This window comes from Crocuta crocuta, unplaced genomic scaffold (assembly GCF_008692635.1).
Source record: "Crocuta crocuta isolate KB4526 unplaced genomic scaffold, BGI_CrCroc_1.0 scaffold191, whole genome shotgun sequence".
In the NCBI taxonomy this organism is placed as follows: Eukaryota; Metazoa; Chordata; class Mammalia; order Carnivora; family Hyaenidae; genus Crocuta; species Crocuta crocuta.
The window spans coordinates 770,107-842,195 of record NW_027527878.1 but is presented as its reverse complement, the minus strand read 5'-3'; the positions used below and the strand labels follow the sequence as shown (position 1 = coordinate 842,195).

The 72,089-nt window shown below is 34.2% G+C and overlaps 1 long non-coding RNA gene across 3 annotated transcripts; it reads right to left on the bottom strand.

Moving 5' to 3' along the window:
- Positions 1-14,819: 14,819 nt before the first annotated feature.
- Positions 14,820-51,817, bottom strand: LOC144245670 (uncharacterized). Of its 3 annotated transcripts, none has more exons than XR_013339384.1 (5): positions 51,736-51,817; positions 27,900-28,036; positions 21,268-21,461; positions 17,876-17,979; positions 14,820-14,900 (listed from the first exon to the last, which is right to left on the bottom strand). It is a non-coding gene; the product is annotated as an uncharacterized LOC144245670 (long non-coding RNA). The 3 variants fall into 3 exon arrangements; XR_013339385.1 differs by lacking the exon at positions 14,820-14,900 and adding an exon at positions 16,307-16,407; XR_013339389.1 differs by lacking the exon at positions 27,900-28,036.
- Between the last annotated feature and the right edge of the window lie 20,272 nt (positions 51,818-72,089).

Genomic DNA, 72,089 nt, shown 5'->3' with positions numbered 1-72,089 from the left:
TTTTATGCTTTCAATGCTTTTTCACTAATATTTGTAAAAAGATTTATCTAATGATACCAATACAAAATTACAAAATAAAATTTTCCACTATGATTAGTACAAAATAAATATTTAGACTTTGCTTTCCACACTTTTCTGTCTCCCTTATGATTTTTGTTTCTTTAAGCTATTAAACATCTTTGTTTTTAATTTGTTTACGTTTTGTATTATTTTATTTTCATTCATTGATAACCATCCTCTTTCCTACTAGAAGATAATATTTTTTTATTAACCAGTGATGGCAAACTTTTTTCTAATATAACTTGTTACTTTTTACTTTAATTCTTGTTTGGAATATTATTCTTTTTTTTCTTAAAGCAATGACTCCAGAAGTATTACCTCAACAGTGCATTTTCTTAAATGTTATAGATCTAAAAAAATTTTTTTAATATTTTTCATATGTATGTATCTTAATGGAATGGCATATAATGAGTTTCTTTTTCTATTTTAAATAATTATGTTGACAGATATTGCTCCACTGTCTTTAGTGATTTATTATTAAGGATATTATTTATTATAAATAATATGGATAATAAGGATAAACTATTATAAATAATATGCTTTCTCACCTTGAATTCTTGTATAAGTAATTTCTTGTAGTAAAAGTTATTTTCTAGGACCTCTGTTAACATCATCCTCATTCACCCTATTTGCTTGTAAATATTGACTCCTCTAAATCTTCCATCTCATGTTTTATTTTTCAGGTTCGGTAAGTGTCTTTCGAGTACACTGTAATATTTTTTAAAAATTTTTATCCATTTGAACTGTATTTTGGGAAAGTTATTACTATTTGCAGGCTGGAAACCTGTGGCTTTCCTTCAGTGCTTGCTTTCTCTTTGTTTCCTTGATTTATAGAAATTGAATTCTTGGAGCACTTCTCCATATCTATTCTACACAACTGATTCAGGTTTCTGTAGTGTCACATCTGCTTTTGACCACTCTAGTAAAGCTTTAATTCTGTGCCTTCATTTCTCAAATGACTGTTTTCCTTGGTTAGCCATTTATGTTTTCATGTCAACTCAGACCATTCTTATTGTTGTACAGAATGTCTTTCTATGGAGAAACAAACTTCCTCTAAAAACTTCTTGGTTCATAAAGTAATAAACTAATCTAAGTTTTCCCTCGTTGCTCATATACTATATTTTCATAGACCCAATTATACTGTGTTTCTGTGTGCTAATTTTTCACAATGATTTAACCTTCTTTGCTGTCACTTTGATGTTTTGAGCTTCGCCCAAATTTTCCATATTCATTGTGAGGATGAAGACAAGAAAAGTGAAGATAATATTTCACTCTTAATTTTCCACTATCTGCTAAGTATGGTCAAAGAGCCTCTCCCCAGACCTGAAGCAAAGTGTTACATTGTATCAAGTACCCCAGGCTTCAATTCATAGCTGGTATGCAACAAATGTCAAACCTACTTGTACTTCCAGTTCTCATTCAAAAGCCCAGGACATTTGATAAGAGACCCAAAATATGACAAGATCAAAGTTAAAAAAAAAGAAAGAAAAAGAAAAGTAGTTAAAGGAAATGTACATGATTGAAAGTTGACTAGAATACAGCATCATTAAGCTAAATAGTCCAACAAGAAAAGTCAGTGTGACACTGACCCAGAAAGTATTACAAAACCTTATCAATTGCCAAAAAAAAAAAAAAAAGTTACATGGTTGGTTAATTATGGTATCTGAAATAGCAAAATAATAAGGTGCTTAGCTTCTAAGATAAGTGGATAAGAAGGCCATATATATTTCTTTCAGAGTCTGAACTATGTATGCCCTCTTTTCCTTTTCTGTTCAAGTTACACATTCTTTTCCTACAGACTTTTCCCCCCTCTTTTCCGTGGTTTAACAAAGATGATGTCATATATATATATAACCATATAAATTATGGTAGATAAATGAGAAAGTGGAATTCAGTTATCTATTTCTCAGAAATGAGGTTTTTAAAAATATGACATCCAAGGTGAGAAAAGAGAGAATTTAAAAAGAAAACAAAAGATCCAGACCTCGTGCTTTAATTTCAGTCTGAAAAAAGGGATATCGCATGCTACATTTGGGGCTGATAAGCAAAGCCTTTGAAAGGGAAAAGAAGTCTATATTTTTCATGTGTTCTTTGCTCAATTATTTTTGGAAATTCATGTTGATGTGTTATCTTTATCTTTAGGTTGGCCTAATCTTAAAACACTCAGTTCTCTGTTTAATATTTCCTATTCATGGTTCACATGAAAAGCACTCATGTGGAAAAAGACATGTTTTCCATCATCTCGCTGTTGTCTGTGTTGATGTATAAAAACTGAAAACTCCTTGAATTTCATAAGCTAAGATAATCAGGTAGGGATGATAATAAAGTATTGTTTTGACTGCTAATGATAAGTTACAAAATTAATAAATGATTATTAATCAATATCAAAAATAATTTTACTCCAAACATATACATTTTAACTGTACAATAAACAGATCTTAGACTACCTTATCTATCTTAAAGTAAAATGTTTGTAGATGGTAAAGATTCACCTTGAAAGTATTTTAAGTATAGATGACTAAAGACGTAAAGATTAGAGGATGGTCAGCTAATAGTATGCTATAATTGAGTTTCTATTGGCTATACATAGAGCAGTTAATTTACTCCAGGCTAAGTAGTACTTAGATAAAATGAAAGCAGCTTTCATTTCAATGTGGGCAACATAAATTCTTTTTGCCTTTTTTTCCTCTAACTGATGCTATTTTGGATTGCCTGCCACTTTAGAAATACTACTTTTACTCTATCACACAAAACTATCAAATGCAATACCTTAGATGTGTAATTTCTACATAGATAACTTTTTTTTAAATTTCAGCTTGCCAGCCCAAGGTAAGAATAAGTGTTAGAAAGTTCTCTATAATATCACATCATTTGTCTACTAATAATATACAATTTTCTTCCATTCCACCAGTATTCCCTGATGCACCATTGAGACCCCAGGTAAATCATTGTTGGAATAATGAGATATCTGGTTAACCCGACATGCATATGGGTTCAAAATTGCAACCATAAATATAATAAAACTCTACCTCTTTAACATACCTCTTAGGTTAAAAATGTAAAATAATACAGAGATGTTTTTAAATACAGAAAAGAAAAATTTCCCTATTCACTTACCTAAAAATAAAATTCATTGCCAGTGAATTTCTGAAACTAATATAGTTTATGGGATGTTGATGAATTAGTATTTTAGAGATAGGAGGGTGGTGGGAACTCAAATTTAAGATATCAGCTGTCTGACTCACAACACAGCTCCAGAATGTATGCTCCCAGTATACAAATCTATATTAACCTAATTTCCTTGGTGGACTGTCTCAAGTCTGTAATCTATTATGATAATTCATATAGACATCATAACACTCTATTGTCATCTGACATCATCCCCTGTGTGGCTAAAGGACACAAATAAACCCTAGTTCAAAACATAAGTAAAGGATAGAGAGAGAGAAAAAAAATTATAGTTTTTAATCGGTTTAAAAAATGCTTTGGTGTAAATTAATTTTAAAAATCTTCTTAAACAGTATGCACCTCTAGATCTATAAAGATGCCTTTAATTTGGCTTTCCTACCACACATTCCACATTTAGAGTAAACAATTACTAATAAATATGATGAAAGTTCAGATTAAAAATCCACAAACAGCAGCAACATTAACTTTTTAAATGAAATTTGGAAATAAGTACCAGCCCAGATGCCAAGGATTATAAGGTAAATCTAATGAAGACCTGAGGAAAATCAGAGAGCAGCTCATGGGAAATGCAAAACTACCCTGCTTCTCTTCTATTATTCTTGTTTAATCTTCCTCAGAATTAGTTCCCTAGGGTAATTCCAAGTATGTATTCTAAATTTAATTGCTCTTTATTCTTTTAGACTTTGTGATTGGAGAGTAGTAAGAAAAATAGAAATTACAATGTGTGGAAAGTATTCAAATTATTCACATTTAAAGGTTGTTTTCATGCACACTTAATGATTTTAGTAAAAGCACATTTGAATGACTAAGGTAATCTATTGAATTCAATTTTACTTCCAGAGACCCATTATCCACTACCGAGATAACATCAAAGTTATAGTGTATGCTTCATTTTATGGAATGTTCTAAATTAATGCTTAATTTTATCCATGTTAATAATGCAAAACTAGAGAAAGTCTTGGAGAATATAATGTACACTGTAAAGACTAAAATTTCAATACAATGAATAAATAATTTAATTGCACATACAATAATGTTATAGAGCAAGTTTAGTAGCTTGAAAAAATTTGCTGACATAAATTCATGAGGACCTACTTCTGTGTTTCTGAATAACCCCCCTCCCAAACACAAAATAATTCAAATTAGAATTATCACTAAATTATTTGAAAAATGTTTAATTTAGAAACTGTGCATGAAGCAATTTAGGTCGATAAGGCCACTTATTGTAGTGTATTAGTAGAATGCAAACAAGTCTTGATCAGATTCAAGTACTGGGTTCTAATGCTTTGGGTAAATTTTGTAAGTACCCTGAGACTCATCTTCCTCTTGAAAATCAAGACTTGAAATAGATGAGTTTTAAGGTCCTTTTTAGCATTAAAAATGTTTAGATATTAAAGGAAAATTCCCATACCCCACCTATCAGATTGAGGATAACAAAATTCTTACCAAGTGTTTGGAGAAAATTTCAGGAAATAGCTCTCACACACTGTTTATAAAAATGTAAATTTGTAAGACCATGTTGGAGAGGAATTTCTTAATATCTACTATACAAGTATTATATGTATATTATATATATTAAATTTATAAAGCTTACGTGTACATTAGTATATATGCATAATTTTATAATTTAGATTGTTAGACTAAATATATGAATTTATTTATTAAAACCAATTCCTCTGGAAAAGCAGAAATTACTGTATTAACAATTAGAAAAATCTCATAACTTAAAAGCATTTTCATAATTATCTACCATTCAGTGACTCAGCTTCCTCATCTGTAAAACATATATCTTTATGCCTGATATCAAAGGTAGAACAACCAAAGTGTCTAGCAAACTCGGCTCTCCATAACAAGAGACAGCAACTTGGGGGTGAGGGGTATAGACCTTCAAACGATGATGATAGTTAAGCATCATCCTTTCTTTTATTCTTACCTCTTGTCTTTATCTTTAATGATAGGTGTTTCTCATTCTTTTCTTCAAAGTATGAGTATCTTAGCTAATTTTCCACCAGCACACACCCACTCAATTCAACCTGCCATTGAACACCTGGCTATTGATCTCACAGATCAACCCACAGGTAGTAAGTATCTGTTTTGATTGGCCAGTGCCTGAACCTGTTAAGTATTTAGATATTCTGAATATCATCCATTCTTAATCAATATTGGCATAATTAACTTTTTATCATCTTGGGGTGGAAAATTAGTTTATGGATAAGTAAGTTTAAAAATAAAAAATAATAAACCATACCAGTAAATAAAAATTTCTATACATCTGTGGAAACATTCACACATTTAAAGGAATTCACCTGGGGTGCTGTCACATATGGGAATGACTCTACCTTTGCCAAAGACCAGTAGAGTGAAGGGACATCCTCCCCCCTCTCTCTCTACAAACCGCAAAACATTCCGCCCCCTTCTTAGAAAAAGAGAGGAAGAGCTCATGAGACATGAGCGCATTAAAGGACAAGAAGGGAGAAGTCAGTTGCAGATGAAGTCAGTGTAGCTTGGAACAAATAGCTATTTGTTGTTGTTGTTATTAAGTATTTTCCTCAGAAACATAAACTTTTTACTCAAATTCAAATTTATATATAAGCTGCAATAAATTGTTTAAAATGACAAAATAAATAGTTATAAAACCTTTACCTTTATTCACCTATGATTAATAGTTTCCCCCATTCACTTTTTCATTCTCTAGCTATCTATACATGCCTATATTGTGCTCTGTGTTTGTGTGCATCTGTACATACATACACAATTTCTTTCTGAATCACTTAAGAGTGACTTCCATATATCATTGTCTTTTACTTCTATGTACTTCAATGTGTATTTCCTAAAATAAGGATATTCTATTTTATAGCCACAGTGCCAAACTATATTTATTTACTCAATTTAAATTTTATCTGACACCCACATAATACTTGGTTCCACTGATGATTCACTATATAATCTTGTGCATATGACAATTCTCTGTGCCTCAGTTTGCTCATATGTAAAATCAGGATAATTATAGAACCTACGTTGAGTGGTGCCTAAAGTATAGTATTATATAAATGTTGCTAAATACAATTTAAACTTAAAAATTTTTTTATGTTTATTCCTTTTTGAGAGACAGAGACAGAACACAAGTGGGAGAGGGGCAGAGAAAGAGAGAAACAGAACCCAAAGCAGGCTCCAGGCTCTGTGCTCTCAGAACAAAGGCTTACCCCATGAACTGTGAGATCATGACCTGAGCCAAAGTCAACCCTTAACTGACTGAGCCACTCAGGCACCCTGATACAATTTAAATTTTAAGAATAAATACAGGTGGTTTTTTGTTTTTTGTTTGTTTTTTTTTAAATTTCTAGGAGCGAGAGAGAAAGACAGCATGAGCAGGGGAGGGTCAGAGAGAGAGGGAGATACAGACTCTGAAATAAGCTCCAGGCTCTGAGCTGGCAGTCAGCACAGAGCCCGACGCTGGGCTCGAAACCACGAACCATGAGATCATGACCTAAGCGAAAGTCGGACGCTTAACCGACTAAGCCACCCAGGCGCCCCAAGAATAAATACAGTTTTTATGTGCTTGCAATTAATAGTTATTTGGAGTTGTCCATGATCTCCTTCACCTGATTATCGAATTCCAAAGTTACTCTTACTCTCAAACCCCATGTCAGAAAGCATTACTGGAGAGGGGCGCCTGGGTGGCTCAGCTGGTTAGGCATCTGGCTCTTGATTTCAGCTCAGGTCATGATCTTAAGGTTTGTGAGTTTGAGCCCCATGTCGAGCCCCATGTCGGGCTCCATGCTGACAGTATGGAACCTGCTTGGGAATCTCTCTCTTTCTCTCTCTCCTTCCCTCTCTCCCTGCCCTTCCCCTGTCTTTGCTCTCTCTAGCTCTCTCAAAATAAATAAATAAAACTTAAAAAAAAAAAAAAGAAAAGGAAAAAGAAAGCATCACTGGAGAAAATATCCAAAATCCAGTGTTTCAGGGCTCTTCTCACTCACTATGCTCTTGCCTGTAAATTGTGGGTTTATTTATACTCTCTTCTGGCATTCATCTCCATGTTTTTATAATGGCATGCAATGAATCACATGTCCCTTTTTAAGCAACTTTGGCACAAAACTTTGTTAAATATGTATGTAATTATAGAGATTGAAATAGTAAAGTCAGCAAGATATAAGGATTGAAGAAGTCATGTTGCAACTTTGTTTTTGATCTTTAAAAACTTCTATCAAGGGGCACCTGGGTGGCTTAGTCAGTTAAGTGCCTGACTTTGGCTCAGGTCATGATCTCACAGTTCATGAGTTCATGCCCCATGTCAGGCTCTGTGCTGACAGCTTAGAGCCTGGAGCCTGCTTCAGATACTATGTCTCCCTCTTTCTCTGCCCCTTCCTTGCTCGTGCTCTCTCTTCAAAAATACAAAAACATTAAAAAATATTTAAAAACTTCTATCAAAACATCATTTATCTCATTCAATAGTTTAATCATTATTTCTGTTATCATTATTAATTTACATAATCAATAGACCCTTAATTAGCAAGTGTTCTGAAGAAAAGGAGGATGCCTTTTGAACAACATCTTGTCATACAAAGATAAGAATAAACCCGGGCTAGATGTCACTTCAAATAAAGGGACAGGCTTGGATTTGTGTAGAATTTGGTAAATCATGGGATAAGCTGGGAAGTAAGATATGGAATGAAAACTTCTCATGTTATCTGGCAAAGGTTACTGATGATGCCATTAAGATCAGGAATACAAGTCAGATATGACATGTTTGAATAGCTGGTGGCCCTTCCAAATGGTCAAGTCCAAGAAAGAGTTATACATATGTACATGAAGATGCCAAGGATAGGTATACAAGTTTAGGGGTCCTCAGCATGGAAGAATAATACAAGCCCAGGAAAAACAGAAATATATCAAACAAGTCTAAAAGAAAATGACTGATATATATGAACATATGCTAACAGGGAAGAGAAATAGTTAGAGAAACAAGAAATAAAGGCAGATAGAAAAGGACAGCAAGTGCGAATGTAAGTGCAAAGACAATTTAGGGGAAAAAAATGAGCCAGAGAGACAAGTTAGAGAGCTGCTAAGTCACGGGCCACAGTGTCAGGGCCATGGAGGAACAGGCCTTCCCAGAGACTAACACTCCATTGAAAAAGAAATGCCACACACGAAATGTGTTTGTGTTTTTACAGTTTAGAATGTCTGTAAAACATTTCTCATTACATTAATTTCCAGTGGAAAAAGTAATATACCTTTCAAAACACTAGATTTGTAAGTGCTCAGGAAAGTCTAATTTTTGCCATCCTCATAATGTCCTGTAATAAAAGATGAAAAAGAGGCCTTTATAAGATGTTTAGAAATAGAATAAGCAGCGAGGAGAAAATTTCCTTTTCCTTTTAAACAAATTTGAAAGTGGGCATGCTTCCAACTAATAAAAGAATGTTTACTTCCAGCAAGCCTATGGAGAAGACGGTGGTTGCTGTTCTTGGCAAGCTTGGCAAGCGATCCCTTGTCTCAAGAGCACTTTGTGTCAATCCATGCCACCAGGAAGATACAGGAAAACGTGCATGCAGATAAGTACACAACATTTAAAAGTATGACCAGGTATGGACGTGTGCTCCTTATTCATTATTATCCCAAGAAGAGCCACTTCTACTTACGAGGAGTGAATTTATCAAAAGTAGCCTCATTTGTATCAGTGATTCATCCACAAATAAGAATTGAGGACATGGAAAAAAAAAAAAAGGACAGGGCTTACTTTTAATTCACACTAATACATCCACTGTATCAGATAGTATTAGCCATGAGTTTCAGAAATTAAAAGAGATGACTGAGTAAGCAAAAATGATTGAGAAAGCATGCTCTCTGTATTGCAGGCTAACACATTTTGTTAATTTAAAAAGCTGATACCCGCATGCATTGACCTTATTATAGTAGTGCATGGTGGAGTGCGAAGGATATGGGATTAGAAAATGAGCCATCCAGGATCACAGCCTGGTTTTACTCTAATGTGTGTGTAACCCTGAGCTAAGCCTTCGGTGTACACGGTGTTTTTAATGGTAAGTTGAGAAAAATTGACTCATTCATTTTTCTTCTCTTTTAAAAAAATAGAATTATTTCAAGGAAGTCTTACATGGAGCCCTAATTACTAAAACAGAGACTCTGTCCTCTTCAGGTGGAGATGAGGAGCCCCAACTACCAGACCTCCGCACCCCTGCCTCCTCTACCCTGCACACCATGCTGACCCCAAAAGCTCCTCCACAAAATGCAAGCATTCCTCAAAAAGCAATTTTTTCATTTGCTCACTTATTCATGAAATCCTTATGAGCAAATAATTTATTAATCACAGGGAACAAATGTCAATGAGAACACACACCTTGACCTTAGAAATCACTGGGTTAAACGATTTCTGAGTTCTAATTGGCTGTTGACCTTTCTTTTTTTTCATGTTTATTTATTTATTTTTGAGAGAGAGCACAAACAGGGAAGGGGCAAAGAGAGAAAAACGGAAACACAGCATCTGAAACAGGCTCTAGGCTCTGAGCTGTCAGCACAGAGCACGAAGCAGGGCTTGAACTTATGAACAGTGATATCATGATGTGGGCTGAAGTCAGATGCTTAGCTGATGAGCCATCCAGGCACCCTGGCTATTGACTTCTTCATGTTACTCAGGCAGCAAAGCAGACAGAAGCTGGTATAAGTGTGTGATAGGCCCAGAGCTTTGTGTGCTTTCTTCTTCAAGGGGGCAAAATTGCTCTGTAGTCAGGTAATCAATGCTTCTATAGACTTTTAATTACAAAGCTCATCTCATTACAGCTAATTCTAAGGGACTGTCCAGATAGCTGTAATTGTGTTAACATTTTGTTGATTAAATTTGGACTTAGACCCAGTTTGCAATTAGCTGTTTCCAGATCAAAGTTTTTCCTTAATTGCTCTTGAATACATTTCTATTTTTAAAATGCTTTTATTTATTTTTGAGAGATAGAGAGAGGAATAGGGGAGAGACAGAGAGAGGGAAACAGAGGATCTGAAGCAGGCTCTGTGCTGAGAGCAGAGAGCCTCATGTGAGGCTCAAACTTACAAACTATGAGATTATGACTTGAGCCAAAGTCATATGCTTAACTGACTGAGCCACCTAAGTGCCCCAATACACTTCTAAGTTTTAAAAACCTGGTTCCCTCTTCTCATCCCCTGGTAGTGAGACTGCTGTTATTGTTCTCTTTTTGAACCTGCCTGTTGAAATCTCCAAGTTTCCTACATCTGCTTTTATCATATAGAATATGTCTGATTCTTATTTCCTCTCAACCCTGCTATCTCTTGGAAAACAGTCAAGTAGGCTGACAAACTAATTCAGGCTAATGAATTCATAAGTTCATATATAATGCTTTCAGGGAGATATGAGAGCATTGTAAAATGAGCTTCAAGAGTCAGATATAACTCAAAGAAGTGACTAAAAAGTGAATCCAGTTGCAGGTACTCTGACCCATCAACTTTGGAAACTTCCCTCAAATGTTATCACATGTGTAATCCTGGTTTCTCCTCAATTCCCCTCACCCCTTACCCTGGGGCTTGATGATGTTTATAATATGAAAATCTTTTTTCCTTGGTATTTTTTTGTAAAGGGATTCAAAAAGTCCCACAGTAAGCTTTCTTGTTTTATTGATACCCAAAATACACAGGACTTGAATTTTTATCTTTAAATGGACTTTGGTATGTCTACATTTTCTGTTATCTTCTTTATGACAACTTACTATTAAGTAGTTTGCCTAACTGCTATTCATATTAAACTGAGAGAAGAATCAATTAAAGAGAGAACTACATATTGTTACTGTCTATAACAGTAACAAATCATCTACAGTGAAATCAACCAAGAATTTAAAGTGATCTTCACTATGACATATCACATAGATTTACAGGATAAAACAAGATCAGCCATATATATATCTAAATATTACAAATCTGGAGACTTGACAAAAAAGTTTCAGAACTATTAGATATAATCACATGATTTTAAATTTCTTGATGGCTATTTTATACTAGGATTTCCATTCTCATCATTGTGTATCTCTTTGCCATATGCTCAAAAGTGACCATCTCCTTCTCCTACTTAAAACTCATTAACACAGTTATGAGAGCCTTCATAATGTACATCTTGCCTTTGTCTCCAGCTGTACCACTTTCTACACCCTCCTTCTGCTTCTTCTGGCTATTCGTTCTCTTCTATCTTGGCCCTCAGATAGACTTTCCCTTCTGCTCTGCTTTGCTTCCTCACCTTCGCCTCATCCCTCACTTCCTTTGTCTAGCTAAGGACAATTCAATTTTGCAGGTAGCAGCAGATACTGCTTCCTCAAGGAAGTCTTTGGTGCCTTCTCAAGTGATTTAGATTCCTCTTCTAATACTTTTTACTTGCTCTATCAGTATTTTTCACGGGCTATTGAAATGGCCTATTTATTTGTCTTTAACTCCCCTATAGTGTAAATAACCTGAAAGGAAGATCATATTTTAATAGGCCATTTTGTATTGCATAAGTGAATGAATGAGATGAATTGCATTCTACTTAGTTTTTCCTGAATTTTAGCCATTTCATGTATTTATGTGTCTATATAAATGTATATATTCACACATACACATGAACATATATATACATAATGATATACAATATATATTCATATATGTATGTATATATACATATTCATATATGCATATGCAATCAGTAAATGCATATAAATACTGATGAGTAATATGTATACTATATATGTGTGGATATATATATATATATATGCACACACACACGTAAAAAAATGTCACCTTCTCACCCTAGGTTTTACAAAAGTTTCCATTTATTTTGCATATAGCTTCAGCCTTTATGTTTTATAGCTTATATTATAACCAAAGCAAAATGAAACTATAAAACAGGCTTGGTTATAATTTTATAAGGGAAAAGTTTTAATTAAAAAGCACAACTGGCCCCTCAAAGAATGGAAATACAATTCTGTTAAAGTTTGTCTCCTGTGATGTATTTTAAATTAAAATTCATTTGTATATATTCATTTAAAAATGCTTAGATCATCCCAAGCTAGAAAAGAGATGGCACAGAAACATCTAATGGCAGAGAAAAAAATGAACCATGGCCTGCCCAGAGTGCCTTAGTTTGGAGCTCTTCATGAAGAAATTGAAGAAAAAGGCACTGCCCGTAAAGCAGGCAGAATGAAGTTTTCCACCGTGTTACGTTGTTTCTGTGTGTAGGTCACTAGATCACAAGAAAGCCAGCTTCGGAAATTACTCATCATTGCCAAAAGTACACTGTTCCAAAATTAATAATAAATTGCTTTAATATTTCTCCTTTGTATAAATTTACATTCATGCTGTAGATTTGGACCTATCTTTGAAATACTCCTGCAAAGGAACATTACCAACCCCACAAACTGTTTGTGAGAGTATTAGAAGTGCCAATTGAAACAGGAATGCAATAACTTTGTGAAATTGCATTATCTGTCAAGTTCTGAAGCTTATTCAGGTGCTTATTTAAACCCTTGGAACCCAAAGGGAAATGAACATGGGATGACTTTTCATTCAGTTTGCCACAACATTTCAGTACTGAAACTCCATAGTGGTCTACCAGACACCAAAACTAAAGTTTCAGCAGTAAAACAAGTGTCAACAAACCCTATGCTTCTGTGCAGAAATAGCAGGTACTAATAAGGTAACATCAGTACATTATAAATAATCCCTGGGACAGTCTCAAAAGGGGTCTACAGTATCAAATGCGTGCAGCAGAAATAGAGTAAAGGCACCTTCGAGGCCATCGAAAAATAGCAAAACAGAGTAGTTTATAGCACAGGTTTTCTGAAATATGCCCTTCAGCTCCAGGTGCCAACATCCACACTTTGGAGGAAATCACCAAGACCTTTCATTATTTGATGGAACAAGCAGACAACAGGAATGTCTCAGTGTCAGAGCTTTTAGTGAAAGAAATTAATATTCATCAACACATCTTAACTCAGTCGACAGTTTAAAAGTTGGAATGAAGCATGTCATTCAGGCTAGGAGGTCCCTGGTCCAAGTTAAACAAACTGAAGGAGAATGTCTGGTTTTAAGAATGCTTGTTCTATACCCTAATAGAACTATGCTTTCAACATTAGAAATACCCAGGTGCTAAATTAATCTTGTTATTTTATTTGAATGACATAGTCAATGGGTAAATTTATTCAGATTAGAAAAATATAATAACAGTATTTAGTGGCAAAAAATGCATAAATGATCATGCTATTTAGATACTTGCTTATCCCATTAGACTTCAGGTTACTTAACTGTATACCCTGTCTCTGGTAAGACATGTGCCTCACAGATAACATGCATTCAATTAATGTTTGGTGAATAAATAGAGATTGGACAAACACATTTATAAATCTTATCAGAATAGCTAAGTATACATGAGACTGTCAAAAAGAAAGTTTTCATCAATTAACAAAAATAATAATATTATCACTTGTTAATTAAATACCTTTATCAAAGGATACAGGCTCTTTTTAATAAAAATTAGTATATAGAGATGTCAGCACGTCAACAGAAATGACAGAATAAGGAATTGAAAATTCTGCCCTTCCTAAAGGGCAATTTTTAAAAATGAGCAGAAGTTGTCAGAATCAACTTTTGACACCTTTAAATTAACCAAAGTCTTGAGGTTCTTAGTGCCAGAAAGAGCAGAATGGACCTCATTCACAAAGAATTATCATTATCTGTTCCAACCTGATAACTCCCTAGGAGGTCAGCACAAATGTTTGTCTTTATTTCACTTACTGGAACTGACTGGCTTATTTCTAAAGCCTATTGGTATGTCTAAGGGAATTTATCAAAAATATTTACGGCTGAATGGGGCGCCTGCGTGGCTCAGTGGGTTAAGCGTCCGACTTCGGCTCAGGTCATGATCTCACGGTCCGTGGGCTCGACCCCCGCATCAGGCTGTGTGCTGACAACTCAGAGCCTGGACCGTGCTTCAGATTCTGTGTCTCCCTCTCTCTCTCCGACCCTCCCCTGCTCACACTGTCCCTCTATCTCACTCAGAAATAAATAAAACATTAAAAAAATTTTTAAAAAATATTTACAGCTGAAGAGATAAATAAGAGTTGAGGCAAACCATAGCTTAAACATAAAGCTTGGAGGAAAGGCTGGGGAATGAGATGGCTGTAAGGGCTTTGAAAAGCTTGAACATTTTCTTATAAATCTAGAAGTTAATACATGTGCTCAGGAAAGACCTGAGAAGGACCTACGTTCTCACATCCTAATAACCTTAACTCTTAAAAAAAAATAAATAAATAAAAGAGGATGTGCAGGCTAAGGAACAATTTTAAACTACCCACATAAGCACTGATAGCGTGCTCAACATACATACACAGAGCCTCTGGTGAACTAATGGAAGATTTTTTTGGTTCTAGATGTTTAAAGAAATCTCAAAAATAAAATTAACCTAAGAAGAGCAAGACTTGTACACAAAACGTTGAAAGAAATTAAAAGTAATCAAGATAAGTGGAAAGAGCTTCCATGGTTATGAATTGGTAGAGTTTAATCTTGTTAAGATGGCAAGGCTCCCCAAATAGCTGGCTTTGCAGATCTACGGTAATCCACATCAAAATTCCAACTGCTTTTTTTCATAAGTGGATGAGCTGATCCTAAATGCATATGAAAAAGGATGCAATGTAGCCAAAACAATCTTTAAAAATAAAGCATTGTGAACAATGGTTAACCCTCACACTGATTGCTTTTTTATTTTTATTTTTTTAAATGTTCAAGTTCTTTCAATTTGTGGAAACAGGTGATTCTTTTGCTATTGATTTAATTTCATATTCATACGTTGTATTTAGGTAATTTTTGCATAACAATATTTCAATAAACGTTTTACCACAAAATATTCTTTGAATACACTTAAAATTGGAAATGTCTCATACAAACACTGTAATGTCTGCCCTGTTTCATTTTCATTTGATTGCATTAGAAATCAAAATCTCTTTTTTTCCTTTGTTCTTTTGGTAAAATATGTGATTTAAAAACTTTTCTGTCCAAAGACTCTGGTCATTTTTTGTAAACTAATTGAATGTTTTTATTGATTATCTGAGTTTTTATTCTTACATTCATTTCTTATTTGCATAGAGAACAAACTAATGGTTGCTGGAGGGGAGGTGGGTGGTGGATGAGTTAAACAGGTGATGGGCATTAGGGAGGGGACTTTTTTGGATGAGCACTGGTTATCATATATAAGAGATGAATCACTGGGTTCTACTCTTGAAGCCAAGACTTAAGTAAAAGAAAGAGAGGAGGGGGGAAGGAAGGAAGGAAGGAAGGAAGGAAGGAAGGAAGGAAGGAAGGAAGGGAGGGAGGAAGAGAGAGAGAGAGAGAGAGAAAGAAAGAAAGAAAGAAAGAAAGAAAGAAAGAAAGAAAGAAGAAAGAAAGAAAGAAAGAAAGAAAGAAAAAGAAAGAAAGAAAGAAAGAAGGAAGGAAGGAAGGAAGGAAGGAAGAAGGAAAGAAAGAAAGAAAGAAAGAAAGAAAGAAAGAAAGAAAGAAAGAAAGAAAGAAAGAAAGAAGAGAAGGGAGGGAGGGAGAGAGAGAAAGAAAGAGGCAAAGGTTAAAGACAGGAGGAGAGATTTACTTTTTATTTAATTTATTTCTGTGCTATTTAAATCGACAAAGGGCACTTGTTACTGAATAATGAAAAATATCAGCTATGCAAATAAGAAATGAACGTAAGCCTTCCACTGAATGTTTAAAATATCTTACATAATTCAACAGGGAATAATAATAAGGTGCAATGGCTAAAACAATTACAGTATTGTCTTCTATATATAGACTTTGCTTTCCCTTTTAAATGAACAAGTACTATGAAATTATAAACCAGTTATATTATAGATGTAAAATTAATCTGTTCAAAAATCTCATTTATCCCCATTCTTCCTTCTGAAAATAGTACAGATGTTATTGCATATGGTACATATTCCTGATCTGCATTTTGCTGATTGGTGCTGATGTTTTCTTAATATTTTTTCATAAAAATACAAATAATCATAGATTCTCAAAATGAAAGTAGAGAGAACAGATAATTCCATTCAGTAGAATAGCTAAAATTAAGAGTGAGAACTTCATACATCTCTGTTTTCGAAATATGATTGGATAATTTTTTTCGTCCTGTGGGAACAAAGCAAAATGAAAATATTGTATGGATGTTTACTATGGTGGTAGGAAAGGCAGCTATGCCTGTAAAATAACTTAATGTTTAAATATCAGTGTTCACAACCAAGTTAAAATAAAATTAGAGTTATTATGAACTTAATGTCTACTTATTATAATATTTAAGTCATATGAGCAATAAATTCTTATACTACAGTGCTGATGTCATAACATGTTTAAAGTGAAAGAAACATAAAATTAAGTGCTTAAAAGTTAGGACCATCAATTATGAATTCAATGTACCTGTATATATTTATTTTTCCCTTGATCAGGGGCTTAAATCTCAGCTGCAAATGAATTTCAGTTTTCCATATCCTCACTTACCCAGGCTGATTTTTTATAAAACTGGGTTTGCACCTGTCTTGGAACCACCCTGTTCCCTCTCACTTTTAAAGGGTACATTTTGGCAAAATCTTTTGTCCATTACATTCGTCTAAAGTAGCACACACTCTGTGAGCTGGTAACATTTCACTGGGCAGAGATGGTATTTTTATGCCTACCAAGCTAAATATAACAAGAAATCATGAACTCAGGCATAGGTGTGAGGTTGACAGAGATTTCCATTTTTAGTCACATCATCTAAAGGCTTTTAAAATTACCGACTTATATACCTCTATCTGGGTTCTAGTAGACGTCATCAGCTGACATCCTGGCAGGTAAGATGAAACACAAGTATGGAAAATTAGACAATGAGAGTTGGAAAAGTCTTATGAGAAATAAATCATGTTATTCACAACTGTATTTTTCTGCTCTCCTTACAACCTCCCTGCATCTACCGTCCAGGCCCACTAGACTTTAATTTTATACCAACAGAAGCTTCTTCTGGAAGACAAGTCTGGTTTTTGTTTGGTTTGGTTTGGTTTTGTGATAATATGAAGATTTGTTGAAACCATGGAAAATAAGTAAAGGATAAATATTGTAATAAAATACCCAGAATGACTTTCAATAGTAGATTAAGAGAACAGAGGAAGTAAAGCTGTGTCATAACCTAAGGAAAAGCAAAATTAAGAACATATTATATTTGCAATATTAAGAAGTTATTCTGACTTCTAGTAAACAAACAACTAGTTAAAAGGAAAAATATTTTCTAACAAATTCTTAGTGCTTGGATAAAAATTCTGAAAAAGAACAAAGAGTTAAAAATAACAATTATTAGCTACAATAATTGAGAAAAATTCAAATACATACTTTGTTGAGTTTTGAAATAAATATTTCAGTCATTATTGAATCCTTTTAAATCATCTTTTGTTTTAAAACTTCTGGCAAATACAGGCAAGTGTCCTGTAGATTTCTAACGAAATACCCGTAGCAGATACATTTAAATGGGAAACTCAGGAAAGTCAATGTTCAATGTGCTGTTTTTCCTCCTAAAATGTGACTGTAAGTTATGATCATAGTGTAATGATTTAATTATTAGTTGACATACCAAAGCTTGCCAGCTTGTCTGTTCTAAATTATTCATTGCCTGACTTGCTTTCCCCTGAGTCACAGGTCTGGACACCTTAGATACACATTTTCTAGGCAGACTTCCTGGAAGAGAAATCAGATTTAGATTCAGTCAGTGAGAAGAATGAAAGCTACTTCCTCACTTTCTGCCTGCAGTCCTTGCATTCTTACGGTATTCAGCACACCTGGGCTATGTAGTAGCCTCTGTTCTCCTAGAAATCATCTACCCACTGACTTGCTTCAGACAGGTATGGGGAACAGGAGCTGTTACTTCTAGAGACAGACTAGGACAGCAACATCACCTTCCTGTTTACCTGAAGCTGAGCAAACCTGAGAGCTGCTTGTTGTGTTCATATACATTTGATTCTCTAGCCCTTCCATCAACTTTAGTAGTACCTAACTCTCTGTATTAATTAATTACCTGTATTAAACGTCTTCCTTCTTGAAAGTGTTTTCTGCTAATCTAACCAAGCTTTGAGTAATAATAGTTACATGCAAATGCACACTCATCTTGAGAGATTTCTGCCCTTATTCTAATAAGGTGGCATTGCTCAAAATAATTTTTAGAATGACAATCTAAATAAGTACCTCAATCTTTGAGTAACCTTGATTGAAGTGTCAAAATTCCATCATTTGAGGATGGATTTGATGTTTGGAAACAGCTAGAAGCTGCCTGAATTTAAGTATTAAGTAAGGTAAGTCATTTTTATAGACTGAATTATGCCCCCCCTCCCCAAATTCATATGTTAAAGTCCTAGCTCCTGGTATCTTGAAATATAATTGGATTTAGAGATAAGGTCTTTAAAGAGGTAATTAAAAATGAGATTGTTTGGGTGGATCCAATCCAATATGACTGGTGTCCTTATATGAAGAGATTTGGACTCACACATACAGACAGAAGACCACTTTAAGGGAGGAGACTGCCATCTATAACTCAAAAGAGAGAGACCTCAGAACATCACCCTGATCTCAGGGTTGTAGCCTCCAGAGCTGTGAGAAAATGAATTTCTGTTGTTAGATTCCCCAATGTGTGGTAGTTTGTTATGGAAGCTCTAGCAAACTAATCCAGTCTTATACTATTTTGGATGTGAAATATATGTGACTATAAGATGTTAAATCCATACTTAAAATGTACTCATAAGATGTCTCTAAGGATAATTCCAAGAGAAGACTATAGGTATGTATTCAGGAAAGACCATAATATATATGTAAATGTCACAAGGTGGATTCTTTTGGCAGGAATAACATTCATTTATATTCCATCACACAAAATTTATTTTTAAAGCCTTATTTATAACACTATAGGTTTAAGTGAAAAACTATGTATGTAACTAAGATTTATATACACATCTAAGATAGATAGATAGATAGATAGATAGATAGATAGATAGATAGATAGATAGATAGATAGAATATAAATTATCATATCACCATTCATGGAATACAGGGATAAGGATTAAACAAGATGTTTAAATTATCTAATCACGTTAGGGAACTGGGGAAAAGATAAAAGAATCTTGAGAGCTACTCTTTTTTTTTTTAAATGTTTTATTTCTGAGAGAGAAACAGCATGAGCAAGGGAGGGTCAGAAGGAGAGGGAGACACAGAATCTGAAGCAGGCTCCAGGCTCTGAGCTGTCAGCACAGAGCCTGATGGGGGGTTTAAACCCAGGAACTGTGAGATCGAAACCTGAGCTGGATACTCAACCAACTGAGCCACCAGGCTCCCCTCCTGAGAGCTACTCTGTGATGGAAAAACTTAATTTGAAGAGTCAGAGCTATCTTTGTTTTTCAACTGATGATGCAAAAAATGTGGCTCCAGTACATCATTTTATACTACATTAAAGACAGACTATTGAAAACTACAGTGCTCTGATCATGTATGTTCTTATAAAGAAAAACCAGAGAACTTGATCTTTGTTAGGATTTGGTCAGCACTGCAATTTGTGAGATATGAGTATATCTTGAAGACAAGGTAGATAATCCATCAAATCCATTGATATGGAAAGGTGACAAATAACTAATACTTTGTCACAACTCAAAAATCAATCTAATCATGGTTATTAGATTTCTTATAAATAAATTAGAGTTTGTCTTTCCTCTGTGGCTGCAATTTAAATACTATTTTTGGAGTAAGTACCATATTTGCATGATTTGAAAAGAAAGTATCAAAAGGTATGCAGAGCTTCTCTACTCGCACTGTGCCATCGTCACTCTTGTCCCTGCCTTGGGAAGTCATTCTCCTGAGTTTCTAATTCTCCTTTCATAATTTCTCTGTACATACAGATATACATGTGGAGTTTTTAATATACATAAAGAAACATGTTATAAAGTATAAACATTGCTTCTCAGTACATAATAATCTCCCCCTTTACAGACACATTTTATTATATAACAAAACATATTTAATCAATGTACTGTTGGCTGGAAATTTGTATTTTATCTAGTAAATTTCAATCAATAAAGCTTCAGTGAATACCCTTTTATCATTGTCATTTTTTAGAGTGGGTAAGAATATCTGAAGGTTAAATTTGAAAAAAATAAAGTTGCTTAAAATATGCCTATGTGGGTGTATGCATGTATATGTAGATTCTTTGTTTTTAAATATAGTAAACTCCTATAACAACATATTAGGGTCCAAAAATTCAATTGTATAAAATATAGTGTTGTGCTTTGCAAGTTAATGAAAGCCAGTATTTTTCATTCAGTCTTTCAGTTGGCATAAAAACAAAAACAAAAATAAATGTATTTCTGTGTAATTGTTTTGTATACGTAGAAAACAGTACAATTACCACAGAAAGCATGCAGTTTTACAGTAGTCCTCTTATCCATAGTTTTAGTTACCCATGGTCATCTGTGGTCCAGAAGCAGATTATCCTCTTTCTGACACACTGTCAGAAGGTCCATAGTAGCCCAGTGCTACATCACAATGACTAAGCATTTATCCCACTTCATCTAGTCATGTAGGTATTTTATCATCTCACATTATCACAACAAGAAGAAAGGTTAGTAATATAATAAGAATTTGGGGGAGTGGGGAGAGAGAGAAGGACCACATTGACATAACTCTTATTACATTATAGTGTTATAACTGGTCTATTTTATTATTAGTTATTGCTATTAATCTCTTACTATGCCTAATTTATAAATCAAACTTTATCATAGGTATATATGTATTGGAAAAAACATAATATTTATAGGGTTTGGTATTATCTGCAGTTTGAAGCATCCACTGGGGGTCTTGAAACATATCCTCCCATGATGTGAAGGGGCTACTGAACTTCCTTGTGATAGTCCCAAGTGACTAGACTTTTCATTCCTAATCTCACTCTATTCCTGGTGTAGAAGATAAGATTATTCAGTCCACTCCCACCTGAACACAGAGCCAATGGTCAATAGAATAATGCTTCATTCGACATAACATCCCAGATATTACAGAGGGAGGTTGCTTCATTGTCAAATTGTCATCTGTTGGGCTATACAACTTGATTCTTCAATCATCCGGGAAAGTTCCTATTTCCTCAGTTTTGCCCACTGAGTCGCAACTGCATTTTGATGCACTCAGTACTGTACCAAAGAGAAGAATAGAGAATTTGATGAATTTATCTGTACCGAAGTTTTAATGCAGTAGGTCTTCCTAGTTGTATATAATGATTAGCCTTTATTTTAGATCATTGTTGGCCTACACTGCAACTCTCCTCCTTCCCTTTGTAAAGTACTACTTGATGAGGTAACTATGTGACCTTATACCTCACCAGACATGAGAATTTCCAATGAAGATAGCTATGTCTCTGCTCCAAGGTAGTTAATCTAAAAGTCCCACAAGTCTTAGGTGTTTGTGATGGCAAAACCCCATATTAGGTCATCCAGACCATCCCTTGGCAGGACTCATTTCAGCAGTATTTGATGTTTGCTTTTCTACTTGGTCCAGTCCTACTGACTTCAACATTTTAAAATTTAAAAGGCACACTGGGGAATCTCAAGATTGTCTTCTCAAAGCAAATCAGCAGATTATAAAACTTTGAAAAATGTAAGAACCTTATGTTTCTAAATCTCAAGAGACAAAAATTTTCTGCTTAAAGGTAAGTAGATGTTTATATTTCTCCTAGAGATTTCAATCTGATATGCTTAATTGCTGAATATTTTGGTACTAATTATAATATCCATTACATGTTATATGTATTAATTGACATCAATATTCTGGGAATTGTTATGTTGACAAACCTATCTGAAATGGCCCTCTTGGCATCACATGGAGAAAATAGTCAGCACAACTAGAATGCAACAATGAGCCCAAGCTCTTGGATTTAAGGCAAAGCACTGAATTGCTGGAATAGCCAGCCTGCAATAGCAGTCACTCCCAGAGATCACAGACCCACCATCGCGTGGATGCTGTAAAACAATCAGACTGGATAGAAGTTGACTTGGAATCCCTGAGAAAGCTGAAAATCCTGACCACCCAGTTTTTATTAGTGCTGATATTATACAAAAGGCACATGTAAATTAAGTCAGAATTCAGAAACTCTGCATTTATATCTGAAGACTTACAGCAGTGAAAGCTGCTTTATTTCTGACTCCAACTTAATGATCCCAACTTGATGATTTAGGACTAGATATGTGAAACAACATACATAATATTACTTTAAGATTTCTGCTTCTGATAATGGCCGTGTGTTGCAGACTAATCCTCTGCCAAGAGTAACTAGAAAAACTGGAAAGTATTTAAATCTGTTTGGAAATATTGGACCACTACTAATGCAGTAGCAATTTGAGGGGCCATGATTATAGGGGGAAAAAAGCAAAGCTTAGAGAAGTGAGGCTGACATTTTGGTCCATCCTAAACAGTTTTCATATGTCCTTTGGTAAAAATATATGTGCATTTCTCTCAAGTTTATACCTAGGATTAGAATGATGTGTCACAGAGTATTTATATCTTTATTTTGGTAAAGTGTGCCAAAGTTTCCAAAAATGGTTGTATAAGTTTATACTCTCACAAGCAATGTGAGAGAGTTCTGTTTGCTCTATATTCAGCTAACCTTGGCATTTAGAAACTTGTATTTATCAAAAGAAACCGTTAAGAAAGTAAAAACAAACAAAAGAACAGAGAAGATAGTTGCAATGCATATATCTAATGAATACCTTGCACACAGAATATACAAGGAATTCTCTCAAATCAATAAGGAAAAGTCAGACAACAATTTAAAAAGTACAAAACACTTGAACAGGCACTTTGCAAAATAGAATATCTAAATTGGCATTTTCATACTAAAAACTGCTCAATTTCATTACCCATCAGAAAAATGTAAATTAAATCCAAAGTAAGAGATCTCCACACATGTATCAGAATCCTTAATATCACATAAATGCAAAATATACCAAGTTTTTATCAAAACAGCATGTATATCTTCAAAATGGGGATGAATAAACTCTAATCCATTATTTCACTAGTGAAATATGGGCCATTTTCCAGCATTAGAAAAGAATACTGACTAAGTACATCTCAACAATTTTTTAAATTAAATGACAGAGAAATGATAAGAAATGAATTTAATAAAGGATCATCAAAGCATGTTAATGCCATTTGATGAAGGTATGTTGGGGAACAGAACACAATTTCAATCTATCTTCTTATAGATCACTTAATGAATTCCTTTTACAGATAAAAGAGCTGGCAAGCAATATTTTAACCAAGTAATCAAACCCAGCAACACCAAAAAATGAAATAAAGGAATGTTCATGTTATAGAAGTACACAGTATTACGTATGCAAAATTCTTCACAAAACTCTTTGATCTAAATGTAATCATTAGGATGCAATTCATCAAGCCCAAAATATAAGACTTTTTATATAATGCCTAACTTTTTTAAATGACAAAGTCATGAAAGGCATACAAAGGTAGATCACTGTTCCAAACTAAAGTAGGGACATGAAAAATGCAATGTATCAACATCGATTCTATTCTAAAATGGAACATTTTTGGAAATACCACAGATATTGTAGAATAGACCATATTTTAAACTATATTACTGAATCAATGTTAAAAATAATTAATATTTTTGGTTATATCAATGTTATAGTTACAAAGGAGAATGTTTTTGTTGTTAGGATATGCAAGATGAAATATTGAGACTGAAATGCCATGTATGATATTTGTAAATTACTTTCAAATGGTTCAGCAAGAAATGAAAAAATGTAGGTGGGTAGATAAACAAGCAGACAGACAGGCAAACATCAGTACAGAAAGAAAATAAATGCAGGAAATAGGTCAACCTAGGTGAAAGATATATTTTGTTGTACTATTCTTTTGAATTTTCTCTAGTTTTGAATATTTTCAAAATAAAGTTGGAGAAGAAATAAAGAGGGAAACTACATTTTATTTTACATAACAGCAACAGAATCTTTTGAGAGGATTCAGTACCTTAAGATAAGCATTAAAGCAAATACTAAAAGTAATTCTTCAATTAGAAGGAAAATGAATCACAGAAGCACAGAGATAAAGAAAGATACAAAGCAAAAAAAAGGGTAAGTATTTGGTAATTACAAATGAATACCGATAGTGTAAAACTATGACAGCAATAAGTTGTAGAATTCAAATTATTAGAGAGAGTTAAAATACAAGAAAAAAATAACACAAAAGGCAGGAGGTGAAAATCGACTTCAAGTGTTCTGCAGGCCTCACATTGTCCAAAAAATTTATATAAGTTGTGATGTTTCTTGTGCACCAACTGGCAACCACAATAAGAATACCTAGAGAATGTAAAATGTTTAGCCAAATAAAGAGGAAAGAATGGAATAATAACAAAAACAACAATAATAAATTACCCGAAAACAGAGGGAAAAAAAGAAAAAAAGAAATAGATCAGATGGGGCAAATAGAAAACAAGTAATTATATGATCATTTTAAACCCAAATCTTTTCTTTTCTTCTCTTTTCTGTTCTTTCTTTCTTTTCAAGAGAACACATGTAAGCAGGGGAGGGGCAGTGGGAGAGTGAGAGAGACACTCTTAAGTAGGCTCCACATCCAGCATGGAGCCCAACACTGAGCTCTTGATTTCACAAGGCTGAGATGGTGACCTGAGCCGAAATCAAGAGTCAGATGTTTAACCAACTGAGCCATCCAGGTGCCCTCAAACCCAAATATTTAACATTTTAATAAATTTTATTTATTTTTGAGAGAGGGACAGAGAGAGAAAGAACAGAGAGACAGGGTGCTAGCAGGGGAGGGGCAGAGAGAGGGAAAGACAGAATCTGAAGCAGGCTCCAAGCTCTGAGCTGTCAGCTACAGAGTGGGATATGGGGCTCCAACCCACGAACTGAGAGATCATGACCTGAGCTGGCCTGATGTTTAACTGACTGAGCCACCCAGGTGTCCCATAAACTCAAATATTTTCAATGTAGACAGTCTAAAGACTCCAAATAAAAAGGCACAATTTTCAGTCTGGATAACATTAGTTTTAGGAAGTCTTATAGAAAATCAAAGTCTAACATACAGACCTTTTCTATAGTACCCCAAACAATGAGAGAAAAGAGATAGGATGGTCAGAAGGAAAAAAGATCACATGTTTTTTTATATTTCTTATAATAGATTTTCCAATGACATTTATACAGTTTTATACCTTTCTAGAATAATGAGCATGTCTGTTTACATGTCAGCAGTTATAATAAAAAACAGAAACACAATTTATTTTAATCTCTTTTTTTGAATTTGGAAATGGCACATATTTCTCTGTAGGAAGTCTGAGACCTTCAGATAGAAATCTAGGGAGACATTTAAAAAATATGAAATAAACAACAGGTTACATATGAAATGCTCAACAGTTTTAATGCCTTTAAACTCATAACATTCCAGTTATATTTAAATAGTACAGAGGTGCCTGGGTGGCTCAGTCGGTTAAGCATCCAACTTCGGCTCAGCATGATCTCACAGTTCATGGGCCCGAGCACCTTGTTGGGCTCTGTGCTGACAGCTCAGAGCCTGGAGCCTGCTTCAGACTCTGTGTCTCCCTCTCTCTCTGACCCTCCTTTGCTCATGCTGTGTTTCTCTCTCTCAGAAAGAAAAACATTAAAAATTTTTAAAAAATAGTACAAAAACGGAGACACAATAAAAATTATCCGTTAAAATGCACTTTGTTTTTTAAAATAAATATCACAGCTAATTATGAGAGTTTTATGAATTAAGTCCCAGATGATCATCCAAACTTTATCACTAGAAAAAAATCAGATACTCTTTGTAATAACAAACTTTCCTCTAGTAAAAATGTAATACCCCCAGATAAAGTGTTTAAATTCCAGTGCTACTATGTAAAGAAAATATTAATAATTTTCACTTAAATGTAGAAGCATCAAAAAATCTGCTTTGTTAATCTAAGAAGATCAAACAAATTTAAAGTAATGTCTTCTTTTTAGTCAATAGTATCTTGAACCAAATTTTCCATTTTCCTCCTATGTCCCTTGATTTCCTCGTTGCAACTTAGTATGTTTGGTGAGCACCACTCATCTAGAAAATTGCTCTCAAAATAGAATGGAAAATAATATAATCCAAAATGAAATTGCTATTGACCACAATTCCGCATTTTCCATTATTTACACATATATATCATATATATGTATATATACACATTATATATATAAAGTGTAATGTATATATATACATAAAGTTTTAAAACTATTTTTAGAAATGGTGACCTTTGAGATAAATAATGAAGTATTTTATCTCAATGCTTCCAGACTTACTCTAAAATTCATGTTATAAAGTACGTCTTTTATTTCAATCTTTTTTTATTAATTGTATTTTTAGTAAACTCCACACCCAGTGTAGGGCTTGAACTCATGACCCCTAGAACCAGCCAGATAACACCTACATTTTAAAACTTCACATTTAAGTCACTATAAATTAAGACGCATCAGGAATTAAAGTGTAATTTTTGGTCCTGTTTTCAAATTAAGCAGACTATTACCCACTCAGTTACATACAGACCTACAATAAGTAGAACTAAATTTCCTTCTTATAATTATGATAATGATAATAATTAGTTTTATGTAATGCTGGACGATTTTCAAAATAGTTCTCACTATTTTATTTAGTACTCACAACAACCTTGTGACTAGGGAGTAATAAAGGACAATTCCCATCATTTTATAGATTAAGAAACAAAGCTCTAAGAAATTTAAGTAAGGCCAGGTTGGATGGTAATTGATGGATTAACTTGAAGTAAGACAAATTATTTATTATCCAACATATATTAAGTATGTCCAATGTGCAAGCTCTATTTATACATTGTTTGGAATATTACTTATACCCTCATGTTTTGTTGTTGCTATTATTGGCAGTGATGCAGATGGTAGGGTACAGTATGTGCGTGCACACATGCCCACATAGGAAGAGAAAGGAAGGAAACAGGCGTCAGAGAAAGATGATAAAACTGAAGAAGACATAAAGAATTTCATAAGAAATCCAATTACCATAGTCAAGAATAGACAGGTCTTCTTGAAGAAATAAAACTTGTTAAGTGAAAATTCAAGAAACTAGAAAATTTATGTTTTTGCTAAAATAGTCCACTTTGCTAAACTATGAAAAAAACAGTATTTGTAAAAACTGAGACAATTTTGCTATCAATAAAAATATTTTGTAGAAAATCAATTAGTATTAACAGGAAATGCATTAACACAGTAAATGGAATATTAGATGGGGTTTTTGAAGCAGATATGAGCATATGAAAAGTGGTTATTAAAAAAAACACACACATGCTAAAACCAAGTTTGGAATACATTTCTACATTAAAATGCCATTTTTCATACAACCTATTTATTCTCTTATGTAATGATAGCATGGAGAAAATTAAATAGTTTTGTGTAGATAGATCTTAGTTATATAGACAATTTTTTCAATCCTAATTCACTTAGTCTTCCAGTCTCCTTAATATAATGTTTCAATTCCATGATAATCTCAAAAACAATTCAGGAAATTTTGACTAAAATTTCTCAGTGAAATTATCCCTCAATTACCTTGCACATGGGCCAATGACGTGAGGCCAAGAAAATATTACTGAGGCCACTGATGCTAATGCGTTTGATCTCTGTTGCATAGACTGTGACTGTTGAAGTGGATTGTCACCAGGAACTGAGTTCAATTGTGGAAGACTCTGTTAATGAATTATATCACATAACAGAGGTTCAGAGAAATCATTTTGCAGCAGTGATAACATATAAAAGGACATGCTTTATTTGCATAAAAATGCAAATGTATGGATAAAGATAATGATGAACATCATACTAAAAATAGCACTTAATTTCTTTCATTGATTTTATTAGGCCCGTTTCAGGTCATCCTAGCTACTCTGAGAGTCTCTTAGCAAAAGGTTCAGGTAGCAAGCTACTCTGTCACATCTTAATGTTCTTTGTTTGGTTTATCCATCTCATGGCCCTAGATATAACCAAGGTTCTCATGGTGATAAATTCTTTTTCTCTTATTACTAGACTCAGATAAAGTGTATAATATTTTTCCAGACCACAAGATTATATAACTATCAATACCTTTAAGCTAAAATGTGTCTAAGCATTATATCTATACTATATATCTTTCTAGATTTATATCTAAATTTAGGCTATAAGTAGATGTCAAGATAATAAATGATTTCTAATCAGGTTACGTTTTTCTTTTCTTTTCTTTTTTTCTGAAAAGTAAGGATGATTTTATTTTATTTTATTTTATTTTACAAATAGTTTATTGTCAAATTAGTTTCCACATAACACTCAGNCCCCACATCCATCAGTCTTCAGTTTGCACATATAGGAGGATTAGGAGGAACTTGACGGAGGAACAAGGGGGAGAAGAAGGGGGGAAATGGTGGGGGAAAGGGAGAGAGGTTACATTTTTCTTTTAAACGTGTGGTCTTTGTCCAAAAGAAAAAGCAAGGGTGTAGACAGAGACACATACGGTAAGGAAGAGGGAAAAACATTATATAGAGATTATCCAGATGAAAGAAAATAAGAAATAATGGAAACTTGATCTATTAGAGTGCCAGATATGAGGCTTCACAATTTAATATCTTGAGCATCTGTTCTTTTTGTGTGAATATATGTTAAATGAATATCAAATGGCTTGTCATATCAAGAAACAATAGTGACTATTAGTGAAAAACATATGAGAAAGGTAAAAAATATATATTTATATATTCATATTTTATATATTCACTTATTTATTTTTTAACTTTTTTAAAATGTTTATTTATTTTGAGGGAGAGAGAGACAGAGTGCGAGCAGGGAAGGGGCAAAGAGAGAGGGAGACAGAATCCAAAAAAGGCTCCAGGTTCTGAGCATCAGTACAGAGCCCAGTTTGGGACTCAAACTCACAAACTGCTAGATCATGACCTGAGCTGAAGTTGGATGCTTAACCGACTGAGCCACCTAGGCACCCTTATATTCATATTTTATACTATCATTAAGTTTATCTATGTCAATGATGAACACCTAACTTCAAAAATATCATAATTATATACTTCATGATAGATGTCAGATTAAAATACATGTATTTCATCTGACTTCCCACCAAAATGTGTCCTTTATTGATATGTATATAACATGACGTACAATTCATAAATTTTGTTATAGTTATGAACACTGCCAATGTCCATAATTCATTTATTGAACACTCCTGAGTTATGGCTTTCTTTTTGTTTGGTGTTTTTGAGAATTTCTTCATTATATATCAGTTTTAAGCCACTGAAATTTACATAACTGTTTTGTTTTGTTTCCTTCTCAAGAATACTCTATAGGGGTGGCTGAGTGACTCAGTCGTTAAGTATCTGCCTTTAGCTCAGGTGATGATCTCATGGTTCTTGAGTTCAAGCCCCATATCAGGGTCTGCGCTGACAGCATGGAACCTGCTTTGGATCCTCTGTCTCCATCTCTCTCTGCTCCTCCCTCACTCATGCCTGTGCTCTCTCTCTTTCTCAAAAATAAACATTAAAAAATACTCTATAAGATATGAAGTATAAAAATATAACTGTTCCCGGGTGCCTGGGTGACTCAGTCAGTTAAGTATCTGACTTCGGCTCAGGGCATGATCTCGCGGTTCGTGGGTTTGAGCCCCGCGTCGGGCTCTGTGCTGGCAGCTAGCTGATAGCCTGGAGCCTGTTTTGGATTCTGTGTCTCCCTCTCTCTCTGACCCTCCCTTGTTCATACTGTCTCTCTCTCTCTCAGAAATAAAACATTAAAAAAGGTTTTAAAAATATAACTGCTCCTTTTAATCATTGATTTCAAAAAATTTGAAATCATATTATCAATCCCTACTTTACAAGGGAGAAACTTATCAATCACGGAATATAAGCAATCGTAGAATTCTAACTAATCAATGTAGAAATAATGAAAAAATAGATATTCATTATTTGTTAACCATTATAGTATTAGCTGATCAACCTAAAGGTTATCAATGGATGCTACAGCCAGTGGCTGAAACTTTAATAAGGTGCAGTTTATTAGAAAACATGGAATATCATCCCCCCAAAATATTAGTCAAATACAAATGGAAAACTATGAATTTATACTGAAGAGAAAGGATAGATTGTAACTAGTATAGTCAATAAAATTTAATATCATAGGTGGTGGGACAAGCTGATATCATGTGCCTTCACCATCTCTGTGATATTCCTGCCAAGAATGTATGGCCTGAGGAAACATCTGGTCATGAGGAAACATCAGATAGACACAGGTTGAGGTCACCTGGTAGAATGAAATGATTGCATTCTTCAAGACTCTGAAGGATATGAGAGGCAAGGAAAGACTAAGGAGCAATTAAAAAAAAAAAACTGATGAGACCAGACAGCTAATCACAGCATGTCTCTCCGAATAAGATCTTGGACAAGAAAGGAAAAAGAGACAGCAACGAGACATTGGTGAACTCTGAATGACGATGTTACATCAATGCCAATTTCTTGATTGGGAGAATTGTATGATGAAAATGTAGGAACATTTTATTGGCAGCGGGGGAGGGAGGGAAGAGAGTGAGAGAGAGAACAAATGCAATACTGTGTTAATTAGAGACTCCAGAGGAATCTAGAAGCACTTTGTACTGTCTGGAAAATTGAATGTAAATCTTAAACTATTTCAAAATATAAATAAAAATAAAGAAGGAAATTAAAAATAATAAACGAAGGGTACCTGCATGATTAAGTCGGTTACACATCTGACTTTGGCTCAGCTCATGATCTCATGTTCTGTGGGTTCTGTGGGGCTCTATGCTGACAGATCCAAGCTTGGAGCCTGCTCCAGACTGTGTGTTTCCCTCTCCCTCTGCCCCTCACCCGCACATGCTCTGTCTCTCTCTCTCTCAAAAATAAACATTAAATGTTTTAAAAAATTATAATAAATGAAAATAATGAAAAAATCAACCATATGTTTTGTCCTGTGAAACTCAGAGTATGATTACACCATTATTGATCAGGATATTTGGCAAATAGGATAATGTCTGAAATTTGTTTCATATTTTTATCTTCCCCACGCAGATGAAAAGGACATAATTTCTGCCATATATGTGATGTTTTTCAGAACTTGGCTCCAGAACACAGTGATTAGTTGGAAGGCCTGTTGGAACTTAAGGAAGAGGCAGGTCATCTCTCTCCCAAGATGGAACTCAGCAGAATGAGGCTGACTGAAGCTAGTAGCTGAGTTCATTTGTTTATCAAACATTGGCTGACTGATGGCTGACCTCTTGGAACTAGCCAAGTCCCTCTGGCTGACTGGTTGGCTGAACTCCTGGTCCCTCTTCCCTCAACCCTCCCCACCAACTCCTGTTTCTGCCTTTGCTCTTTTCACTGGTTGGCTGCCCTCCCTGAGGCTATGAGATGTTGCCAAAAGATTGAGAGTACTAGTAATGATAATAAAATTGACTCAATGCAGGCAGAGACCTCAGATAAAAACATGAAAAACTCAGAGTGAAAAAGTATTACTACACACTGAAATGTGTAGCAGTAAATCTTTTTGATTATTTGAACTAGTTGAACATATTCCACTTACTATGAAGTAGGAGAGCAGTGGCATAATTTCATGTGTAAATCTTTTTGGCCAATGGCATTATTACTTTCAATCTAGTAGTAAATTAACAAAATGGAGTAAGAGTAAAACACAGAGGTAAGAAAAGATTTAAATGTAATAAGTAATTTCTCGGTCAAGGCACTATGCTAGGTTTTTGAAATATTCTTAGCCTCAAATATCACTATATATATATACTATATATATATATATATATAGTAAGGGAACAAAGGGCCAAAGGAAAAGAGCCCAAATTGTGCCTGGGGCATGTCAGACTAAAAGCCTGCATCTAGCTATACAACTTGACAAACTTAACTCTCTTGAAAGAATCAACGCATGATACATTTCATCCTGGACAAAAATGTTGCTACCCACCAGTGAATCCTAGGCACCCTTACCTTCCAAGCTGAACAACCAATTAGTTATTCTTTCTACTTCATCCATTTCATGAAATTATCAATATTTTTATACAACCCATTAGTTTAATCAATGCCATATGACTACCCTTATTCATAGTACATATGTATGTGTGTTTGTGATGAGGAGAGAATCAGGGTCCTGCACATAATTATTGACTTATTCTCTCCCCTCAATAGATATTTCACATTTCCTTCTCCTTAAAATTTTATGTAGTTGTTTATCTGCTGAAAGTACAAGTTGTGATAATAACTAGCAAAGTATTTGATCATCCTTTCCTAATGGCACATTTGCATTTCAATAAGTCTATTGGAAAACTCAGATTGAAGTCATTTTAAGCCTTTAGGTTAAAGTGAAAAACAAAAATGTTCTTTTCAGATGGGGAGTTGCTTCTTTAAAAAGTTTATTTATTTTTAGAGAGAGAAGGAGTGCATGAGTGGATAGGGGCAGAGAGAGAGGGAGAGAGAGAATCCCAAGCAGGCCCTGAACTGTCAGCATGGAGCCCAACACACAGCTAAAACTCACGAACCCTGAGCTTATGTCCTGAGCCAAAATCAAAGTTGGAGACTGAACTGACTGACCCACCCAGGATCCCTGGATGGGGAATCACTTTAGATCAAAATATGTCAGCCTTGGGTGCCTGGGTGGCTCAGTCAATTGAGCATCTGGCTCTTGATTTCAGCTCAGGTCATGATCCCAGGATCATAGGATCAAGCCCTGCAACACATGGAGCCTGCTTAAAATTCTTTCTCTTCCTCCACCTCTCCCCCATTCATGCTCGCTCGCTCTCTCTCTCTCTCTCTCTCTCTCTCACAAAAACAAAAATCAAATGTTAGCCATACCAGCTACTTTCAGTGGAGAATAATTCAGACACTTGCTTGGCAAACTGGTTCACTGAATTGCCTCTAATGATAACAAAAGAGAGAAGTCTTCTGAGATGAACTGTGAAAGTCAGGAAATTTATTTGAAGTCACAAGTTTATATGCTAAGATTATAGTAAATTTTGCATTATATCTACATACATGTCAATGGTTAAAATTAAACTTCTTGACTTTTTATAAAATTAACATTTTAGGAGACTGTCATGGTTACCTAGTGCTACACCTATTCTACCACACACTATACCACCAGCCAAGTTCATGATCTACTTTGAGGAGTTTAATACAACAAGAGGAGAAATAAGATAATTAGTAACTATTTGAAAAGCTACTGTGATGTAGCACCTACCCAAAAACAGTACTTTTGTTTCTGCATAAGTTTTTCCCTTTTATTATTTTCTCATCTAATTCAATTTTTACCAAAAGCTTGACTTTGTCAAACTTATATAAATCTAAATAATTTAGTTTAGGGGCACCTGGGTGGCTAAGTCAGTTAGGCATCCAACTCTTGATATCAAATCAGGTCATAATCTCATTGTTTGTGAGACCAATCCCTGCATCGGGCTCTGCGCTGACACTCTGGGGCCTGCTTGGGATTCTCTTTCTACCTCTCTTTCTGCCCCTCCCTACTTGTGCTCCCTATCTCAAAATAAACACATAAAAATAAATAATTCAGGTTAGATCATGAACCAGAAAAACAATTTATATCTATCAGGATAGCAAATATTCTAAATATTCTAACTAATTCAAATATTCTGAATGCCCTTAGAATGAAGAATAGTTTACTTCTTCCACAATTTTGTAGAAATCTTGTCTTTTTCATATTATTATAAACAGTGGATAAAGGTATTGATGAATTTTTTTAAAAATTACTCAATAGGTCTGAGTAGAAGTCTAAACCAAATATAGAAAATAGGTCAACCAAAATAACAAGTTCAGAATATAAAAGCAGCAGCTTTCAGTGCTGCTTTTATATATGACTGCACTATATACACATAGCGATTTTCAACAACCACTTGTAAAACTGTTAACATAAGGAACTGAGCCAGGAGAAATAAAGTAATATTTTTTATATAGTCCAAGAAGTTGAAAGATGCAACATTCCACAAAAGCCATTTCCAGTGATGTCTTAATTGTTGCAAAACAAAGAAATGGCATTCTTAAGTAAGCTTGTGAGAAGAGTGGGAGACCTTCTTTCTATCCTGTTCAAGAAGGACGTACCACAGAACTCTAAATCAATCAAGACTATGAAAAGATAATGGGAGGAAAGTATCTGCTTCACACTGCATTATACAAATGTTATATGAGACCTATATTGGGTCATCACTCTGAAATGTCCCCAATAATTTATAGGGACACAGTGGTGAGTGGAGTGTTTATAGGAAAGGTTAGCTCCAGATGAGGATGGAGAAGAGATGCTTGCTAGAACCGGAGAGATTTGGGAAGTTCCTGGCTGTACCCAAATCAGTTTGCAAATAATTTAAGTAAAGATGAAAGAATGAACACAGAGGTAGGGGCAAGATGTTCACAGAAGAAGGGTTTCATTCCAGCCCAGAAAAAGAAATAAAATATCAGTGTTTGTTAGTAAATTAAATCAATTTTGCAAACTGAACTCAATGTTAACCATATGATTTTTGATATATTCATTGTATAGTATTTTGATCTCTTCACATAATTAAATGTCCCATATTTTAGCTGTTCTTAGGAATGCTATGAAAAGGAAATACATATTGGACATGAGTTATGTCATTTCCTACTTTCACACCTGATTTGTTAGTATTGTTTTAAAGGTACCATTCTTGAAGAAACTCAAAAGCCTACAACACTTTGAGTCTTGTGTTTTTAAATTAGTAAAACACTTATTAATTCATATGAATATTCTTCCTATACTTCCTACTTTAGCAAAGATATTCAGTAGTAGGAGAAGCTCAGGTGTTCATGATCACAAAATATGAAATGACACCAGGAAAAGAAAGAAAGAAAAGTACATCAGTATAGGTGCTCCTTCAGGTACACAGTTCAATTTAAGCCAGTTTTCAGCAAAATTCAATAGATAGGATACATAATTTAAAAAATATATATTTCATTATTCATCTGGAAATTCTGTGGTACTGGGTCCAGGAGTTTATAAGATGTCATTCACAGTTCAGTTTCTCTACCAATCAACCCAATTTTCATAAGGCAATGGGTAAGTCATTGATTGAAACTCAAAATATATTAAGACAGGTATATATTACAGCTTTGCAACATTTGTGATGAAAGTCAGTTTTATAAGTAAGACTTTCTCAATGACTTTTAAAAAAAAAGATAGAAAAAAGCCTCCCTGGATTCATGAGCCCATACCTGAAGCACTCTGTAGAAATTGAGGACCTTTATAAGAATAAGGAGTTTGTTTGTTACCAGCAGAAAAATAAAAGAACAAAACCCATTCACTGTAGCAGTCTAGAGTTCAATATACACTTAGAACCTGAGAATATTACCCTGGCCCACAAAAGGAATTTTTTCTGAACTTCCTAAGGAGGGGTCAGATAGAACAGAGTGTATCAGAATGTAAAGAGGATTACAAGTATTGTGGGATGATAGGTGGTATTCCAAAAATGTAAATCAAGTGGCCAAGAATGTGTTTTAATCTTTTTAATAGCCCTAGGCTTTATAATAAATTTTTGTAGGGTAAGAAGGTTTTTGTGTGTTTTTTTTAAAAATATATATGAAACTTTTCTCTTTAAAACCCGTCACTGTAATTTAATACCTAATGGCTATGGACTGTAAGTAGTAGGATTCAAAATTTAATTGATTATTTTTCATGTCCTTTGGGGAACATATTTTCAATTATTAACAGTGTAAAATATTGCCTACTCTTCCTCTCATTAGCACATTCCATCCAAAATGGAAAATGGAGTCCAATGTGATAAATTGAAATTTTTCTTGCCAATTCTTCCCACAGTTGGAATACCAGGATTTTTAGAACCTGTTTAAAATGTAAATACTGAAATTAATTATTTTGAGATACAAAGAGTTAACATTTATATCTTCATTAAAACCAAAATTATTCCAATGTTCTAAAAGAAATCGTTGGGGAATTTCTATATTACCCATATTATACTTAGTAGAAATATATGACTTTCAATAATCCACCAAAACTTCTACTATTATTCATATGAGAAATTAAAAGTATTCCAAAGTGCTTTCAAATATAAACTAATATGAAAATTGTTACTTTATAAATTGCATTTTCAAGTCATTTTTCACTTTTACAAATACCTGTTGAGTCCAGCTAAGCTCAAAAGTCATAATCTTTGTTTAGTTCAAAGTTTTGTTTTGTTCATGTTCTAACACATGAATTAATTCAAAATTCAAAATCAACACTACATATTTAATGTTGATTTGTTTAAAGTTAAGCATCTTTGCACAACTGCCTGATTTCATATACCTAAAAAGCTATATCTATCTGTAAAACAAATGTTAAAATGAGATATTTTTTGATATGGTTTTACATGGTCCACCAGGGAAAAGAAAAATAAAGTATGTTAATATTGTAGAGTTTATGATTATAATGGTCATGTCATCACCAACTGATGTTTCTATATAAAATTCTAGAAGAGTGTCTGCAATTTCATCTTGCTCCCTTTTTTATTAAAATGGCAGTTCTTCCTTCTTGGTATATTTCTTTTGTCATCTTTATACTTTTTCTTCAAAATAAAACTTCTTTTGGTTTGGCTTTGTAGAATTCAGAAAGTCTGATTAAAAGTGTTAACTAAAAACAAAAACAAAGCCAAAAACACACCTGCAATTTTAAGGGTACAGAATTCATTGTATTCCATGATATTATTTGTCATTAGAATCATTATCTCTGAAGCAATAAAATGCTTTTCTGCTTTTTCTGAAGACACGTGTCTAACAGAGATATGTATGTTAACCCAAGAGCTCTTTTCTCTAATTTTTTTCTTTAAAAATTAGTAGTCTAGGAGAAGGGGAAAAGAAACAGTTAAGGAAAGGGAGGGAGGCGAACCATAAGAGACTCTTAAATACTGAAAACAAACTGAGGGTTGATGGGGGTTGGAGGAGAGGGGAAAATGGGTGATGGGCATGGATGAGGGCACTTATTGGGATGAGCATTGGGTGTTACATGGAAACCAACTTGACCACAAACTATATTTTAAAAATATGACAGGCAAAAAAATAAAAAATAAAATAAAATTTAATTTTTCATTTACATACAGTAAAAATAAAAATAAAAACTAGTAGACTAACTGATTACTTTTTCTAAATAAAGTCAAAACTGCCTGACGTATGACTCCAATTGCAAGCTGTTTTAAATAATTTCTTGACTACACAGGTTTATAGTTGAATCAGTGAAGAACATTGCATGTAAGATTCATGTTTGGTGGTGTATTTCTCCTTAATGTTTTTGGACTTCACATAAAGCAAACTTAGAGGCACTAATAATGCCATAATTTGGACTTGAGAATTGTGTAATATAATGCATAGTTTTGTTTTGTTTTGTTTTGTTTTTTGGCCCCAGGTACTTAGTAGTCATACCTTGAGTACACTGAAATATATAAAATCAAAATTCAAGTCTTGACAGGGAAGATAGAACTTCAAGAAAATGTATTTTCTGTCATAGCTTAGATCAACTTCTAGAAAGCAATGTGAACAAGGTTCTATGCAAGGTTATCATTCAAGGAACATGAAAACAGAATCAGTCGCTGCATAATAAGTATAACTGATGCATTCGTTCATTTATTCATTCATTCCTTTTTTCAACAGGTAATTTATTCAGTGCTACCAAGTGTCTGGTTCTTTGTTAGGCAATATACACAGCAGTGGAAAAAAGATGTGTCTGCTATCCAGGAGCTTAAAGTCTAATAAGGGAGATAGACATTAAACAAATAATGCTACAATAAAGTATACAATTACAATTGTGAGAAATACTGTGAGGGGAACTCTTGACTGCTATAAAAGAACACAGAGAAGAACATAAACAATTTGCTTATTCTTCGACTAACAGATCAAGGAATGTCACGCCAAGGACGCAACATTTAAGCCAGGGCATGACAGAAAAGTAGAAGGCAGTCAAATAACAATAGAGGAAGAATACAATTGGTCACATACAGACCAAGTCTTTAAAAAGCCCTACAGCATAAGAAGCTTGAAATGTTTAAGCAACCTCAAAAAGTTGAGTGGAATACCAACAGGGCACAGGGTATATGGGAGGTTGAAGATAATGCAAAAAATAAATCTGGAGAGAAAGAGAAAAAAGGGGGGTGAGCATCAAATTATGTACAACCCTACAGGACTGTTAAAAGATTTTGAGCATAATTCTAAGAGTCAAAAGGAATTATTGCCAGATTTTCACAGGGGATGAGGAGATTTGCATTTGAACTAAATTATTCTGTTTGTTCTGCAGAGAATAGGTGATAGACTGGGATTGTGAAGAAGAAGAAAGACTAATTAGAAAGCTTCTGGGGGTGCCTCGCTGGCTCAGAAGAGCATATGACTCTTGATCTCAGGGTCATGAGTTTGAGTCCCACATTGGTGTAGAGATTACTTAGATAAATAAACTTTAAAAAAATTTTTTTAAAAAGCTCTGTAGTACTCAGGGAAAAAAAAAAAAACACAATAGCCAAAACTAATAATATCAGCAGAAAGAATAAATGTGAGACACATTATGGATGTAGACTTGTCAGGACTTGCTAACTTAGTAGACATGAGGAAAAAAGAAAATGGGGCCAAGACTGAAACCATCCCAATATAAATGAAGGTACAGAAAAACCTTGGATTGTGAGTAACTTGTTTTGCTAGTGTTCACCAAAACGAGGAAACATTTTCAATAAATTTTAACTTGATAAACAAGAGATGTCTCGCAATACGAGTAGTATGTGACACCGAATGCCACATGATCACAACCGAGCCAATGGTTCTTCGCTCAGTCACTGTGAGATTGTAGATGATCATTTCCCATGCTTAGATGTTCTGTCTCAGGCCACAGTGATTGGCAGAAATCAGTGATTTTCTAGAACATTTAGAAGTGGCACTAGTGTATTTTTTGTCACTTCAAAGTACCTATGGACAATCTTTTGCTTTTCCATACAAGAGTAACTTTAGAAATTCTTTCCTTCATTCTAAGACAGGCTGCCTGCACATTTAGACCCTTTCCTCTGCTGCCTTATTGCCAGTTGCATTAATACAGTATATAACAAGAGTTTATTAATACTGTACTGTAGTCAACACATGTATGAGCATATACAACAGCCCCCATGCAGGAAAAGGTTGAAAAGAAAGGTGGTAAAAAGGAGATGATTGTGGTGGAAGTTTAGAAGGAAATCATGGAGAAGTATGAATGAGATATGCAAGTGGCTGAAATTACTGGATTTTATAAGATGCCTACATGAACCATTTGCTCAATATTAAAGAAGAAATAAGAGATAAGGGGGCTAGAAGCAGCAAAAGGAATCAGAAGAATATCAAAGCAACAGCCATGTGTTCTAAAAGATGTAGAAAAGTTGCTTCTGGTTTGGATAAACAAGAAACAACTAGCAGGTGACATTGTGTCAAAGAACTTTATCTGTAAGAAGGCAAAGGCCTTGTGCACCAACCTCATAAGTAAACTGCTAGGTATGTCAACATAATGCTTCAAGGCAAGCAGGGGCTGATTTGATAACTTTAAGTGGCATCACTAATGTTTTGAGGCATGGAGAGGCTGCAAGTTCAGACACTAAGGCAGCTCAGGTGTTCTCTACTGAGTTCCAGAAGCTCATGGTTTTTGAGAATTATCTGCCAAAGCAAGTTATTAACTGTGATGAGACAGGGCTTTTTTTGGAAAAAAATGCCAGAGGACCTACATGACAGAAGAAGATAATGCAATGTCCAGTTACAAGTCCATGAAAGGCCATCTCACCCTTTTGTTTTGTGCTAATGCAAGCGGAGATTTCAAAGTCAAGCCCCTGCTTCTATATTATTATGAGAATCCACAAGCCTTTAAGAAATACAAGGTGCAGAGGATCCAGTTAAACATTATGTGGAAGTCTAACAGCAAGGCTTGGGTCATTTGTATCTTGTTCACTGAGTGGATTAATGAGGTCTTCAGTGACCTTTTCGAAAATAATCTGCCACTCAAAGCCTTGATGGTTATTGATAATGCCACTGCTCATCCTTCAGGCTTTAAGGATGAGTTACTTGGAGGAATTTGAGTTCATTAAGCTCAAGTTCCTTCCGCCCAACCCCCTTCAATCCTCCAGCCCATGGATCAGCAGGTCATTTTGAACTTTAAAAGCTTTACACCAAAGCACTATTTCAGCAATGCTTCAAGGTGACTGAAGAAACACCCTTACCCTCCAAGAGTTTTGGAAAAATCATTTCCACATTGTGAATTGCCTCAAGATCATCAATAAAGCCTGGGATGGAGTCACCAAGAGAACCCTCAATTCTGCTTGGAGAAAACTATGATCTGATTGCCTTTTTGGACATGACTTAGAGGGGCTTGCTCATAAACAGGAGCTGGGAGTTGTCAATGAAATTGTGTCCTTGGGGAAGACCATGTGACTGGGGGGTGAATGAGGATGACATTCAACATTTGGTTGAGGAATAGGGCCAGGAGCTGAACACTGATGAACAGATGGGTCTTTATCATGAGCAACAGCAAGAGGTTATGAAGGAGATCTTGACTGCATGGAAGGAGAAAAACGTGAGGGAATCCATCACTTCAAATGAGATTTAGAAAATGTATAAAATGTGGGAAACACTGCAAAATTTTGTCGAAAAGCACCACTTGAGTAAAGCTGTAGCAGTGTGAATGATGAATGTTTAATGACAATGAAATGTCACATTTCCGTGAAATCCTCAAAAGGAGGCAAAATCAAGTGTCACTGGATAGGGTCTTTGTTAAAGTTGCATGAAAAGAAAGATTCCGTTGAGCCAATAGATAGCAATGATTCTGTTAGTGACAGTGAAGGTCATCCTACACAATAACCCTCCTCTCTCTTGTCTCCCTCAGCCACAAAGGTTTTCAAAGGTAAGTGCAGGTTAACTTGTTTATTTTTCTTTATATTTTGAATTTTGTTTATTAGTTTGTATCATATTACAGTATTATAATCATTTTATGTGAATATTTTTAGGTTGTGGAGTGAGTCACGTGAGTTTCCATTATTTCTTATGGGGAAATTCACTTTGATATACAAGTGCTTTGGATTACAAGCATGTTTCCAAAGTGAATTATGCTTGCAAACCACAGTTTTACTGTATTTGTTAAGATAGGAGATGCTGAAGGAAAAGTATATCTGATGTAGACCAACACTGAATTATTGAGGTTGCAAAGAACTTAATGTATCTCCACAAAATTTATATGTCAAAAATCCTAACCCTCAATGTGATATTAGCAAGTAATTGCATCATGAAGGTAGAGCCCTCCTGAATGGCATTAATGCCCTTAAAAAAGGATTAAAGATAGTGCTCTCCACCCTTCTGTGATGTGAAAATAAGAAAAGATAGCAGTCTGCAACACAGAAAAGGATCCTCACCAGACCACTACTATCCTGGCACCTTGACTGCAGACTTCCAGTCTTGAGATATATTAGGCATAAATTTCTGTGTTCAGAAGCCACCCAGGCTATGGTACTTTGCTACAGCAGTCTGAATTGACTAAGGCAGAGATGCTTGTGAAACAATCAGTTAGGGAATTTAGATAGGGGGTCAGTAGGATAAGGTATATAGAAATCAAAAAAAAGTTTGTGCTGCTGTTGTAAATATACAAGTTGTAAAAGCCACACCTGTGGATGTAATCATCTAGGATTCTTTCTCTATGGCCAACAGAGGGAACAAATGCACTGTACCTGCTGTCACCTTGATTTTGGCTTAGTGAAACCCACGTTGGATTTCTGACTTCAAGAGCTATAAGATAATACATTTGTCTTTTTGAAGCCACCAAATTTGTATTAATTTGTTACAGCAGCAGTAGGATGCTAATACAATCCTAGTTACCATAAATACAACAGAAGTTTATTTCTTCTCTTTACCCTATAAGCAGAGGGAGGATAGATAGGATTGTGAGTAAGAAAAACAACCACAAATGATGGTTTACTGCCTATAAAATATAAAATAGTTTTGTATCTCACTACCTAATAGCAATTTTATAATAATATTTATTAAACTGATTATACACACAAAGACATATACTCACACTTATCCCTTTCTAAAAACATTCTAAACCATCTGCAACATCTTATTTGTTCATTAATTCATAAGTTGAATAAAATATGTGATGAGTACTCATTTTATATATGTAGTAGAGTTATATATATATGTATATATATATATACACACACACACACACACATATATATTACCATTTTGGAAGTGTACTTTAACAGAAGAAAAGTCATCAAAGGAGTCTCAGAAAAAAGAGCTATAGAAATAATAGCAGGAGAGATTGGTGTTCTGGAAGCCAGAGGGTAAGAACTACAAGAAGTGTTAATTGCACAAAAACAGCAAGCAGGTAAAAGATTTAAATGACTGATCGGGATATAATTTGTATGAAGAGGGACATAGTAGTCAATAAGGCTTAAAAGAATTAAATGAATTAAGAAATCATAGGAGATAAGAAAAGGAAAGAGAAGAACCAGAGATTGTTTTTGTTTTGTTGTAGTGTTTATTTAATTTTAAGGGAGGTCAGGACAGAGAGACAGGGAGACAGAGAATCTCGAGAAGGCTCCATACTGTGATTACGAGCCCAATTTGAGGTTCAAATCTACTAACCATGAGATCACGACCTGAGCCGAATTAGAGTTGGTTACTTAACTGACTGAGCCACCCAAGCACCCCATACCAGTGGTTCTTATATGAATTTGGGTTAATGATAGGTAAAATTACATGGCATAGCTAGTGAAGAAAGCAGCATTGTGAGAAATAATCTCTTTAGGGTGATAAGGAAGGAGCTAGCAAAGAGGAAAAAGATAAGAGTTCAATATACAGGGACTAGGTAGGAGAGGGAGGAGAATTGCTGGAGAAAAGTCCTAAGAACATGTTTAAAGCACACCTGAAGAAACTTCCTTGTGAAAGAAAGAGAAACTGTCTTCCACTTCACAAGAAAGGAAAGAAGAGAGTTAAACTGGAGGTTTTAGAGTGACTTTACACTCAATAAAACTTGTTTCTTTATTGGTTTCTGAAATAAGATTTGACCTAGGATTGTGGTATTAAAAAGACTCAAGCTAGGAATGGGTGGGGGTTTTAACAGAAAGTATAAAAAAATACAAAGAAGGGTTAGTAAATTAACCATTAAGCATCACTGGGGAAGAAAACCAGGGTTGAAAATCTGTATTAAAATCAGACAAATCTTGTTCTCTCTCATATTGTCAGGTGTTCTCTTCAACATCTCATAAACATACAATGTTCTTTAGCATCTACTTATTTCTAATATTTATTCAAGGTCTGATGTTCACTTATTTAGGTTTAGCTTTTTTTTCTTAGACTTTATCTTTTAGAGAAGTTTGGCTCATAGTATATTGAGCAGAAGGAGAGCTTTCTCATATACTCCCTTCCCTCACACATGCATAGCCTCCCTCATAACATGCATATACTCTGGTAGATATATGGCATTATAAATTTTTCCAAATCTATTGACTATAAACCAAGGGTGAAATTTAATAGAAACCATAGACTTTGGGACATAATGATGTGTCAATGAGTAGGCTCATTAATTGTAACAAAGGCTTTAGCTTTTTGAAAGCAAATTATTTCTGAAATACTCTTCCTGACAGACCATGGGAATCTGTTCGATTCCCCACCCCAGACCTACTGAACCTGAACGTCAGATCAGAGGGCCTGAGAAGTACCAGACAGGTCTTCTATAAGGCAATTATGAGACACACATTCTGCCCCAACAGGATTTTGTAAGAGTCCCAAACTTCCTTGCAACGTATCTTGAAATGTGTAAGAAGGTCAGAATTCTAAACCTGAAAATATTTTCTGTAGTTATAAAGTCTCATTTACCACAAAAGCGTAAAAGGACAATTTGGTCAACTATAACAACGCCATTCCTAGAGGCAGTGTCTAAGTTTCTTCAGCAAAGAGTGAACAGAATGGCAGTCCTGCAAGGTCCTCACTCTCCATTTCCTTTTTCTTTGGTGTGAGCTGTGGCACAAACTCAGAGTCGACCCCCGTAATCGGCTAGGTACTGTAGTCACAGCAACTGTGTTATGCTAAGTAAGATAAGTCAGGAAAAGATAAGTACTGTATCATATCACTTATATGTGGAATTGAAAAAAGCCCACCTTATAAAAACAAAGTAAAATGGTGGTTACTAGAGGTTCTGGGGATGGAGGATAGCACAGATACTGTTTAAGGGCACGAACTTATAAGAAGTAGCGAGTAAGTGTAGAGATCTAATGCATAGTATGGCAAATAGATACAACAATATTGTATTATAACCATCAAGCTTGCTAAAAGACTAGAACTTAATCATTCCAACCACTAAAAAATGGTAATTTTCTGACAAGACAGAAGTGCTAACTATCACTGCAATGGCAATCACATTACAGTATATAAATGTATCAAATCAGCATGTTGTACACCTGAAATTTATACAATGTTAGATGTCAAATATAGTTCAAACTTTCTAAAAGAAAACATTGAGAAACATTTATAATTACAAACAATGTGTAGGGATTGAAATATAACAGAAGATTTAAAATATGTTTATTTTTTTCTTTTTAGCTTCTAAAATACCCTTCTTTGGTATATTTGGATTTTGAAAAATGTACAATAAGGACAAATACATATACCTTCTCATGTGGTAATATGAAACTCTCTTCCAGTCTACGAATGTTTTAGGTATTTTTTCAGCTGTCATGTGATTCATCCATGAAAATTATTGGCATCTGAAACTACTTACTGTCTATAGTATTTTTCAGTATGACTTTAGGATATTGAATTAGTGTTTAAGATAAATAAACCTACCTATGGTATCCATGTATACAATATCTATTACCTACTTTAGAATTAAAAAAATACAACTTTACATGAACAATAGAAAATATGGAGGAAAAGTATGTAGAAAGCACAAATATGAAAAATAAGCAGAGTGGAAAAAAATAAGCAGGGTGGCTTTGAAGGTTTTCTTTCATTTGGGTTCAAATTCTGACTTCTTACAAAAATGTCTGTAGTTGTTAAATATAAATTAATATAGAAAATGTAAATAAAACTCCTACTTATAACTCAGGTTGCATTGTTTGAAATTATGTTAATTCATTTTAAATTACAACTACATAAAATTAAATAATGTCCACATGTTTAGATAATTATCAATAATAAACACCATTTCTTTAAGGATAAGGAAATCCAAGGTTCTGTAATCTAAATTCCTAGCCTGTTTCTGTAGCCATAGCTCTGTGATAAAGGCACACACGCAGTTTAGGGGATACATCAACCCAACTCACAAACCAACTGAGTCTCTGGTCCCAGTCTTCTTTGCTCTCTTTTCCCCTGCTGAATCAGTGCTAGCATATTGACTCGGAGAGAAGTCTCCACGTTCTTCATATGCAATAATAAGATAGTAACAGCTAAGCACTATAAGTATTGACTATGAGCCAAACCCTATGTTAGCCGCTTTTCATGAATTAATCTAAATTTCACAACAACTCATTTTTCAGATGATAAAACTAAGGCATAGAGTAGTATAGTAACTTGCCTGATAGAGTTAGGATTTGGATCCAGGCAGTTTAATTTCAGAGATTATATTCTTAACCATTGTACTCCACTGTTTCTCTCAAGGTGGTAACAAAGCCCACAAGTTGGGGAGATACAAAGCAATTCAAAGGAAGAAGGGTAGAGAGTGCATTTCATAGAGAAAAAGGTACTGGGTACTCATACCTCCTTTCTCTGAAAAATCTCTACCAGGTCCCAACAATAGCATATTAGACCTTCTCTTTGGAAATCTAGTCTCTGCTAGATTACTCATGAACATCAGATAAAAATAACAAAATATTGCTAGTAATGCAGTGTTGCAGCACTATGCTCGTGATGTCTATATAATTTGGCACTTGTCAAAGTCAGTACTCAGGAGTTATGGAAATCAAAGTCCACATGTTACTGCCTTATCACATATTCAACCAGGTAGAGATTTAGGGTTTTTTACAGAAAAAAATGTTCACGAGTTTCTGATTTACAGTGTATAAATAGGGACTTGCAAAGGTAGCTATGTGAAAGTCTTGAAAAATTTTGTGTTGTCTATATTTAATAAAATTCAGTGTTTGATTTTTCCTTTACAAAATAATCACTGCCTTGATTTAATATCCATGTTTTGCTAATATAGTAAACATTTTAGTTTGATTTTTGTTCATTTGTAATTCTCCTTTAGTGAATTTACACTTGCTCTTTGTTCATTTTTATCTTATCGTGTTCATACTTTCTTATTAATAAGATCTCTAATTACTAATGTCATTACCTCTATGTTAATCAATTAGCTTTTTAAATTTTAATTATGGTAATTACCCATACTAAATTTTAACATTTTTATGTACTCAAACTTATTAATGTTTTTTTCTTTAGGTACTGGATCTTAGAAAATCTCTGAGCATATAAATATTCAGTTATTTTTTGCTCCAGTAGATTTATAAGTTCAGCTTTTCCATATAAATATTTTACTCATCTGGAATTCAGTTTGGTATAAGGTGTGAGGTTGTTTCCAATTGGCTTCAACACCATTTATTTAATTATCCATTCTTTCCTCACTAGTTTGAAATGTCATTTCTATCATATACTAAAATTCCATATATAGTTGTTCTGCTTCTGCATTTGTCTTCTGTTTCACAGATCTTTTTGTCTAGTCTGGCACAAACTTACTGCATATTATTTTTATAGTTTAATAGTACATTTTACAATCTGGTGGGTACATTGCTCTTCTTTAAAAATAAAAGTTCTGGCTATTCATTAACTTTTTTCCAGATAAACTTTAGAATCACTTGACAAGTTCCAGGAAAGTCCCATTGGGAGTTTGATTAGAAATGTGTCAAATTTATAGGTTAACTTGGAGAGAGTGGACTTCTTCCTCTCCAGAAACCTCTCTCACCATTACTCAAAAATTTGTTTACTCCCCTCAGTAAAATCGGGTCATTTCCTTCAAATAGGCATGCTTATTTCTTGCTAAATTTATCCATATATGTTATTATTCTTAAGGAGTTATTTTCTTTATATGTTCCCTAACTATTTGTATTGCATATTTTGTAACAGATGTGTTAAAATGGAAAGAATACAGATTATCATGAATGCTTGTATCTATTCTTGTCTCCATTCTTTAATGGCCCCATGAACTTCAGCAAATTCCATTTCTGGCTTTTCATTTACCAAGGGGAAAAGAACCTACCTTGCTCTTATTCTAGGTTTATTATAAGGTTCAAGTAAAGTAATGCAATTTATAGCATATTATGATATAATACTAAGCTATGTAAATGTCATGATATACTATGTATAAAAAAACACTAACTGTACCTCCAAAAAATAAAATTAAGAATCAAGATTTAAAACATCTAAATAATTGAACCTAACTATTTGCATTGACATTAACCAGATGAAAGTTTATGCATTCCACTTTCCTTTTATGTTCAATACTTTAAAAATGAATAATCTAAGAACTGTAGAATAATAAAAAATATTCTGATTTATATTTTACTCTAATATATTCTGTATTCATATTAGATTAAAATCATATCACAAAAACATAAAACCTATGAATTTTTCAACTCTTCAAAAAGAACAAAAATGGTATTAATGATACAAATACTTTTGTTTTTGTTTAATTTGAAAATTCAGTTTATTTTTTATTTAATTTATATTATATATAGAATATACAAACATAAAAGACATATGTCTGATCATTAAAATGACATTTTGCCAGGGCACCTGGGTGGCTCAGTCGGTTAAGCGTCTGACTTCGGTTCAGGTCATGACCCACAGTTCATAAGATCGACCCTTGCATCGGGCTCTGTGCTGACAGTTCAGAGCCTGGAGCCTGATTTGGATTCTGTGTCTCCCTCTCTCTCTGCCCTCCCCAACTCGTACTCTGTCTCTCAAAAATAAACATTAAAAAATTTTAAAAACTGACATTTTGGGGTGCCTGGGTGGCTCAGTCTGTTAGCCATCTGACTTTAGCTCAGGTCATGATCTCACAGATTTTGAGTTCAAGCCCTGCTTTAGATTCTGTGACTCCCTCTCTCTGCCCCTTGCCTGCTCACGTTCTGTCTATCTCTTTCTCAAAATAAATAAACATTAAAAAAAATTTTTTAAATATATTTTGTCACATGCGCAGTGTCATAAAAGTTAATTGTATAATAATTTTAAATGGGTATGATGAGCCACACTTTGATACTTCTAGGACCGTTACAGCAATCATTAACATAGCTTTGTATAAGCGTTTAACTGCAAATACATATACAACATATACATAAATAAAATGCTTTATAAAAATGTTAAACAATCATATGTTTAGTTTATAGAACAAACTGAGTACTAGTGTCTTCTCAGATACATTACAATGCTGCAAAATATACAGAGGCTCTGAATTAAAACTAATTTAAAACCAACACAGAATTTATTAGAAATACTAAGGACCAATCTATATAGAAGGGAAGTGGCCCAATAATCTGGAAAAAAATAGCCTTGCATTTCATTCTTGTGAGCTTTATCAATTTGTAAAAATTTTAGTTTTTTTCTGTCTCCTTGAGACTAAAAGTACCTAATATCTCTCTCAGTACACATGGAAAAATTATATATATGTATACATATATATATTTGTATGAATAATAAACTTCTACTTTCCTTATTATTCAGGTTTATTCAATAACAACAACAACAACAAAAAACCCCACCAAGCACATACTGAGGCCATCATATGCATTTTAATTGGCAACTTCTTGACTATATAACATGTAGGCTGTTGCCATACTTTTCAAACAGTCATGAGACCCTTAATAATGATCATTATTAGTTTCTCAAGGACACAATGATAATAAGCTCTTTCCTCTTTGCTGTTCAACACAAACTCAGCAAGAAATGATTTACCTGAGGAACTTGAACAACACACCATAAACACGAACTACAAGGGGGAAAAAAAAGTAGGCTTGCAAAACACAGGGACATCTTCAAAAACTCTCCTTCCCAGTGATCCCAAATTCAACACACTATATCCCACGATAATGTTGCTCTGAAGCCTTTTCCATTTTAAAATCTCAGATCTACCTATTAGATTGAAAGTGAGATTTTCCCATTTTTTTCACTTAATTGAATCAATGACAAAAAATAGTTTATATGAGGGAGGAAATTATTTTCTCTAAATACCTAATACAATTTGTTATTATTATTTCGATTTAAATGTTTAGAGTGATCAAACTTACAATTTTATTTGATTTACAGAAACAGAAACATTTCAAATAACCACACTTTTCTTCTCTTCTGGCTACAGGAAAGTGTACGCATTAGTCCTTACTAATCAGTGCTCTCTAAAGATGTAAAGAATTACTGAGTCTAAAAATTTTATATAATTGAATCAATTCTTTAGTATATTCCATTTTTCAGATATAGCTGAATTGTTCCCATGTCTTACGACATAACTCAGTGTTTCTGACCCATGTAAAATTTTACTATGATGCCTTCACAAGAGTCATTAAGCTAGGTCAGATAATCAATATATGTATTATATTCATTGTGAGCATTTCAGTGTAATTGTTCGCTGGTCTCAGCAGAACCGAAAGAATTATTTTACTTTCTGAATTTTTGCTCTAAAATATTTGTCAAAATTTCAGTGTCCCATGAATCTTTCTTATAAGTTTTAAATCACTAAAAAATTTTAAGTGAAAAAAAATTTAAGCAAGATGCAATAATACATCTAATTTAAAAGGGATTAATCATTACCAATTTAGCATCAAAAGAACTGCCAAACAAAAGCAGTTCCACATGGGCTATGTCATGGAAGACTAAAAAAGTCATGCCACCTACCTCCTTAACCCAACTACAGAGGGAAAGAAATAAGCAAATAAATTAGAGTCTCAAAAGAACATGTGGATTTCTTTTATAACCATGTCTCTATAAGTAGGATCCACACTATCAGAGTCCCTGAAAAACATGGGGATTCATCTATAATCCATGTTTTCACTATAGAACATTAAGGAAGTCACTTTCAACATGTCCATTCTGCTATCCACATGTGCTTACTCTTTAGAATTTATTGTATTAATTTGATCTATTCCAGCAGTGACCCTGGCCATGGGAAAACTCTATTTTGCCTTCCTTCTGTCCCACTTTCCTCTCTAGTTTGCTCACAAAAACTGTTCTGGAAAGATTAAAATTCTTTTTACACACAAGTAGGCAAGCAATGAGAGAAAAAGACAGAGGATGGAGAATTATGGAACCTGAAAATGCAATGAGTAAAGTAAGTGACTCTAGAGTTATATAGGCCTAGGTAACTGTGTAATATTTAGTACTTGTACTTAAGCTACCTAGTAACTGTAATATTGGGTATGAGACTAGGTCTATCTGAATCTCAATTGTCTAATCTCCAAAATGGGTTGGTATATCTACCTATCAACAGAATCAGAAGGATTGAAACCATAAGCAGATCTCTAACACATAGTAAGTTTTTAATTAATAATCATTTACTATGAAGTATTTTGGAGAAGGAGGAGGGTAAGGATTTATGTACTTATAAAACAGACCAAGACCAAATATTCATGAATAACTTAATTGTAGTTTAGACATAATAGTATATAATTAAACTATACCCATCTATATTTTTCAGCTAAAAGTACATATAAAATATCTGAAGTTCTGAATTATTATATTAGATGCAAGGTAGAAAATAGCTAGTCTTGCATTTGTATAATATTTTCATGTCCAGGAGATATAAAATCATTATAACAAAGATTAATCAGAAGAATTATAGAAGCATATCATTGTATATCTTTTATTTTATTTGTATTTATCTCATTTTCTGCCTCAGCTCCATGCTGTAGAGCCCTTGGAAAATTTTAATTCTTTTTTTTTTTAATGTTTTATTTATTTCTAGGAGAGAGAGAGACAGCGCGAGCAGGGGAGGGCCAGAGAGAGGGAGTCACAGACTGAAACAGGCTCCAGGCTCTGAGCTGGCAGTCAGCACAGAGCCCGACGCGGGGCTCGAACCCACGAACCGCGAGATCATGACCTAAGCGAAAGTCGGACGCTTAACCGACTAAGCCACCCAGGCGCCCCGGAAAATTTTAATTCTTTAAAATAATTTATTTCACATATTAAGCAGATTGTCTAGATGCAACAGATAAAAGTAATCTATAAAATATGTGATCAGGAAAAGTGAAAAAGAGAAGAACTGACAAAGCAAGGTCAAAGTAGATATACTGGAATTAATTCAGTGAATTTTAAACAGGCTAAAGCTTCCTTATTCCCTTATTATATTCATCTGTTTGAGTACTTTGAATTGCTGATAATAGAAAATGCAATTCAAAGTACCTTAAACTAATAAGAGGATTAATGTAGCAAATTACCAAAAGTCCTGATAGGTGTCATGTGGTATGAGATAAAGATTCTAGGTCCACATCTCTGATATTTCTCACCTCTGCCTCCATACATGAGCCTTGGTTTTAGATCAGCTTCTCCTGGGGTCACAATATGATGTCATGAATAACTGGTGTCATAATTCCTCATTTGCATCAAGGAAAAGGAGAGCAGGGATATCATCCCATAATAATCTTAAAAAATCCCTGGGTGTTGCAGTGATTAGACTACCACTATGCTGATTCCTATGGCCAAGGGAGTATCATGTGCTGGTTGGATGAAGTCTTTGTTACTTGCACTACTCCCTTAGAATAAGATAGTCAAGATTCACCCCTAGTGTTTGGGATGAGAACAATTGCTACCAAATTACCTGGCTGCTACTAAGAACAAGTACAGTAAAAAGGATGTTGGGGAGGCATCCAAAATACATATCTACTATGTGTATATGCCACAGCTGAAACTTTTTATGAAAACCAAAATTTCATGACATAATGAAGAGACTGTTTATCACATGGTACACATGGTATAGTTCAAGTTTTATTGAGGGTACCAGATCCATAGCTGGCTATGATAATTAAAATTAGGCACACATAAGTGAAAAAACTTTTATGGTGATGCCACAGTTGATTTAATGTAAACGGGTAATATGAAAAGTATTATTTGTATCACCAAAGACCAAATTTCTCAGTAGTGATTGATTGTCCCAAGGTTGTTTTGGACAGAAAATAGGGTGTGTCTAGACAAAATATGTGGTTACTGACCCATCCCAATAAAAGTAGAGAAAATTTTATGGACTCAGAAATGTCAAATCTCCGAACATTTTTTTAAAGAGTATAAGGAGACTCATGATTGATTAAATAAAAAGAAATCAAAGAGAATAAAGAAAACAGCCAATAGTGCTTCCTAGGCTAGCATATTTAGTCATTGCTGTATAAATTTATATTTTTAAAATACATTATCAGGGATGATAGCAAGAATAGAGGTTGAATAGGTAAAGATAATTTTTCAGTTGGTGAAACTATTACATATGATACTGTAATGATGGCTACATAACACCAGCAGGACAGAGTGAAATTTCATGTATAAAATTTTGAAAAAAGTAATTTAGGATGTCAGGGGGTCCCAGGACAGAATGCAGAATGTAACAGAATAACTTTTATTATGAATGCATTAATTAACCTTCCTGAAGGGCATAAGGAAGAAAGTTGCTGACCTAAGCGACTTTGGAAATCTGTGGAGCCTAGAAAACTAAAGACAAAAGGACTGCACATAGCACATCAGACTGTTTCCCGTGAGTGTTTGGTTTATCAGTTCAGAAGCCACTATAATGTAGATTGGAAGTGAATAATTAAATAAATGGATGGTAGATGGTGGGGGCAGGTTCTCTCTCTGTTTCTAATATTGTTTTCTAATAAATCGAACCAAGAATCATTGGAGGAGAAATGGGTGAATCTAGGAATGAGGAAGAAAATATACAAGATGAATCTGGAGCACTGTACGGTGCTAGAAAACTAGGAAGTAGTCAAACAAAACCACAATAATGGTATATGTCAAAGGGACACAAGAGCCAAATGAAACAGTTCTCAATGGCCAAAGCTGGAACACTTTGAGCAGCAAAATAAAGTAGTATTGGATTATGATGCAAATATAAAATAAATATCCATAATTCTATAGTGATACTGATAAATGATTGAATGAATAAATATATGAGAGATAATAGGCAAACATCCCATGTAGAATTCCAAACAGTTTATGTAGATACTTTACCCTTGGGGAGGTAGAACACAACTCCCCACTCCAGCCGTGTGGCCTGTACAGAGAACGTAGTGAGAAAAAGAATAACATTCCTTCCTTTCAAAGAGCATAGTAAGAGAGAAAAAGAACATCATAGTTCAGAAACCTTACAAACCTTCACTATGATATCAAGATTAATGCTGTGATATGCCATGTTGATAGTATGGAACCTTGATATGGTGTCATCACACCGTACTTTTTCTCTGTGGAATCCTCCCCAAAACTCACAGTCCCAATCTAATCACAAGAGAACACTAACATAAAAACACCAGTAGAGGAAATCCACAAAATACTGACCATTACTGTCCCTCCCCACCACACACACACACACACACAACCTATCAAGATCATAGAAAAGGTTTGGAAAACTATCACAGCCAAGCGTTGCTGAAGGCAACATGATGATGAATATAACATGGGATCTTGAATGGGATCCTGACACAGAAAAAATGTGTGAGATGAAAGTTAAGGAAATCTGAATAAAGTATGGCTTACTTAATAATAATCTATCAGTGCTGGTATAGTAATTTCATGTGACAAATGTACCATACTAATGAAAAATGTTAATAACAAGGGAGAATGGATGTGGGATAGATGTATTATTTTAACATTTTTCTATAAATTTAAGTATATTCTAAAATTAAAAGTTCATCAATTTTTGAAAAGTCCTTGTAAAGTAGAAAAGAAAAAAAACTTCATTAAGTTTATGAAAGTTACCAATAAAAAGTCTCTATAGAACATAACAATGAAATGTCAGATTCACTGTATTTAAAATTAGAATGAGACAAAAAACAAATCCCCATCCCTGCTCAAGATTGTTATGGAGGGTCTAGTGAGTACATTAGAATGAGACCAAAAAATAAAATATATATAAATCAAAAGAAAGTATAAAATCATTCTTATTCTCTTTTTTTTTTAATGTTTTTTATTTATTTCTAGGAGAGAGAGAGAGAGACAGCGTGAGCAGGGGAGGGTCAGAGAGAGAGGGAGTCACAGACTCTGAAACAGGCTCCAAGCTCTGAGCTGGCAGTCAGCACAGAGCCCTACGCGGGGCTCGAACCCCCGAACCGCGAGATCATGACCTAAGCGAAAGCCGGACGCTTAACCGACGAAGCCACCCAGGCGCCCCTCTTATTCTCTTTTTAAAAAGATAAAAAAGAGTGTTATCAGGAGCCATGTTCAATATTGGAAGGCATAGTTCATGCCTTCGATCATGAACAGTGACCAACAGGATAATTTTGATTTACAACATAAGCTGGCACATAATTTGTTGAATTAGCTATGTTCCAAATGCTGGAAAAAAAGAGAAAGTTTTCATATTTAATAGTTCAAAATGAATCAAAGTAGTCAGTACTTTGATTCTCTTTAAATGACAAAACCAAATGATAATGAAAACTATGAAAGTAAACCTGGGGCGGGGGGGGGAATCTCAATATACTGTGATTTTAATTACTTTTCACTCTTGGATAAGTTGTTTTCAATGGAACAGTCAACTTCAAATTTGCCTGAATATTTAAGACAAAATATCATTGTAGTAGTTACTGTGTGTTTAAATAAAGATATAAAAATACAGTAACACTTGGTTTATTAACATTGTTGGAATGTACCTAACAAAGGAAAACGTCCCAAAAAGAGAAGTTTATTGCTTTGTACACTGACTTTTTATTCTAGTCATTTGAATTTTTTCTAAAAGGTAAAAATTTTCCACATTTTAAGAAAGATAGCTATCTATCTATCTATCTATCTATCTATCTATCTATCTACTGCATGCACAACCAGGTGAGGGGCAGAGAGAGAGGGATGAAAAAAAAAAAGTCCCAAGCAGTCTCTATGCTATCTCCACAGAGCCCAAGGTGGGGCTCAAACTCAAATTCACAAACCGTGAGATCATGACCTGAGTGGAACCAAGAGTCAGACACTTGACCAACTAGCCATCCAAGGACCCCAAAAATTCTCCACATTTTATTATTTGTTATGATTTAAACTTTTCTTTTTAGGATCTTCATTCAAACCACCACAGGTTATACATTGTTGTCATACACATAGGTACAGAAGTGTATTTCTGTCACCAACAATTTTGTTCTAAATGTGACCAATGGCTATGCTTTTATGTTAGTTGTTTCTATATGTTTTCTTCATACCATGTTGTTATTTCACCTTCAAAAACATTCAACAAATATTTGTTATGCTCCCACGAATTGCCAGGAATATTCTAGTACCATGGATGTAGCAGTGAACACAACTGACAAAATTCCTGTCCTCATAAAGTTAAGATTCAATCATTTCATAGCGTTGTCAAGGTTTCTATTTCTGCCGATTTCCCTCCTCTCCGAATGTAGTATTTGCTCTCCATTGCAAAATCGTAAGATTTAAACATGATAAGAAAATCAGGTCATTTTTCATTAGATGCATATCACCTTAATTTGATGCACAAGAAATTCTAAATCAATGGCCTCTAACAGCTAATAATTATGTATGCTTCTTTAAAGCTAAATGCTTGTCCACCAATTTCTGGCAGTGCCGGTGTTTTTAAATAGAAAAAGGAATTCGAACTCTATAAGGAAGCTGGTATTAAACTTCAGGCTACCAAGTAGATAGGAAAATATGAAGCAACTCAATTTCCTGTTCAAGTAAAATACTTTTCTGAAGTTTACATCTGCAGGTCTTCCCACACTCTGTTTACTCCTCTGCTGGGGCTCTCCCAACAACTTTACCCTGACACTTTCTGCCAGTCCTTTAAGATCCAGCACATATATTACTTCCTCTGGAATGCCTTCTCTAGTTTCACCAGGCAAATGCACTGCTCCCTCTTCTGGCCTCCTGTGGACTTTGGTATGTACATTGACTGTCATACACATCACAATGTTTGAATTATGTGGTTGCATATCTGGTTACGTTTGTGACTATGAGCTCCAAAAGAATGGAGTGATGTGATATCCCTGCTTCCACTCTCTGGACATTGACAGTTTAAGACATGGAAGGGGTTTCCAAATCATTGTTAGAGCAGTGTAGTGTAGCAATGAGGAATATGAGCTCTTAAGACCAGGCTATTGTCCTGACTCCCCACTTTGTCCAAAGTAAGTGCCACCTGCAGTAGAGCCTTAATATTCCCCTACCTCAGTCTTAGGGTCTATAAAGCTTAGTGAGAAATAGCTCCTATCTCTTAGAATTATTACATAATAAAAGAGATAACTGATCTAAAATATCTAATAGAGTGTTTTTGGAGAGCTTTGCTAACATTAACAGTATTATCTTTAATTGTAACTAAACTTGCCATATTTGGTATGTAATCAGTAAGACAACAATATTTGCGGAACCACCATTGTAGACAGAGAAATAAATTCCATTGGGAAAAACTTAAAACACCAAATTCTTGTCCAAGGTGAGTTCATAAACCTATAGTTAACTACATGCAATTGTTATAAATGCTGTGCATGTATCTCTTGGTGGTTATGCACACATATTAATTTAGGTAAGACTGTATAGAATCTTAAAAAATCCTATAAACAATCTATTTACATTATGTGCAAACATCTTTTGGAATGTGTTTAAATTAGATGGATGTGTTTTGACAGGGAGAATTAGAAAAAGGCACGGTCTCTCAAATTTTCCCAATTAATAGGTAGAATTTATATTTACTCTCAGGTGAAGATATTAAAATAAATGGAAAAATTCCTCACCTTAAGATCATATGTTTTTCTAGGATAAAGGGAATAGCTAAGGACATTTAGCCCCTAAATGAAAATAAAAGCACAAAGGATTAATGCAAACATGACTGTATTTGAATTATCAGACTAATATACCTCTGAACTTTATTTTGTTCATGAAGGACCTAATGAAAAGACAAGCTTTTTAGTATAGAGCAAATCATGTCAGTCAGCGGAACAAATTTTAAAAACCAAAGACTTTGATTATAGAGTTAACGCTTAAATATTTGGTACTGAAACTTATATTCTCGTGCCAAACCTTCCTTACATATATTTGAAACTGTGCAGTGGTGCTGAGAGCTCTTCCTTTTAAAATAATAAAATATGAAAGCTTTTAATTTATTGTTGAATTCAGTGTGCCAGCTAAATTTATCATAAACTCTAGAAAAAAATGAAATAATGGTTTGCAGTTGCACTTTCCCAGATGATGAAGCAGGTTTATGGCAAGAACCAGAAGTTGATCTTCCATCAGTCCTGATCGGGCTAAATCAGCCAGGGATGAGCAAAGGCTTCCTGGAGCCCAGCTTTTAAAACAATGTGACAATGTAATAATTCCTTCCATCACAATGTTTCCTATCAAGAAAAAAAAAAAGATGATTCCCAAATAATAATTGATCCCAGCATCCTGAGGCACAAGCCAGCCAAAACTTGTCTGATCTTTTTAATGCAAAAATCACTGCATATCAAGAACTCTAGTCTAGTTGTCTAGGGCTTTAAAATAATGTGTAAGACATAGCACAGCCCCTGTGTTATGGTCTCATCCTTTGACTGGTTGGCCGAAGATCTGGAAATCCTTGGTCGTGCTTATATATTTCTGGTATTCCACTAGGAGTTCAGTTATCTGGACCTCTTTGCAACTTGCCAGCCAATAGGTACTCAAGAAGAGTCATGCATTTGATGAAATGTGTGGAGAAAACCCCAGCGCCACAATCTCCCCCTAAAAGCTGGGGAGAGTACATGCTTTTCAACACTTTCCTTTTTCCCTCAACAGAGAGTTTAGGCAAAAGCAACAGCGATGAAGGGGAAGACAAGCAATGTCCTCAGCGGGGCCTGTACACCTAGGGAAAGTTATGGAACTCCCACAGACAGTGATGTCAATTTTACTGCTCACTTACAGGAAGGCTTGAAGGATAATGAAGAGAAAAAAACATATATATCATTATCAGGAGCAGCAAAGAAAGGATGAAAGAGCAACCATGTTGTTTTTCCCAGATTTAAAAAAAGTCTGCCATTTATAATTTATTTTTATTTTTTTATTTTATTTATTTCTGAGAGAGAGAGAGAGAGTGAGAGCATGAACAGGGGAAGGTCAGAGAGAGAGGGAGATACATAATCCGAAATAGGCTCCAGGCTCTGAGCTAGCTGTCAGCACAGAGCCCGACGTGGGGCCTGAACCCACCAACCGCGAGATCGTGACCTGAGCCGAAGTCGGACGCTTAACTGAAGGAGCCACCCAGGCGCCCCATGCCATTTATAATTTAAAATGTTGGTGTTATTCGATTGCACTAGAAGAATTTATATTTTTATTTTTTATCTTTCAAGATTTTATCTAAATTCTAGTTGGTTAACACATAGCATAATATTGGTTTCAGGAGTAGAATTTAGTGATTCATCACTTATGTACAACACCACTGCTCATCACAACCAATACCCTCCTTAATGCTCATCACTCTTTTAGCCCATCCCCCTAACTACCTCCCCTCCGGCATCCCTCAGTTTGTTCTCTATAGTTGAGAGTCTCTTATAATTTGCTCTCTCTGTTTTTTATCTTATTTTATTTTTCCTTTCCTTCCCTATGTTCATCTGTTTTGTTTCTTAAATTCCATATATATGTGAAATCATATGGCATTTGTCTTTTTCTAACTGACTTGTTTCGCTTAGCATACTACACTATAGTTCCATCTACATCGTTGCAAATGGCAAATTTCATTCTTTTTGATGGCTAAGTAATATTCCATTTCACATATTATATATATGTATTTATATATGTATATATATTTTTCTTTATATATATGTATATATATATCTTCTTTATACACTCTTCAGTTGATGGACATTTGGGCTCTTTCCATAGTTTAGCTATTATTGATGCTGCTGCTATAAACATTGGTGTGCATTTGCCCCATTCAAATCAGTATTTTGGTATCCTTTGGGTAAATACCTAGTAGTGTAATTGCTACATTATAAAGGAGTTGCATTTTTAATTTTTTGAAGAACCTCCACACTGCTTTTCACAGTGGCTGAATCAGTTTGCATTCCCACCAACAGTGTGAGAGGGTTCCCCTTTGCATTAGAAGAAATTTTAAAAGCTAAACACACGTAAAAGTGTAGTGTTAAGTCAAAGAGAAAATTATCTAAGAGTTCTAATGTCCCTAAAGTTTCATCATCTCCCCATGCACAACAGAACTATTACAGCATATAAACCTGACTTGAATCCATTTTTCTTTGTTTGCTTTTTCGTTAATGTTCCAGCAGCTGAAAAACTACCTTCACTTTCTAAACTATACCAGAGTATAGTCTGTATATACTATGTATACATTAACCATCATAAATTACCTTAAGCTGACAATACATTCTAAGCACTAATATAAAGTGTGGCTTCAAATACTAATTTTCGTTCAAAATATACATCATATATTATTTATGGAACAAGAATATATCTTTGCTATGTTGCAATCTTTATTTTAAATATACCATTTTTTAAAGTTTTGCCTAATGCTATAATATTCCTGATAAAAGAGACTGGATTATTTTATTCAAGGACTTAGAATATTGAGAGAAAATGTTCTTGAAAACACACATAACAAAACACAGGGGCATGTATATAAAGTAGGGTGTCTGAATTACATTAAAAGACAAATATGGAAGTGCACTGGTCTAGAAGTATTAATTTTGAAAGAAAGCATGAATGTCTGGAAAACTCAAGAAGGTGCAGACAAGAGCTTTGATTGTTTTGGCATCTACTGTAAACTTTCTAAAATGTTCTTAGATAGGATCACCACAAAATTTATTTTACATATCATTGTAAATCTTTTCCCTGCCATTTCTCAGAAAAAAATATGGAAGCACAGATTTCTAATTTCTAATATTAAAAATAATTCATTATGTGTGCATTACTGATCCCTATATTATTGGAATAAATTCAAATTAACAAATATTAATGAAGCTTCTTGCCTGGATGTGCAAGAAAGAGTGAAAGTTCTCAGCTTCTGTGGGGATCTACCTGATATGCCTATTCATCTCTACTTTAGGGAAAAAGTAAAGGATATATATCCTTACAACTCACTTATGAAGAATTAAAAAGGAAATGTAATAAGATGTGGTAAATTCTGCTAGAGAGGTTTACAGAAGTTGCCACTGAGTACCTAAGATATGGTAAAGTTAAGAAAGACTTCACAGCTAAGCCAGTTCTCAAAACTTTCAAAAGATACTCATGTGTACCAAAGAAACACCAAAAAGAAACGGAACGTACACTCCATGATGTAAAAATATAGTGAGTCATGAAACGCTATTTATTGTAAATACATGTATCATGTTATAAAATTTTAGTATAAGTTCAAACAGATGTGTTCTAATACTCCAGTAATCATTGATTCCAAAAGTTTAACCAAGAAATTTGTATCAATATAGTTTATCTAATGTATCAAGAGCTCACTTTCTGAAAAGCAAACCCTGAAGTGTAACACAACTATATGGTCCCCTTATACACATTTTCTAATTGTATCTCATAACAACTCTTTGAAGTATATATTATTATTATTATTATCCTATTTTATAGATAAGAAAACTAAAGCTCTGAAAGTGTGTCACTTTCCCAGGACCACAGAGCTTATAGTTTGACTGTCACCAACCCTATGAAATTCACATTGCTATGAAGCAAAAAAGAAGAAGAAGAAAAAGAAGAAGAAGGAGGAGGAGGAGGAGGAAGAGGAGAAGGAAAGAAGAAAGAAAAGAAAAAAGTGTGTTTATGTGAATACAAAGTTTATGTTACTTAGTCCTCCAACTAAGTCTTAGAGCAAATCAGAGAAAGCTTCTCTCCCAATCTGAGTTCAAATGTTCAGCAAACTATAGTCCAAGGGTCGAATCCATCCAGTCATCAATTTTTGTGAAGAAAGAGTTGTTTTTGTGTGTTGTGCTTTTGTTTTGTTTGTTTGTTTGTTTGTTTGGAACACAGCTATTCTCATTCTTTCACATATCTATGGCTACCTTCATAGGACCACAATAATTAAGTAGTTGCAACAGACACCCTCTGGCCTGCAAAGCCTAAAATACTATCAGACTCTTTACAGAAAATATTAACTGACCTCTAAATTACTTGACTGACAAATACAGAGAAGTGGTGATATAAAACTGTTTGGTGCCTGATGACTTTCAATCTACTGAATGAAATAGATATACTGATGTGATTTTTAAAAACTAGATCTGTGTATACATATCTATGAAATTCTTCTGTAACAGTCTATAGTTGTTTCTCTGCAAAATTGTTCATACTTTTCATGTAAACATGAATTGTACAGGGTATCAGGAAAGAAAGAGTCCCCATGTTACATGCTAATTATTATTCCAATTTTTAAAAATTATTTCTTACTTTTTTAATGTTTATTTATTTTTGAGGGAGTAGAGAGAACATGGGTGGAGGAGGGGCAGAGAGGGAGACAGAAGATCCAAAGCAGTTTCTGTGCTCAGAGAGCCCCATGCAGGCTTGGGCCCATAAACTGTGAGATCATGACGTGAGCCAAAGTCAGCCTATTAACCGATTGAGCCACCCAGGTGTCCCTCTTTTCCAATTTTAAATAATAAGTGTTGTTGTCTGAAAAATTTTCAGGTAGGTTTAGAATGAAGTCACTCTCCATAATTAATGCAATCACGATTTTGATCATCTCTAATCATTGACTTGCACAGCAGTCAGCCCCTAGAAGTAACTCTAAAAGTGAAAATCCAATGGACTATTGATTTGCCCTAATAAGGTATATGCATTCAATGGAATTTAAACATTTCCAGCCTTAAAGGAGACTTCAGCTTAGATAATATGATTGTGTGTATGCGTATACACATCCTCCCCACACGCATTCACACCATAATTCATACCAAGAAACTTTTCTGAAATTTTTAGCATCCTACATTATTGGCACATAGCCAATGAGTTTTAAAAAGCAGCAAAATTCCTAGTTGATGATACAGTTTCCCAAATCACTTCCAAGCTGTTCCCTCAGCCACTAGTTCTTAAAACATGAAAGAAAAGGGCACTTTTGATTTGAAAAATGTTCTATAAAGTTCATATGGGAGGGAGAGAAAATTTGCCAAGGTGATTAAGTCCATGTGTGAAGGACTAAGCAAAACCTTCAGGCATTCTGTCGTACGTTATTTTCACTTTTTTAAAAAATTTACACAACCATGTGGGTGGCCACATGTCTATTTGTTTTCCTTGTTTTTCAACAAGTGAAACTAGAGGTTGAGAAGGGGAGGTTAGAGGAGCATGCTTTTTAACTCATAGAAGTCATGGTTTTATTATTTTCAGATTGAGCCAATGTGCAATTGAACAAAGTTCTCTCATTAGCGGAGCCCAAAAACATATGGTAATTGTGCCTATGAGGTTACTTTTGTGCAGCTTATATATTTCAGAACATTTGTATCCTTCATTTTGCTTATACGATGTTACATTTGTATCCTTCATTTTGCTTATACAATGTTACACTTACACAGCTTACATTCTAAAACAACCAGAAGGAGAATACCAATCTTCACATGAGAATTTCACAGAGAGAAAAAACAGAATCCTTATCATGTTGATGCTAAAACTGTTGCTTCTAAGAGCATTCACATAACTTTCTTAATTTACATTATTCAATGAAAAGTAAATATTAAGTTGGCTTTTACATGTGGTCTTGCATTCTAAGTGTGTTTAACAATGAACAATTTGTAGAAGAACATTTTGAGAATTTTGAGAATCCTTCTGTAATTTACCTTGTTAAGCTCCTGTGATGCACTTAGTAGAAGAAGCTGGCCTGAGAATTCAGCAATTGGAACAGAATGTATGATAGATTAACAAACTAGTATTCAGTGTCAGTGTGTTTATTATTTTAAAGATCATATTTCAGTATAATTTTTATATGATTTTCATTATTCATTCTGCCAAGAAACTCCAACCAAGAACTTCCACTATTTTACTCAACTCAATTTCACTTTTACAAATCTATGTGAAGAAAAATAAAGTGGTGTAGGGAAAACCATCCGAAGATAAAGGTCTTACATCTCACAATGTAAAAATGGTAGCATGTGATTTGCCTCAATGCAATTTTCCCTTTTGCAGATATGTGGTTTTATTTGATCTTAGTGTGTTTATCATAACTTCTCTGTTCATGGAACAGCATCATCATTAGTCCTGCAAAGAGCCCTTCTTTATTTTGTTTTATATTACATTTCTCCTTCATTTATCATCACAAATTTCACACCCCCCTCCCATATATACCTTTTAATGAGCTTCATCAATTTTCTTGCATACTCAGCTACCTTCACAAAAGTTAGGTTTCCTGCATATATGCTATGTGTTTTAATATATGAGAATGATACTTTGCTATAATTATACTGTTTTTTTAAATGTTTGTTTATTTTTTGAGAGGGGGGACAGAGAGACAGAGAGGGAGTCACAGAATCTGAAGCAGGGTCCAGGCTCCAAGCTATCAACACAGAGCCAGACAGGGGGCTCAAACTCTCAAACCATGAGATTATGACCTGAATTGAAGTCCAATGCTCAACCAACTGAGCCAGCTAGTGCCCCTAATTATACTGGTTTTTAAATTCTTATTCAGAAATCAATTTTGAGCATTAACTCAAGTCTGTAGATATTTATATTTCAATTGTTTTCAATGGCTGAAAACATTTTGTGTATATGCCCACTATATTTAATCTATGTGCTCCCATAAACACTTGGATTATCACTAACTGCACACTACCATCCACAAAAAAAAGAAAACAAAAAACAAAACAAAACAAAAAACAAAACGCTGCATTGACTTCCTTCATGACTTCACGGACCTGTGCAAATAATTCTCTGGGTTATATGCTTAGGGTTTCCATATAAATGTATAATTTCATTGTTTTCTCAATCACTCTACAGAATGAGTATATAGTTTTACTCTTTAGCAGATCATGAGGCTTATTGCATCCACACATCTATACATTCAGTTGGTGTTATTTGACATGTTCATAGTTTCCAATGTGATGGATTTAATCTGGCAAACAAAACCTTCTTTTTCCTTTCTCTGGTTACTAGTGAGATTGAAAATCACCCATTTTTTTGGTGATTGTTAGCCAATTTATATATTCTCTCGTCAACTATCTATTCACACACTTTGTCTATTTTTATTCAAGGTTTCCTACCTTTTTGTTATCATTGACTTGCAGAAGTTCTCTGTGCTTTCTAGATTTTAAACCTACATTACTTTTAAGTATTCTCTAAATCCGTCATTCATGTCCTCCATCCAACATAGTCATATCCATAAATTTTACTTTATACTTGGAATTTTCTGTCTTTCTCCACCTCAAGTTCTGGTAATGTGTATATTGTATACACACACATGTATTTCACTGTATTTCTTTTCATATTTAAGCCTTAGTTATTTGGAGTCTATCATTACACTCTGATGTTTATATACAGATTCAATTTTATTTTTTTTATTTTGTAATCTTTACTTCATAGGCTCTTTTCCCAAAATAATCACATTGAGCTCATCTTTGCTCAACTTTGCTTAATGATTTGTAATGCTATCTTTGCCACAGATCAATTTCTCTTGTACATATGACTCTGTATGTCAACTCTGTAATAGTTTCCTTTAGTCTATTTAAAAGTTACTATTTTTATATACAAACTTTTTGAAAGTTTATTTATTTACTTTGAGAGTGAGAGAGAGAGAGAGAGAGAGAGAGAGAGAGCAGGGGAAGAGGGCAGAAAGAGGTGGAGAGGAGAATACCAAGCAGACTCTGCACTGTCAGCACGGAGCCTGATGCCAGGCTTGAACCCATGAATTGTGAGATCATGACCTGAAACAAAACCATGAGTCAGAGGCTTAATCGATTGAGCCACCTGGGTGCCCTTAGTCACGTACTTTTATTTTTTCATTTGAAGTATGACAATAGATACTCTATAGATAAAATAACAAAAACTCTCCTGAACACATACAAACACTGTGATTATTTTGAAATGTTTTGGTTAATTATCAAACATGTGATAAGTTTTGGAAACTACTTATTTATAGCTTAATTCTATTGTGGTAAAGAACATACGCTGTATGATTTCACTCTTGAAATTTGTTGATACATCTATTGTTCCCTGGCCAAAGGTTAATTTTTACAAATGTTTCATGCACACTTTAATATACTAAAAAGCTAAAGTAATCAAAACAGCATGATACTGACACAAAAATAGACACAGATCAATGGAACAGGATAGAGATCTCAGAAATATGACCACACTTATATTGTCAATTAGTCTACAACAAATGAGGCAAGACGATACAACATGGAAAAGACAGTCTCTTCAATAAATGGTACTGGAAAAGTTACACAGCTGCATGAAAAAGAATGAAACTGGATGCCTTTCTTACACCATATACAAAAATAAACTCAAAATAGATTAAAAACCTAAATGTAAGATCTCCAAAAAGAAAACATAGGCAGTAAAGTCTTAGACATCAGTCTTGGCAATATCTTCTTTTGGGTATTTGCCTTCTCAGGCAAAGGCAATGAAAACAAAAATAAGCAATTGAAACCCATCAACTAAAAAGCTTTGGCACAACAAAGGAAATCATCAACAAAAACAAAAAGCAACCTACTAAATGGGAGTGGATATTTGCAAATGATATATCCAATAAGGGGTTAATATCCAAAATATAGAAAGAACTCCTCCAATTCAAGACCATAAAAACAAATAATACAATTTAAATATGGGCAGAGAACATGGTAGACTTTTTTTTTTTCAAAAAAAGGACATACAGGTGGCCAATAGACACATGAAAAGATGCTCAACATCACTAATCAACAAAGAAATGCAAATCGAAACCACAATGAGATAAACCAGTCAGAACTGCTAGTACCAAAAAGACAAGAAATAACAAGTGTCAGCAAGATGTGGAGAAAAGCAACCCTCCTGCGCTACTGCTAGGAATGTAAACTGGTGCAGCAATAATAAAAAACAGTAAGAAGCTTCCTCCAAAAATTAAAATAATAAAAACCCATAAAATCCAGCAATTCCACTTCTGGGTATTTATCTAAAGAAAATTAAAAAATGTGAAAAAAATATATGCATCCCTATGCTTATTTGTAGCAATATTTATAGTAACCAAAATACAGAAGAACCAAAGTGTCCAATGATAGATGAATGAATAAAGAAGATGTACCATATGTGATATATATATATATATATAATGGAATATTATCCATAGAAAAGATTAAACTATTGTCCTTTGTGACAGCATGGATGGACCTAGCAGGTACTATACCAAGCAAAGTAAGTCAGACAAAAAAAAAAAGATAAATACCATATGATTTCATTTATATGTGGAAACTAAAAAACAAAACAAATCAACCAATAAAACAGAAACAGACTCATAGATTCAGGAAACCAACAGGTGGTTTCCAGAGGGAAGTGGGGATGGGGAGATGGGTGAAATAAGGGAAAGAGATTAAGAGATACAAGCTTCCAATTATAAAATAAATAAATCATGAGATACAAAATACAGCATAGGAAATACAGTCAATAATATTGTAATAAATTTGTATGGTTACAAATGATACCTATATTTATCATGATGAGCATTTCACAATGTATACAAATGCTGAATCACTGTGCTCTACACCCTAAAATATAATATTATATGTCAACTCTTTATCATTTAAAAATAAAAAATTTTAAATGTCTTTCAGCTATTTATCTCTCTGCTTGCTCTATCTTCTATATACTTAATGATTTTTTTGCTTATTTTATCAATTTCAGAGATGTGTTAAAATTTCTCACTAAATGTGTAGCATTATCTTTTTTAATTTCAAATCCACTTATTTTTGCACATTGTAAGAATATGTTATTATGTACATATGTATTTTGAATGTATACATCTTTCTGATAAATTACTCTTTAATTGTTATGAAATAATCATCTTACTGTTAAATATTGATTTTGGTCTTTCATCTTAACATTTGCTTTCTGTTTCTAATTCCTATCTTGTGTTTGCTTGTCTCTCATTTCATAGTTTATTTTGAATTGGATGTTTATTTTGAATTGAATTATTCTATTATTAATCTCATAGTTCTTTTATAGTTACCCTAAAGATTACAATATGCACCCAGGCATGCATTTATAGATGAATATCCATGACTACTTAAATTAGTCCCTTATTTCCTCCAGAAAAATACAAGGATTTTAGAATGTTTTAACTCTACTACTATCTTCCTCCTTCTTACTTATGTACCTTTGTCATAATGTACTTTTACTTTGAAAATATTTTAAACTCATAAGTCATTACTGTTTCTAGGGAAGTCAAAATTCATTTAAATTTATCCATGTATTTGTCTTTACTGTTTGTTATCATTACTTTCTAATATTTGAGATTCTATCTAGGATTATTTGCCCTCTATTTGAAGGAACACATTCCATTATCTTCTTTAGATCTAATAATGAGGAATTCTTACATTTTCTGTTTATTTGAAATATCTGTAGAGAAGACTGAAAGAGAATGAATCCTTTATAAAAATCCAGATCAATTATAAAATAATTTTTCTTGACCTCATGGGAGAAGTAATCACACAGAAACCAAAAAGCTGAATTCCACAGAGGTCAAGTCCCTTTGAGAAAAGACAGAAAGCACAGATTAGCTCTTCTGTGGCAAAGCCTAAGAAGAGCTACAGCTGCCATACAACTGGGTAAGGAAAGATAAGCTGAATTTGTAATACATTTTTAGAGTCTAGGTGTTGGACAACATATAGAACCCCAGAGTATCCCAGCCACAGACTGAGGTCACACACACTCACATTCAGCTTTCCATGGATCTCTACCAGGTATGTGCATGAAAATGGGAGAAAGTCTTGCTCAGTGGTCAAGCATGCAGTAGGAGCATGATCACTACTTGTGAGAGAGGCAAAAGACAACACTGCTTAAGCTCATTGCTCATAGGGAGCACAAGACCCAAACTGTTGGGGAGAAAAGCAAAAATTTCTACTGCTCCCACAGCTTAGGTAAGAACTCATTACTGGGGAAAAGGTAGAGCAAAACTGTCTTTATTTCATGTTCATTTAAAAAAAATTTTTTTTAATGTTTTATTTATTTCTGAGAGAGAGTGACAGCGTGAGCAGGGGTTGGGGGGGGGTGGTGATCAGAGGGAGACGGGAGACAGAATCTGAAACAGGCTCCAGGCTTTGAGCTAGCTGTCAGCACAGAGCCCAGCATAGGGCTTGAACCCACGAACTGTGAGATCGTGACCTGAGCTCAAATCGGATGCTTAACCGCCTGAGCCACTCAGGTGCCCCATCATGTTCATTTTTCTTAAACGTTTATTTATTTTTAAAAGACAGAGAGACATGAGCAGAGGAGGGGCAGAGAGAGAGAGAATGAGACACAGAATCGGAAGAAGGCTCCAGGCTCTGAGCTAGCTGTCAGCGCAGATCCTAGAACTCACAAACCGCGAGATCATGACCTGAGCCAAAGTCGGCCACCTAACCGAATGAGCCACCCAGGCACCCCACCCCATCATGCTCACTTTTGAAGGATATATCACAATGACCAAGTTGACAATTATTTTTCATTGTTTTTAAAATATAATTTTTTAAATTTTCTGGCTTCTACTATTTCTGTCAGACTTATTTTTGTTCCTTTGATAGTAATTTCTCTTATAAATTTTAATTTTTTTAATGTTTATTTATTTCTGAGATAGAGAGAGACAGAGCATGAGTGGGGAAGGGACAGAGAGAGAAGGAGACACAGAATCTGAGGCAGGCTCCAGGCTCTGCTCTGTCAGCACAGTGCCCTACATGAGACTCAAACCCATGAACCAGGGCTCCAACCCACAAACCATGAGATCATGATCTGAGCAGAAGTTGGACGTTTAGCCTAGTTGAGCCACCCAGGAGTCTCTCTTATAAATTTTTAAAGTTGTATTGCTATTTTTGGTGTTCAAAAGTTTACTACGTTTTTAATCATTCTGTTTTCTCCTATTTCTTAAAAAATAATTTTTAGAGCTAAGTTTTTCATTAAGTACTACAGCTTTAAATGTAGTTCACAAGTTTTTATATGTGGTATTTTTATTGACATTCCATTCAAAATATATCAAAATATTATTTGTAGTAATCATTGTTTGTTTTTGTTTCCTAATCTGAGAAATATTTTGGCTTTTTCTCTAGTTATTTTTTCATTTTTATTGTGATATAATCAGATTTCATAATGCAAATACAATGTCAACACATCATAATGTAAATATCCATACATCATAAATTTTTCTTTTGCATACACATACTTTCAATTTGCAGAAATTACATACATAGAAATAAAGTCTAGATCTAGTCATTTATTATTTTAGTCACTGTCATCACAGATTCATTTACAGAAATATTATAATCAAAAATTGCTAAAGTGAATAGATTGATTTTGCCTGGTTTCATTTCACCGTTTTACATATAAGTAATCCGGAAAAAGGATGAAAGTTTTGTTTTGTTTTGTTTTTAAAGTAGGCTTCATGCCTAGTGCAGAGCACTAGTTTTGATCTTACAACTGTGATATCAAGACCTGAGCGAGATAAAGAATCAGATGCTTAACCAACTGAGCCACCAAAGCACTCTGAAGGATGAAGTCTTATTACTGGTATCTCAGACTTCAATCTCATGTAAGTCTTCCTATCACAGCCAGTGTTATAATTATAAAACATATAAATTAGTTCAAGTTATTTACATGCTCAACACCCTTCAGTATCATTCCCTTGAACACTAAATAAAATCCAGATATCTATAAGGCCCTCTATCATCTTGCCCTGCCACTGTTCCCTCACTTGTCACATATCCGCATTGCACAAGTCAAGATCATTTCTGTTTCAGTGATTTTCTATTTGTTGTTCTCTCTAGATAAGTCCATAAGACTTGCTGTGGGAAGGTCTTTAGATCCTCCAACGCTGGCCTCTTCTTACTACTCAAGTGTCAGCTAAGCTGTCACCACTCACAGTATCCTACTGTGCTCACACATTCTAAAATAGTTATCTCTTCCACTCACTACTCATTTTATCATTACCTTGTAATTTTATAGTAGCACTTTTTTACTATTTCAAATATTTGATCCTTTGTTTAGTTACATATTATATGTTCCACCTCAACAATGTAATATACAAAAGAACAAGTGTCATTTCTGTCTCATTGCATAACATATATACTTAATCCAACACAGAAATTGTGCTTGATATATAATAAATGTTCAGCTAACATTTTGCATTTGTGAATATCAACAGTTTTATTTTCTACTATGTATTGAACATATTCTGTCTATATTAGACAAAACATAATCCAAGAATTATTACAGTCATTTCTTGCAAGTCCATATGTTTCTAGTTATTTTTGTCCTGTCACTTTTCCCGATTCCCATCTGGAAATACTCTCTCATAGAGTTCTTCCCCAGCATAATAAAAATGCCTGTGGTTCTTCAATGCCTACATGATAAACCCTGAATACCATTTGTACATTAACATTCTTCATGGCACTGATTGGATGTTTTATATTATGAAGGAATTACTATTATTTTTAGTTGTGATAATATGTTATGGCTTTTAAAAAGGATTAAAGATAGTTTTGTATGAGAGAAACATACTAAATTATTTATATATGAAGTTATATGATGGCTCATATTTGCTTCAAAATAATACAGGGATTATAGGTGGGGGAACAAAACTGGCCTTATACTGATAATTAATCTTTTCATCCTACTTTTGTAAATGTTTAAAATTGTTAATAATGGAAAAAAATGTCTTAAAGCCTAATCTTTTTAACCTAACCCACCTCATTTTTTAATATTAATATGTGCTTTACTCCAGCATGTTAGCCTTCTCTGTGTTTTCTGAAGATACACATTCATTCCTCTTTCAACTGCATTGTGTTATTTCATGACCTATGTGCATCATGAATTCTGCTCTGTTGTGACCTAGCTGATGTGCAACTCCACCTTCCTATTGGATGCACTTGTACATCCATTTTGACAGTTAGCTAGCTAGTGTTTTAACACTTATTTAACTCTATTTCTTTAACAAGTCTCTTTTTTGTATGCTGATATACAATTTGATACAAAATAGAGTTCCAAACATCCCATAAATCATCATTTGCTTATTAATTGACTCAAATAACATTTTATGAACACAAATAACTTTAGATGAGAATAGAATGTCTGTTAAATACATAATATTCAAATTATATTAATACTAAAATATTTTAGATATAGAAGGTACATATTGATGGGCCATGGATTTTTGATAGCTTTACTAAGATATCATTGACTTATAAAAATTGTATATATTTAAGGTGTACTTTTGTAAAAACTATGTATATTTAAGGTATACAGTTTGATGTCTTAGTATACATATACATTGTGAAGTGATCACCACAACCAGGTGATTAATGCGTCTATCATCTTCAGGTAATTACCATTTGAGAGTATGTGGGTGTGTTTTAAGAAGATTTAAGATGTATATCCTCTTAGCAAATGTCAAGTATACACTATAATATTGTTAAATATTATCACCATGTTGTACATTAGATCCAAAAATGATTAATCCCACAAAACTGAACTTTTGTTCCCCCTCCCCTAGCCTCTGTTAGCCACCATT